This window comes from Aphelocoma coerulescens (genome assembly GCF_041296385.1).
Source record: "Aphelocoma coerulescens isolate FSJ_1873_10779 chromosome Z unlocalized genomic scaffold, UR_Acoe_1.0 ChrZ, whole genome shotgun sequence".
Lineage (NCBI taxonomy): Eukaryota > Metazoa > Chordata > Aves > Passeriformes > Corvidae > Aphelocoma > Aphelocoma coerulescens.
The window spans coordinates 55646024-55718112 of NW_027184085.1; the positions used below are offsets into that span (position 1 = coordinate 55646024).

The 72089-nt window shown below is 40.1% G+C and overlaps 2 protein-coding genes and 1 long non-coding RNA gene across 4 annotated transcripts; 1 reads left to right on the forward strand and 2 right to left on the reverse strand.

Moving 5' to 3' along the window:
- Positions 1-5739: 5739 nt before the first annotated feature.
- On the reverse strand, positions 5740-39351 carry PGGT1B (protein geranylgeranyltransferase type I subunit beta). Its single transcript, XM_069001271.1, is given in 10 exon segments — positions 5740-6310; positions 6313-6447; positions 10207-10315; positions 10585-10769; positions 12465-12510; positions 18053-18185; positions 19649-19800; positions 25493-25560; positions 33673-33791; positions 39198-39351. Coding segments are annotated over 10 exon segments (1134 nt in total). The 5' UTR covers positions 39341-39351; the 3' UTR covers positions 5740-6266.
- Positions 39352-39423: 72 nt separating this feature from the next.
- CCDC112 (coiled-coil domain containing 112) lies at positions 39424-48491 on the reverse strand. 2 transcript variants are annotated; one of them, XM_069001269.1, is made up of 10 exons: positions 48254-48490; positions 47807-47922; positions 46531-46652; positions 44870-44959; positions 43484-43559; positions 42508-42898; positions 41321-41716; positions 40544-40639; positions 39816-39934; positions 39424-39738 (listed from the first exon to the last, which is right to left on the reverse strand). In XM_069001269.1, the coding sequence occupies exons 1-10, from the start codon at positions 48374-48376 to the stop codon at positions 39708-39710; spliced, it is 1560 nt and encodes a 519-aa protein (XP_068857370.1). In that variant the 5' UTR covers positions 48377-48490; the 3' UTR covers positions 39424-39707. The 2 variants fall into 2 exon arrangements, with proteins under 2 accessions (XP_068857370.1, XP_068857371.1); XM_069001270.1 differs by lacking the exon at positions 44870-44959 and having other exon boundaries at positions 48254-48491.
- A 467-nt stretch (positions 48492-48958) lies between these two features.
- Positions 48959-50917, forward strand: LOC138103471 (uncharacterized). The gene is made up of 2 exons (XR_011147730.1): positions 48959-50028; positions 50111-50917. It is a non-coding gene; the product is annotated as an uncharacterized lncRNA (long non-coding RNA).
- Positions 50918-72089: the final 21172 nt, after the last annotated feature.

Here is a 72089-nt window from a genome sequence, read left to right on the forward strand (position 1 = left end):
ATACCACTGTTACGGGCACCTTTCCAGCTACCAGGGCAAAGCACAGCACTGTGAGGGCTGCTAGGGGAAAATGAACTCAGACAAACTCAATACAACAGGGTAGCTCCCAGTCCTCGAACTACGGCCTGGTTATCATCACTGTTATGAGTTAACATGGAAGCCACTTTCACAAGCAGGCTAAAATTGTCAAAACACAGCTGCCACATTCACATCTCCCTCCTTGCATTTGTGAATTTAATATAAACAACTTACCTGGCAAGTTGAAAGCTCTTTCCTTAACATTTTTAATTCTCAAAGTGAGAGCATACAGATTGTTATCACACAGATTTTCTCTTCCTCTATGAACTCTCTCTTTTTACTTCAAGTCAGGACCATATTCTTCCTCAGAATTCTACTTTTCTCCAGTGATAGTGGCCTGTCCAGTCCTATTCCCAAGTACAGAGCCTGTACCTGCAGACATTTTAAAGGATGCCAGTCTTACCTTGGTGGAAGGCAAGACCAAGGAGCAAATTCTCCTAGAAACTATGCTAAGGCATGTGGAAAATAAGTAGGTGATTTGTGACAGCCAGCATGGCTTCAGTAAGGGCAAATCGCACCCGACAATTTTGGTGCCCTTCTGAAATGGGCTTACATTTGATGGATGGAGAAAGGGAAACTGACACCATATACATGGACCTGTGTAAAGCCTTTGACACTGTCCCATATGACATTCTTGCTCTAAACTGGAGAAGGTGGACCATTTGATGGATAAGGAATGGTCTCACTCAAAAGGGTTGTGGTCAACACTAAACGTCCAAGCAGGGACCAGTGATGAGCAGCCTTGCTCAGGGGCTGGTACTGGGACTGGCACTGCTCCACATCCTTGCAGGCGGCAGGGACGGTGGGACTGAGTGCACCCTAAGCAAGCGTGCCAATGACACCGAGCTGTGTGGTGCTGTCCACACACTGGAAGGAAGGAATGGCATCCAGAGGGACCTGGACAAGCTTGAGAAGGGGCCTTGTGCAAACCTCATGAAGTTTAGTACAGCCAAGTGCAAGGTCCTGCAGACATGAGTACAGGCTGGGCAATGACTGGATTGAGAGCAGCCCTGTGAGAAGGACTTGGGGGTGCTGGTGGGTGAGAGGCTGGACATGACCCAGCCAAGAGCACTCCCAGCCCAGAGAGCCAAACGTGCCCTGGGCTGCATCCAAAGCAGCGTGGGCAGCAGGGGAGGGAGGGGATTCTGCCCCTCTGCTCTGCTCTGGTGAGATCCTATGTGGATTGCTGTGTCCAGCTCTGGGATCCTCAACATAAGTAGGACATGGACCTTTTGGAGTCCATCCAGAGGAGAATCAGAGGGCTGGAAAGTCCCTCCTATGGAAACAGGCTGAGAGGAGGTTGTTCAACCTGGGAAGGAGAAGGCTCCAGAGATACCTTCTAGCACCTTCCAGTATCTGAAGGGACCCTACAAAAAAGTTAGAGAGGGACTTTTTACAGGGGCATGTAATGACAGGACAAGGGGGAATGGCTTAAAACTGAGAGAGTAGATTTAGATTGGACATGAGGAAGAAATTCTTCACAGTGAGGGTGGTGAGGCACTGGGAACAGGTTTGCCCAGAGAAGTTGTGAATGCCTCATCCCTGGAAGTCTTCAAACCCAGGCTGGACTAGGCTCTGAGCAACCTGATCTGGTGGGAGGTCTCCGTGCCCATGGCAGGGGGGTTGGAACGAATGATCTTTAAGGTCCCTTCCAACCCAAACCACTCTATGATTCTATGTCCTTACAATGTAGTTATCAAATAAGGCACTTTTCCAGAGCCTCAAAAATAAAGCAGTAGTCAGGGTTTGCTGCCTTTAGTGGGTTCAGCTTGAAAACCTTTGGAGGTTATCATTCTCTGTGCCCTCAGGAAGACAGCTCCTCACCCAGAACAGATAATTTGGAAAAAAAGACATGACAAGAGCTACAGTTCAAAAGAAATTACAGAGTTATCCCTTGGTTTCCCAACAGTTCATTGAATTTTATTAAACTCAGAAACCAATCAGGCAAATAGAGACCAGGAACACAAAAGCTTTAAAATGGTGAATGGAAAGTGTAAATCTACAACACACTGTAACCACTCAGTGGAGTAATTTAATAACCATTTAGTATAAAGATGTTGAGACTTTCTTCTTTTTCACCCGATATTGTCTGAAATGAGAAAAACTTGTTAAGTAGCCTTTTCTTGCAACAGCAAAAAAAGAGCTTTTCAGAACCACCACAATATTAAACATCAACCTAACAGACCAATAATCTCATTCAACTGACAAATTTTGGAGATGTCTTGAATTTTGGTTGCAGCAATAGCATCTTCTTACCTAGGCTCTCTCTGCTTCTCATGCATGTCCTGACATCTCTTTCACCCCCACAGGGACACTGATAGCAAGGTTTCTCCAAAATGCCAGGAGATGGGCTGTCCACAAAGGCTTTGACTTTGGAAATCACTGTTTCTCCCCTTCTACACTAGGCAACCCCATACTGAATGGCTTACTCGGTACAAAGTTGAAATGTATTTTTTAGGGAACACAACAGTTTCTACAAAGTATTTAATTTTTATACTGCCATCCATGGAGAAAGCACATTTGATGTAGCTTCTTCTGCTCCTCTCAGGTTGTTTTTTACCTTGGGCATTAGAGCATGGAGCAAGGTACTCTTAATATGTGCTTCAGAATACATATTTCAGGTATTTCTGCAATGCCCAACTCACTTGCTAGGTTTTTTTTCAGTGATAATGATTGTTCCATTTAGAAAAAACAGTTCTCAAGATGAAAATTTATAAATACAAACATACTTAGCAGCAGCCTTCCAAAATGGTGTTATCATATCTGCCAGCAGCTATGTACAAATCAAGCGGCCCTGAAAGCCCTAGTGACAATGTTTAAATCCCCAATCCTCAGATCCTATGGAAAACACACATTTGACTTTCTTTGTTCAACATATCATTTTAAACCCGTTTTTCTGGAAGAGAAACTTGGGCCACACATAGAGTTTTGGAGTGTTTCAGATAGGATAGAGGCATGCACATTTGTCAGCCTGATAGCCAAGAGGTTTTACATCCTCAAGCACATGGTAAAGCCATTAAATGCATTAATTTCTTATATAGGTTCAGTTTCAGCAATGTAAAGATGTGGTTAACACAAAATTATTAGAGGTAGGTAATAATCACATGGTTTGCTTTTTCTAGCTACATTTAAACTTCACAGTTCACATTTAAATTTTAACTCTATTTTGATGTATCCCCTTTAAAAGTGATTTTAGGTTATGGACTTCTGTGAAACTCTTGTCCATTTTTTTCTCATTTAACATTTTTCCAGTCAGAAGACACAAAACCCCACAAAAATCAGAAAAGCAATTCAATACAGTCAGAATCCAGATGTCTGCTACACAGGAACATTCAATATTCATCATTTGTTTGCCTGACATCAATTGGGGCATTTAGAATGGCTAATCATGAATGCAGAGTTGGTTATTAATACAGATTTTTGTCAACTTAAAAAAGATTAAAGATTTCAAACCAATTAGAGTAATTAGACACTCAGTTTGAGGCGAAGGCATACATATTTTGCTGCCTTCATCAAACTTGAGGAGTTAATGAGAAACAAATACACCTCGTGCAACCTTTAGGAAAGGCTAGCTCTGCTAGCCAACATGCAGCCTGAAAAGATGTAGAATAACTGCGGGCCAAGGAGACATGAAATGTAAAATCCATATAAAGAACCCAGGGTAGCTTACAGATACAGAAAGCAAAGCAAGAAATGTTATCTGCTTTTTGAGGCAGAAAACTGTTAAATTACTTGCCATGAGAATTTAAATTCTTGTTCACGTAATAAGACTTTTCACTGTTACCCCCGTATTTTCTGCTGAGGGACCCAGATGTCCCTCACAGATGAGAACCTGGTCACACGTAGGGCAACTCAGGAACCATAGTTAAGGATTTTGCAAGCATGGATTTGCCTCACGATAATCAAATACATCATTTTTTATGAAGCTAAGTAAGAACAAATATTTAGGCTGTTTCCCAGCAGAGACTAAGAACACCTTATTCAACTCTTCTGAAATTCAAAGCTACTCCCTCTACACCCTCTAGCATGTAGTAAATGCTAAAAATCTCAAAGATAGTTCACCAACAAGGCAGAGCAATAGTGGGGATGGGTAGCTACAATTACATCTCATCTTCATTGTAACTACACCGTGTTCCAGAAACCCATCCTACCCTACCATGAGTCAGCTTGTGGTCACCATCTGATGTAAAGACAAGCAAATACTGTGCTATTTTGAACAATTTTGACTTCAAGATTTTTCTTGTTTGGTTTTAAACGGGTTTTCATCTAGGTAGACCCCCATGACCTAAGAGACTTCTGCTCAGGGAAGCTACTTCAGCCTTTGCTGACCAATATCTGGTTAAGCCCCTCCAGGAAAATGGGATTCCCACAGGAACTGCTGTAGTGAGCCCCCTGCCTGGGAGATCCTCTCTTTTAGGTATCTCACTAGTTCTTTTTACTTGTGGCTGGATTTCTGGTCATCTCAGCATGTGAGCAGCAAAACTACTTCCCAAGCTGTTTTCCTCCCCTTAACTCCCTCGTGTTCCTTGAGTCATTACCTTTCTTTCACACCCCAATCTTACCCTAGGCAGCTCAGATCCTTTCAACCAGTTTGGTTCCATTATTACTCCACATTCTTTGCTCTTGCTTCCAGCCTCAGTATCTCCCAGTTTCCAGTTCTCTTACTCTACAACAGTCCTACTCAACAGTACCTCATTCCCCCTCCCCAGTAACAGCCCTACAGTTCTCTTGGTTCCACCCCTCCAGACTTCCTAGTTTTTCCAACTATTTAGTCTCTCCTCCTCCAAATAAAGTGTCTCCTGGGATGTGTCTACATCATACATCTTTACTGTCCCCTGCTCTTCCTCTGCTTTTCCAAGCAGATCACTATCGCTAGTTATGCTCCCAATGCTGCCATGTAAATTAATCTGCTATAGAAATAAAAACTATTTATTTAGGTAAGAAGGCTTCTACAGGTTTGGACACTGAGATTGTTCTGGTAGCCTAAAGATACCTATTGGATCTCTACAACATGTGTGCTAGGGGTACAACTACACTACCCTTTTCTCTTGCCCTGCATTGCAAAACAGGAATCGTGTTTATCCCCAAAGCTCTTTTTGCTGACCAAAATGGTCTACGATCCTGTCTCTTTGGGCTCAGCAGTGGCAAACGGTGCACTTAATCTGTTTTAAGAAGTCTTCAGCTGTCTTTGGAACCTTTAGAAAAAAAAAGTGCCGTTAATGACTGGCAAGTAGAAAGATGTCGTGGTGTCTAGTGAATGCACAAACTGACCAGCCACAAATACACCAGCTGCAAAGTTACTTGCTTCAACTCTGAACAGCACTTCAAGCATACAAATTAAGGCACTAGTAAAGCACTAAAGAAGCTGAGAATGTTCATCATTACTCTGAGCTGAACAACTTCAATGTATTGCAAAGGTTTGTCTTTGGAAGCAGGTTCTAATGCTACTCTTGCACACAGGTATGCTTCCAAAAGACTGGGTTGAGTTATCTCTTACTGACACACATCAATATCCCTTCACTCCTAGCAAGCTTCACATGAAGAAACTATTTCAGATGAAAACTCTTTATCTGGCTAACAATCCACTGCATCTGTGTAAAACCTACTCAGAAGAATTATGAAATCCATTTAGTAAGGCCACACAACTTTAAAAGTCCAGTATATTGAATAAAATAATTTTATTTGTATTTAATTAATTTGTTTGTGAAAAACAAAGTTTATGGAATCTGAAAGCTGATGATAATAGGTACTTTTAACTGAGACTTAATATGGGAGATTCTCTACCCAAAAATATGTCAAACAGTAAGATTATAAAGAACTTCAACGTTCTGTGCTATACTGTATGATATGTAAACAATTTTGAAAATACTTCCCCATTATATATTTTGACACAGTATGCACAAATTTAAAAAAATAAAATTAAAATGAAGTTTAAATGCCTCAAGGGATTTCTTATAAGTAAAGCCATCTGAAAAGCCATTTACAGTCTGCGGTGACAAACTTCTATATAATCATTTCCTTTTTCACAATGCAGAATAACCTGCTGAAGGCAACTCCCTATCAAAGTGATGCCAGCAACACAGATCTGATTGTATGACTCCAGCACTTAAAAGAGCACATTGGTTATACATGGCTTTTAACCCTGGGCTACAATTATGCTACCAGAACTAAATTCAAGTCTAAATCAGTCATGTAGAGAGGTGTGTGTCGTCTGAACGCTGTTTAAAGTCCGTGTGTTCCAGATCTGATGAAGGTGCTGAAGACGCTCTGATGCTCTTGTGCTTACATTCAGGGCGGGATGAACTTTGCAAATACCAGCTTCTCCAATTAATGACAAACCACAGATCCCAAAGTAGGCATGTAGAGCATCTGAAAGAACGACAGAAAAGAAAAAAAAAGATAAAATTTCAGTCTGTAACAGCCAAGTGTTCCTATACTCAAACACCCCCAAGTAATTATAGCCAAGGAAAACAAATAATCAACTGCTATTTTAAACTTGAGTTTTGATGGAAGGAAAACACTTCTGCCCAAAGCTACCAGCATGAACTAAAGTCCAGATTTCTTTTGTAACAACTTGTGCACTACTTTATTTTTTCTGAGTGCCACAGCCAAAAAGCAAAAGGATTTAAGCATCTGAAAATAACCAGTCCAGAAAGCAAATTTTTTTTCTTGCAAGCATTTTTTGGCTGGTTACTCCATGAGCAGCTAACTACTGAAACAACAAAATTAGTGCCAATAGCTGCCAACAGCAAGACTTAAGAGAAATTGAAGAAGCCATTACTTTTCCTAGCTTCCCTCCTTCCTGAGAGATACCCTAAGGATAGGAATTCATGCAGCTTGATCAAGAGATGACTGCTACCAAAATGGGATACTCTTACTCTCCTGTCCCATGCTACTCCTGATGTCCACCTTACACCAGGGTTACAGCTTGCTGAGTCTGCCTCCTCTGGGTAGCAGCAAACATCAGATTGGATTATCTGTCCATGAAATCACAGGCTAAAGATGGAAAGACAATGGGAATTTCATGTGCCCCTTGCAAAATCTCAACATGTAGCACTCTGTGGAGGTGTCAATAATTTAGTATCTGACTAAAATAATCACAGAATCATTTCAGCTGGAAAAGACTCTCTAAGATCAGAGTTCAATCCTTAAACCTAAAATTGCCAAGACCAGCACTAAACCATGTCCCTAAGTATCACATCGTATCTCCAGGGATGGTGACTCACACACTGCCTCGAGGAGCCTGTTCCAATGTTTTACAACCCTTCTGGTGAAGAAATTTTTCCTACTATCCTACCTGCACCTCCTTTGGTGTAACCTGAGGCTGTTTCTTCTTGTCCTATCACTTCTGTGTTAAATAACACTGTGGCCTCCACCCTCCACAACCAACAATGTTTTAATGACTGTTAGCATAGGAACACAGAAAGACTACAACACAGTATTTTTCCCTGAATAATCAGCTGAGAAGAGTTACTTGTTAATATTGCAAGTCCATATAATGCATAGATTATCACAAGCAGTTGACTGACTTCTGCAATTTCTTCTAGTTTTCTTCCTAAAAACATTATTGCACAGCAAAGACAGGTTGACTACCCAAAACTAAACAGAGCTTTTATAAAATAGGAGCGACAGAAATTCAAATCTAATTCTGATTAAGTCTTAGGAATCTTTATTGTGTAGACATACAATGATCAAAATACAGCCTGCCTTTCAGATATGAGACTGAGCTTGCAGGAAGCTCAGCTGTGTATCTGTAACAATGAAAACACAATTCCTCAGAAACAATCTTTGCAATGTTTCATTTTTCATTGTTCTTTGTATCAGAACTGCACTAACATTTTACTTTTTCCTTCAGAACATGAACACAGACTTACATCACCATCTGCCTGAGGAAAAAATGCTACAGTAAGTCTGGAAAATACACGCACATGCACACACACATGAAAGAAAAACAATTATTTTTAGTCTTGCCTTTCTCAAATCTTATCTCAAACAGTCACAACTATGCTAAAAGACAGAATCATTGAATCATAAAATACCCTGAGTTGGAAGGACCCTACAAAGACAATCAAAGTCTTGACTCGTGGCTCTGCATAGGACACCCCAAGACTCACACTATGTGCCGAAGAGCATTGTCCAAAAATTTCTTCAGGTCTGGCAGGATGGTGACCACAGCCTGTTCCAGTGCCCAACCACCCTCTGGGTGAAGAACCTTCTTCTAATATCCAACCTAAACCTCCTCTGACACAACCTTAGGTCATTCCCTCACATCTTGTTATTGGTCACCAGAGAGGAGAGATCAGTGCCTGCCCCTCCTCTTCCCCTCACAAGGAAGTTGTAACTGCAGTGAGGTCTCCCCTCAGTCCCCTCTCCTCCAGGCTGAACAGACCAAGTGACCTCAGCCACTCCTCACACGGCTTCCCCTCAAGGCCCTTCCCCATCCTCGTGCCCTCCTTTGGACACTCTCTAACAGCTCCATGGCTTTTCTGTGTTGTGGCACCCAGACCTGCCCCCAGCACTCGAGGTGAGGCTGCCCCAGTGCAGAGCAGAGCAGGACAATCCCCTCCCTTGCCCGGCTGGTGATGCTGTGCCTGATGCACCCCAGGACACGGGTGGCTCTCCTGGCTGCCAGGGTACTGCTGGCTCATGTTCAACTTTCTGTTGACCAGAACACCCAGACCCAAGGCCCTTTGTGCAATGGTGCTCTCCAGCCTCTTGTTTCCCAGTCTATCCAGATGTACACCCCAGACTTGCCCTTGTTCAACTTCATACGATTGGTGATTGCTCATCTCCAATTTGTCAAGGTGTCTCTGCAAGACTTCTCTGCCCTTGAGTAGCCAACAGCTACTCCCAATTTAGTGTTGTTTGTGAACTTACTTAGTATTCCTTCCAGTCCTGTGTCCAAGGCATTAATGAAAATGTTGAAGAGCACATAACTGAGGACAGATCCCTGCGGAACCCCACTAGTAACAGGTCACCAGTTTGGTGTCACTAAACCCTTTTTGCCCAATGCATAAGCCAGTTGGTCACCCATCCCATGATGTGTTTACCCAGCCATATGCTGGACAGTTTGTCCAGAAGGATCCTGGAAGTGACAGTATTGAAAACCTTAGGTCCCAACTGGCTTCCCTTGGTCAACTAGGCAGGCAACCATGTCATAAAAGGAAATTAAGTTTAAGACAAGATAAGGCACTTCACACACAACAGGTGTTTGAAACAGACTTTTATAATCTCTACCTCACAAGGTAAATGTTTCATTAAGATAAACCAAAATACTCCCTCCAAAAATTCCTCCAAAATTCCTCTGAAATCCTAAACTGATTTTCAGGCAAGTGGCAGAAGCAAATCTATCACAAGCACTGTTTTCAGTGTGGTTTCACCTCAAAAAATTCTGAACTGTTGTTCAAATTGAAATTATGAAAGGGTTAAATAACAGGACACAGATTCTGAACAGACTCTTCCTTTATCATGACTAAATTTTTGTTTTATTTGGTCGGTTTATCTTCCCTGTACAAAATCCCATGGGCAACACTACTGGCACAAGCTTTGTTTTCACAAGTTTGCAGTACCCTAACTGAATTCCAACAACTTTTAAAATGAAGAGATTTTAGCATCCTTTTGGATTTTTACTTCAAATTATCCACTTCCAAAAGCATAATAATTAACTTTCAGATATATACGTATAACCACAATCTACAAATCATAGTACGGAACTGTGTAAATTTTGACTGTTTTTAGATGTATCAATGACTTCTCAATAAGCTGAAATGATTAATTTACTAAAGAAACAAATGTTTTAATATATTAAACTCAATTTACAGGGATACCTACAGCACAATATTCCCTTTAAGCAGAACAGTTAAACACATACTAAATAGACAGTGATACTCTTTTAATAGTAATCTAAACAGCAACAGCTCACTTCCTCTGTGACTGAACAAGGAAAAACTTCATCTCCCTCTTTCTACTTCGAAAATGAAAACCTTATTATACTTTGAGGGCTTTTTTTATCTTTTTTTTCTTTTTTTTGGAAGTGTACGATTTCCCTTACACCTCTCACATGTCTGACTGCTGGAATGCATTTCTTACTTAGAACACACTCACAGTAATTTTGAAAAGTTGTATTACCTGGATGGCTATCTGGCCACTTGGCAAATCCACCAACAAGGCGATCTTGAGTTGACAGGATGTAATTTCGGTTTTTCTCAAAATTAGTGTACTGGAATACGTTCAAGAGCTGAAAAGAAATTAGACCATAACAGTAATATATTAAGTCTTAGCATATTTTTAATACTAGAATATAGTGCCTATTTTTGAGATAAGCAGTGACAGCACAGACAGCACTAATCTGGTAAACCTCCATTTCCTGCATTTTTGCAAGATGAAAGACATTGGTGCATATTGGTGCACTTGTGTCAAATATCTAACTCTTTCAAGCAGAGAAAATGGTGCTTAAAGAAATCAAAATAAGTGAATAACTATACCTATAGCTGTTCTGCACACTACCTTCAATGTTGCTCCCACCCAGAAGGAATAGCAAGTGTCTACAGGTTTGTTGGGACGTCCATGGTAGCCATTCTGTTGTCTCATTATACACCATCTTCTTATTCTGTTCAGTTCTTTTTCTGAAAAAACTTCCTCCAGTTTGCCCATCAAACACAGAGATGCAATACCACAAAATGTAGAGCCACCTGAGAAGAGAGAGCAGGGTTTGCAATGCTTTGATGCAGAGATTTTCACTGAAGACTGTATGATCTCAGTCAGAACTTAACTAAGTTATTAGCAATTAAATCAGTGGACTTTTAGAAGTATGAAAAAGTTAACTTCAAGTCTAAAATCCAAGTAAGTAAGAACACTCTAGTTCAGCAGGTATGTCAAAAGGGGGGAAAAAACCCCTCAGCCTAGCTCTTGTAGAAATAAACCAGATCATTTTCTTAAAGCTGTTTTTTCTCTCAATGCTGTGGAATTTACATTACACAGCAGTCCAGAAATAAGTAAATGGCATTGGAACAGAAACATTTCTTCATTTGTAACTTAAAAAAGAAAGCCATTGGGATGCCAGCAATCAGACTGAAGCAGAGATGCCAAAGCCAATCTCAGACACCACCCCTCAGAGGATATAAACAGACAGAAGTGTCTGGTGAGCAGAAGGAGAAAAAAAATTAAAAATAAAACTTAAAAAAAAAAAAAAAGCACAGTTAACAGTGAAAAGACTCCTGGACTCTCATGGTCATAATATATACAAACTGTGCTTCCAAGGAATTTTTTGCTGTCAAGGAAACTGCATGGTAAATTAGAAACTAAACTCATGTTCTTTGTGTAGCCCGGCCACCACTTTTTAAAGCCCATCAAAATTTGAGTCTAATACTAATACTTTGATATGATAAAATTAGAGGCTGGGAAAGACGATAAGCAAGCTGCTAACATATGACTTCAACCCCAAAGTTCCTTACAATACCCTGGTGCTGGAAGACCTCTGGAGCTGTAAGGTTATTTTCACTCTGATGCTGAAAAGCAGTATGAAAAGGCAGCTGAAGTACTGCTATCTGTTATCACTAACACTCTACACAAAGTTAGTTAACCAACTGTTTTATTACCAAGGGGTATAATTTAAATATTTCAGCTTTATTGATCCAGCAGGAAGGAAACACACAAAATACTATCAAAGCTCAATACTAAGGATAAAGATAGTAAACATTTTGTAGAATCATAGAATCATTTAGGTTGGAAAAGACATCCAAGATCATCAAGTCCAACTTTTGACCAATCACCATCTTGTCAAGTAGACCACAGCACTAGATTTCGTATTAGCCACATAAAAGTCAATAGCTCCTCTGTCACAAGCAAACTGCTGCTTCGTAACATGGAAACATTTTGCTTAAAAATACTTTCTTAGTATTTTAAGTCTCTTAGGGATTCCTGTCTTCAGAGCTACCAACTTTTTACAAAAATTAACTGTTGCTTCAGGATTTGAGCCCACAACAGATGCTGTATCTATCAGAGGAAATCTTTCTAGGTTTTACCAAAGCTGTTGAAATTGGAAATAATCAGTTGCATTGCACAAAATCTCTTGCAGATAAAACTGTCAGAGTAACAATGACACGTGTGGAAAAAGTTTGCTCTGTCAGCAACAGCTGAGATCTACGGCCAACACCTTTCAACAAAACACTTGTAAGATTAATGGAGGTGATATATTAAGAGCCCATCTGTTCAGATATTAAGCTAGCTAAAGGAAGAAGTGATATTTAGAGGCATGTTTTGGATGTGCTCCTCCTCACACCACTTACTTAAAAATCGGAAAAGAAGGAAAGGTATGGCATACCCTGCACCTCCTACAGCATTTTCAATACCAGTCTGAAAGGTGTAGAACACTTAAACATTCTTACCATGAGATTCCAGTCCAGCTCCCTGTGCCAGGCCATTATCATAAGACTGAAGAAAAAAAATCCCACAAACCAGTTACTTTAGAACCATGTCACTTTGACAGACATTACAATTTCTTAGTTTACTAGCAAAATTATCATCAGATCATATCCACAATTTAATCTCATTAAATTCTGAACCTCCAAAAGTTCTTGGCACAAAACAGTTAACAAATCAGCCCTGTTTCAAGGCAGGCAGTTTTTATGCCTTTCATGGAATTAATTTTAGTTGTGACATATGTTAGAAACCTGAAAGTAGAAAAACTTATCTTTGCGAAAAAAAAAAACCATGTAATGCAGGTATAAAAAGAAAAAAAAATGGATGTGTAATCAAAACAAAACAAAATTAAATAGATAATTTAATCTGTCTCTAATCTAAGAGCAGTTTAACATAAAAAAAGGCAAAATGCAAGGTACTACTGGTGTAGAATACTCAAATTCAAGCAATACTTTAGTAAGAAGCACGTACATCAGGCTTTAAAAAAAATGAGAAGGGAATTAGAAGCAAGAAGAAAATTATACATTGGAATAAACTTATATTTGCCTATAAAATATTACTGTTAAAAAGTAACGTTACAGTGCTGAAAAATCACTCTGTTAAGTGCAACATAAGGAAAAACTCAAGTCTGACAAAGCACCAAGAATATGACAGTTCACGTCTGTCATGAGTAATCTAGGAACAGATGTATACGTAAGAACAATAATCTTTCTTCCCTAAAAATCCATTAAATCATTTTACTTGAAAAGAAACAAAGGATTATATTAGAAACTATTCATTAAGTGGAAAATGTTTATTTTACAAGAGTTCATAGAATACTTAATAAATTATCTCTGAAAAAATACCAAATTGTCTAGTAAGAGCAATAAGGTATAACTTTTGAAGTTAAATTACATAGGTCCTACATATTCTAAATCAACTGCTCAATTAATGTTTGGATCAATATCTGATCAGACAGTTGAAAAGCAGCAAAAATCTTTCCCCCCCCATCCTCCAGGTGTTGACTATGAATTTCTCATGTTTTCTCTAAAGCAGTGGCTAGTAGATACAGGACACCTTGACAAACCACTAATGATTCCCACAGTCCTAACCAAAGAATGGCTACAGGACTATCCTGTCTTTAGAAATTACCTAAGGATTACTTTGTGCATCTGCTTTTAAAGCTGACATTGAGAAGAAAAAAGTAAGCAGAAGTAGACACAGAAGCTACATTAAAACTGTATTCCTAGTTTTGAGTTGTTGCTGCAAGCTGAAGCAACTAAAAAGACTAATACCTGATACACACACTTCAAGCTACAGCTTGATTTCTCAAGCTTGAACTAGTAAATTTTAAGTAATGTCTATGAATTTCTGAATGTTAAAGCACACAGTGTGAACTCTTCCTTTTGCACTGCCTTTTGAGAATGCAATACAAATGTGCTGCCACACTCCACAGACACATTAGTTGCTAAGAAAAGGCAAGCTGATTAGCAAAGCTATGCTGGCAAAGCTAATTAACTCTACAAACAGCAATTGTAAAAGGAGGTGGCTTGCTTTATGTATGACAAAGTAATTAGCTCTAGAGAAAAGCTGTTAAGTGTGCATCCCAGACACTACTATGTTGGGCTGTACAATTAGCTTCAAATTCTTACAGATAGTAGCTGACCCTTGGCTAACTGATGCCTATTTATTTACAGACAGCAGCTGCTCTTTGGGGACTTGTGTGCACTAAAGAACTAGGGAATACTTTTATTTCTTTGTCCTTTTGAAAAGACTCAAGAAATCGTATGCAAAAGGAACTCTTGATTACTGCAACATGAGAACTGCATAATTAAATACTATCCTCAGGAAACATGTAAACCCAGTTGAGTAAAATGTTCACTTCACAGTCTACAAGTTTTACAACCAGCTTAAATATATCAACAGACCAATATAACTGCATTTGAAGAAGACTATACTAGAAAAAGCAGATTATATTTTTAAAGCTTCTTGCAATTTCTCTACTTTAAAAAAACCAAGCATTGTTGTAAAAAGCAGTGTTATTGAGTCTCTGGAAGTCATTCAAAATCTCAGCATCCTAGTTGTCTTTTGATTAGTGATATATCTGAGTTTTAAAAGACAAGAATCAACCTACACTGATAAAAATTGTGTGTATTTTACTGAGAATAAAAGTGGCCCAGCACTATTTTTGTGATCAGCATTGTATAAACACTTTTTAGTCCAATGACAACAACAGGGCTATTTATTCTGTATGAAGATTCAATTCCTTTTAACATTTTAAACATTGTTTATGTTCCAATCTTCTGCTGTCCTTGACATGCCTAACTACACAAATGCACTCTCTCATTCATCGGTATTGAATTGTATGTCACAACTCTTATACTGTATCACTAAAGGCAACAAATTCCAAAGAATAAACTAAAAAAATCCACAATCTTATTACAAAGATTACTGTTTAACCAGTCATGCTACTCTCAATCCAGATTAGTTGCACTTCACATGTATGCCAATTTGAAAAACCGAGTTCTGTTAACTGCCAAGTGCTTCATCTAGGTGCAAACGAGTGACAGACAACAGTAAATCAAAACCACACCTTTCTGTCAAAGCAGTTTAGTATTGAGCAGTGCAATCTCTTTTGTTCCACAGAAACAATAATAATTCCATAACAAAAGTTCCAGAATGAGGTGACGTAGCAAAACAGGAATAAGCATTTACAGTAAAGCCTATAGCTATATTCATTGTATAGTTAGTTACACAAGGAGTAACAAAATAATCTCAAATAGAATTTACTTCGTATTGTTCCATTTTATAGGTTAGTTTTAGCACCATCTACATGGGAGAAATCAAGCTAACATTCTTGGATGTCACATGTCACATTCATTGTATTTATTTATGAGATACACTTTAAGAAATACTTGGCTCCTGTGATAGGTAACTGAACCGAAATACATCTCAAGGAAAGTGGTGAAAAGAGATGAATGAAAGGAAGGAACAAGCACTGCTGTGAAATGATTTTCACAATGGGCTAGTCCCTGAATGTCTGAGACTTCTTCAGACACATCTGCAGCTCTGAATGTGACCAAGCCACGTGCAAAGGTTTTGCGTCTTTTCCTAAATTGCCAGACACCTTGCAACTGAGTTAATTCACAGAAATACTGGTCTGACCAAGGAGTGCAAACACAGAAAATACAGACAGAACTAGTGTACATGTGCATGCCAACTCTGCAGTGAATTCAAAGCACACTAGTGGTTTAAAGAAGTTCTACCGAACATAGTGTATAGTTAACCTACAAATTCACAGTAAACCTGGACAAAAACACAGCATGTCTTGCTGCACATTTCTACATGCTAGGATGACTGCTGCCTGCAGAATACTGCTTATAGGATCTAAGTTACTCTCTGAGCTAGCCAGGAAAAGACACAATCTTTGTGATCAGTGTCTTCTGAACTTTGACCATGCCACGACTCCAGGTCTACTTTACTGGTGAACTGAGTATTAATGCAGTATTAATGCAGTATTAATATGAGGCCTTCCAACTTGTCTTGCCCTGTTCAGGCTTCAATTATTCATTTTTTAAAGTGGTATCAATTTTTCCAATAAGAGCATAATGATTGGGATTTGCAGGTACAACAATTAATGCTAAGATCTAGAAGCAAAGTATAAATCTGGTTCAAGATCACACTACACAATAAATCTCCAGTACCATTTCAAAGCTCTAAACTTTAGAAATCTCCACTTGCCTGCGCTATTAAGGGCCTCACTTGATGCTCTCTAGTTCTTAGAAAGAAATAGTTGCTTCTTGCTCCCTTTATTTTTTCAGTGCTACTTGTTACATTACACACCTCTGTCACACTCCACTTAACAATCTCATGTCCAGAACAAAGACTCCTAGTACATTAAATACTCCTTTTACACAATCTGGTTTGTACCTTTCACCATTCAACTCAACTTTCTTTGCCCCGTCCTAGTTCCACCATTTCCTTTGGGACAAAAACTGCCCTCAGATGTTCACAGGGTTAACAAACAGAGTGAGGTACAGAACTACAATGACGATTTTGCTCTTGTGTTTTGTTTTCTATTCTTTTGTAATACTTGATTCTCCTTTTGTATCTCTGCTAAGCTATCTGACTAAAGACTGATCTCAGTAAACACAAAGGTCCAGAAAGCGTCAGAGGAGGAAGAATTCTCCTGACCTAATCAGTTTGAGCAAGCAGTCTGCCTAAGCTCCTCCCTCAGACTGTGAAAAGAGAATGGATAAATCACTGTCCCTGGGTGAAACCCACTGAGAGGATTCAGTAGGGATATTCTCATCCTGAGAACCCGTGCTGAGTAAGGTGAGCTACCAACTACAGGAGAAGGGCTCTTATGGGATGCAGGGGAGGAAGATTCAAGGATTGTGCAGAAAACTCCCTTATTATGGACTGTTTTCTGGGGTATGGAGGGGTGTGCACGACTTACTATGGCATGGCTAGGGAAAGGACCAATGGTACGAAAGAGAAAATCAAAGCCGACTGGGGAAGAACAAGTAAGCGAAAACAGAGGGGAAAAGGGGATAAAAGGTGTCACTAGGGTGTGAGGAGACTGCAGGTCCATATCCTTGTATGACTGAGCCCTGGCCTTGATCACCTTTGTCTGTCCAGGACCATGGCCGTGTGCCAGAAAGCTTCTTGAGGTGAACTGTAAGAAATACTAAGGCATCCAACTACCTCCTTTAAAAATAAACAACAAATAAAAAACAATTTGGTCTGAAGCAGGAGTTTTTAAAGTCTTTTTTTAAGCGTGTTTCTCACATGTATTTTACAATCTTGCTGTTGGCAGCAACTACAGAAAATACTCATTTACAACAGAAGTTGTGTGTCATCATAAATTTGGGTCTTCTTTACCCTGTGTTTACTGATACTCAGGGAACTTCAATTTGCAAGCTTGCTCAGCTTCTTTAAAAAATTGTATTTCAATGTTGGAAAATGTAACTCAAACTAATGAAACAACATTAAAAAAAATGGAAAGCTCCTTTACTCCAACCGAATATGAAGACAACTTGCACAGATGCAGAAAAAAAGATGTGTACATACTCATGAATATTTTTCTTCATTCCAAGTTATCTAATAAATAAATAATGAAGTGCATGACTGGAAATACTTAAGCATGAACTGGTGTCAATAATTAGCTTATTTGAATCTGTACATCTTTTAAAAAGCAGAACTACAGCTCAATAAAACATGAGGATTTTACTGATACAGTGCTTTACGCACTTTCTCTAAGTTATGCAAACATCACTCCTCAGTTTCCAAAAACTTGCTTTTGATTTTTTAATTATTTTAAATAAAGAGGATTTTAAATTTAATTTGCAGTGAACAAACACACCAAATAAAATTATCTTGCTAGCACACACATTTCATGAAAATACATATGCAAAAAACCAATGTACTTTGTAATTCTCAACTTGCTAGAGCAGGAAGGAAAAATAAAGAAATTACCAGAATACTTCAGTTTGGACAGAGATTATTTTAGCCATAGTTAAGAAGAAAAGCTATAAGCCTTAAAGCATAGAAAGAACATTTTGTGAACACTCACCATACTTCTTCTAATGTAGTCTATCGCTTTCTTCATATCCATGCCTGACCAGTTATCGAGCATGTAGCAGATGCAGGAAGCACAGTACACAAACCTCATATCATTCTCACTTCCTTCCAGCACTGCACAGAAACTGAAAGAAACATTTCTGTCTTTAGACACTGTTTCGGCTGTTACACCAGAAAATATGAAATGCAGTTCAAGGAATTGCGCAGTGTTTTCTTTAAAGATTAGCTTCCAGTAGTCTCATAAATATAACCCAAAGCTACACTAGATTTTCTTTATAGAAGATGTGATTCTAAGCCAAGGAAAATGAATAGAACTATTAACATTTAGGGGCCTGGGTAACTATTTCCAGCAATGTAATGACACTGGTGTTTATTTATTCCAAGATGTTTATGCTTATGGTCTTTCTCCTATTAGAGCAGATACAGATATATGACTCAGCATTTTACCATTTACTCTTTTGGGCAGAATTCTTCGACTTTCTAGAAATCCTAATAGCTCACAAGGCTTTCCTTCCTTACTGCAACTTCAGGACCAGTTTTCCAGGTATGTATAAAAGTAATTGCTAATACTACCATTTCTAATACAAATGGTAAATGAGCGTTTCATTTCTTATTGTTACAATCTCACCAAACTCTATGAACATTTTACAATTATTGCACCTGGGCTATTTTGGCACAATCTCAGATACTCCTAAGATGATGAAGGATGCCCTGATTTGGATGCTTGTATCAGAAAGCGGCCACCAGGACCAGGGCAGTGACCATCCCCCTGTACCAGGCACCGGTGAGGCCACACCTTGAGTGCTGCGTTCAGTTTGGGCCCCTTACAACAAAAAAGACACTGAGGTGCTGGAGCATGTCCAGGGAAGGGCAGTGGAGCTGGGAAAGGGTCCGAAGCACAAGTCTGATGAGGAGCAGCTGAGACACCTTTGAGTGTTCAGCCTGGAGAAAAGAACACTGAGAGAACACCTTATCACTCTGTGCAACTACTTGAAAGGAGGCTGTGGCAAGGTGGGGTTGGTCTCCTCTCTCAAGTGGGACAGAGGAAGTGGCCTCAAGTTGCACCAGGGGAGGTTTAGACTAGGTATTAGGAAAAATTTCTTCATCAGAAGGGTTGTCTAGCACTGGAACTGGCTGCCCAGGGAAATGGTGGAGTCACCATGGCTGGAGGGATTTAAAAGACATGTAGATGTGGTGTTTAGGGACATGGTTTACTGCTGGACTTGGCAATGCTGGGTTAATAGCTGGACTTCATGATCTTAGGGTCTTTTTCAACCTAGATGATTCTAAGATACACAAAAATAGGTAAAAGGTTGAATTACCTGTGACAATAAATAAACTTTAATTGTTTCTTCTGCTTGGCAAGCCTCCATTTGGTTCAAAGAACTAGTCACTATCCTCTGATGACTTAACAACTTGCAAGAAGCCAGCACATATATTGGCATATGTTCTATGACTGATATGATTGCCAACCAAACTATTTGCTTACAGAACAAAAATATTATAGCTACTTTTTAAAATAACATGTTTCTTATGTTTCATTCCACATGTGGGTTGTGAAAGCTGCAGAATATAAAATATCTTTTACCTTCCATCCTCCAGCTGGAGAGCTCTCAGTCCTGCCAGTATGGCGTCTTTATTTACTCGACTTAAATCATCCCCAAGAATAACCAGACATGATAGTCCTGTGTAAGTCATTGCTATGTGTCCACTATCATAGGGATGAGATATACCTGGACCCTAAAAAAAGAGGAAAAAAAATAGAAATACTGAAACATCACAAGATCTTATACTACAGCAAATTTTTTTTTTTTTTTTAGTCAAGAGGCAAACAAATTACTTTTCCCTTCACTCATTATGGTTAAACTGAAGGCATCCTGCTCAGCCTTCCTCGTCAAACTGAGCCACTGCATAACTCTGCTAACCTTCTAAACACTTGGTCAGTAGGAAGCTTTGGAAAAAAACTTTGCCAAGAGCTATATTTGTGCAACAGTTAAGCAAAAAGATGGGATCTCTTCAACTGTGCCTAAGTTTGTCCTGACACACCACTGGGCACTAGCTTCCTGGCAGCTGGGTAAGCACTTTTAAAACAGTCAAACCTTTGGAGGGCCCCTCCCCCCAGCAAAGATTTTACAACACAATGATCTACAAGGAGAAAGCAGCGTGAGAGATTATTAATAATCTTTTTGTCAACTGAAGCAATACCAAATTAGCCACTTCTACTTTCATCTCTATTTTAAAACAATAATCAGAGTGAAAACGAAGTATTTATACACCAAATAATCACAAAAACATAGAATATCCTGAGTTGGAAAGAACTCACAAGGATCACTGAATGTCAACTGAGAAGATAAAATGACAGCTAAATGCTAACTAGGCCCACAACACAAATAACAGAAATGAGCAAGGGATTGATACAGTTGTGCTAAAATTATTATTTTTCCTTATGGTATTTTATAGGCCCATCCTTGACTGTACCACTTCATGAAAACAGAGACCACATGTAACAAGATGACTTTGGATACTTGGGATGGTTCAGCTGGGAGCAACTGCAAGGTAACTATTTTAACAGAATAAAAGCTATTTCAATACTGAGTAGCAGAGATATATTTTCAAATGATATTTTACTAGCATTATTGTCTAATCAGTTGTAATTCTTATTTTGCAATTCATCCTAAAAACACAAGAAAAAAACAGCATAAAACCAAATTTAATATTATGTTATGTGTAACTGGTATTTTTCAGGCAAGTTATGTTTACTTCCAAAGCCAAAAAGCTTTGCTTCTAGTAAGAAACTGGGAGAAAAATTGTTGCTAGACACCAGACAGCAAGAGACTGCTCTCACACAAGGGAATCAAAGACGGTTGGGAAAGGGAGGCAGAAAGCAAGGTGAAATGGCTTCAGCAGCACTGAAAAAGCTATGTAACAGAGAAGGAGAACGGGAGAGGGAGTGCTGAGACCTGCACCTCCTCTCCCTTATTCCTGGTCCTGGACCCTCTCTTGAGAAGGGGGCACAAATCTCAACAGCTCCCACTCCCAGCCCTGTGCTGCCAGTGCCCCCATCACTGCCTCCTACCCTGCACGTTAAACAGACATATAGGGCACATTAAATTCCTTTTGTAAGGAATTTACAAATTCTCTGACTGACCTGAGCTAATGCACTGGTGCAGACAGACTCTGAAAAGACAATAAAGGAAGTATGGCCAGGGCCTCTTCTCTATGCACTTTGCCTTTTGTGGTAATTAGTCTGTAGGTCCCACAGGAAACAGATTTACTTGAATCTCAGAGATGGAGTAAACAGTTCTGTTCTATTGGCATTACCATCATGCTCTCCACAATCTTTAAAAGAATTAACACTTAAAGATGTAAGGTGAGGGGAAGCTTTCAAACACTTGGCTCACCAATGTGACAGTGTTCCCCACTATATAATTTAGAACAGCTATTAAAATGTAACTCACAGCCACCAAGAATTCCGACTGTCCACTGCAGAGAGAGCTAAGAAACTCTCTCTACTGTAGAAGCATGGGCAAGATCTCGTCAAACACTAATAAAGAATGCTACTGAACATACACTTGCACTGGCGCAGTCCCACTTTCAAGAAACTTTCTCCTCACACCTGGCACTGTTGTCCCAAGACAGGGTTCTTTCACCCAGGGTGCCAATCCACATACGGAATTTATTGGTTTTGACAAGTTTTCACAGAGGTGTGTGCTGGGTCCTAAGTACACAAAGCCAACACACCTGGTTACAGCCAAGAAGCATTGATTACACTTTCAGAATATGTAAGTATGCAGTTACCTAATTTCTAAATACATGCCTACTTAATAGCTGTTGGACAAATTTTTGCATGCTTTGATGTAAAGGTACAATGTATTTTACGTTTATTGCAGATGTTCAGTGGGTAGGGGTCTTCACTTGGAGCTGGGTAGCCTAAGCCTTAGAGGTTTATTTTTCACATTATGATGATTTAAGTTCATTTAAAGCACACGATTTTAGCTGATTTAGCTAATTTGAGTAAAATTTGCAGTACGTTGCCAAACGCAGTATCTAGTCGCTAATTCAAGATGTCTCTGCTTTTGTAGTCTTTTTACTTGTTTCAAAACTATTCTGCAAAATTTTGCCATTTCTCACTTCACAGAACCACAGAATGGCCTGGGTTGTAAGGGACCTTAAGATCATCTAGCTGTAACTCCCCTGCCATGGGCAGAGACACTTTTCCGCAGACCACGTTGTAAAGGACCCCTACAAATATATTACAGAGATGTCTGATTAAAATAAAAAAAATACATAATACAGAGATATTTTGGCCCAGGTTTACCAGGGTCTTTATAGTATTTATTTTTATCTTAAATTTACTTTTATATTCTACTTATTGCTATCTTCTCTGTGATTCACTCTGCAAAATATTTTTAACTATTAATCTCTCACCAGTACCAGTGTTGCAGCTTTACAATGTTGGGTGAGGAATACAAAAGAAATATTTTTTCCCCAAGTGAAATCTATGTTAATTACCAAAATCTTACATAAAAGTTGCAGCTATTAGCTTTCAATTTAGCCCTAAAACTGATTCACAACACTTTAAAAGGACTGAAAACACCTAGGCCCATCTGAAACTTTGAGGAGACTGTTCACCCCTAAATTAAAAAGCTAGTTTGAACTTCAATAACACCAAATCAGAGAGACTGCAAAATCTGGAGCCACTTCAGTATATAATTATTTTCTAATTCTAAAATTAATCATGTTTTAAATGTGATGACTGAGGAGTCACTTGTAGCCTTCATTCACACTTAAGACTGCTACAGTTTGTGAGGGCTGTGTTCTGAGTTGGTGAAGTGGATATGCTTTAATTTTACTTTTGCTTCTGTCCCAAAAAGCTGAAAAGACATTACCATCAAACACCACAAATGCAACAGCTATAACACCTCAACTCCCAAACCAAACCCAAACGACCTATCCTTTAGTAAAGTTGGATATTCCAACATAACCCTTGCTCTTTTCTACTGTTTTGAAAGGTCCCTACTGACCGAATAGATTTGGCTGTCTCTGATAGCACGGACGGCACCCTCAGAGCTCAAGAATGAAATCACTCTAGAGGCATGTAATAAACAGCAAATGTCAATGCAAATCCAAAACACTTACAGGCTTTTCAAAAAATATTTTTCAAGGCAGATTTAACAGAACGTTTTTAAATAATGAATAAAGAAAAATGATGTGACTGTAAACATATCTCAGAGTAATAGCAGTGAATTTCCAAGCCTTTTTTTCTGAGTTATTTCAGAACGTTTCAGGCAACAGTACCGGAAATGCTTTAAAACTTTCTTGGCCAATAAATCAAGCGGATGCAATCCTTCAAATGCAGATACAATGAAAAAAGCACTGCAATGCTTGAATAAAAACCACATGCACATGCAAACAACTTTCTAGAGATAGTGACCTTGTAGCTAATTTCCACAGGTTACACGATTCCACCCCTTTATCCCAACTGTATATTGGCAAACACATTCTAAGACACTAACGGATTGCAACGTATTTCCAGTAAAGATACTATTTCAGTATGAAGCATATACTATAGGAAGTTGAGAATTAAAACACCACCAAGTGTTGGGAGGGGAAAACAATGCTTTGCCATTATTACACACTTTCTGTTTTCATGGCCCTTTACAAGATCTCAGAACTATATCCAGAATAAACCCTTCTAGCATCATACACTGGGGAGGATGTGAAAAAGGTTTCCAAAAGTATGCACTGATATAATGTACTACACTGTAGAGCTGCTAAAGGTGGGATACAACTGGAAAAGGAATGTAGAGGCCAGTGTGCAGGAAGGACTGTGAAAGAAGTACTGTAGTTCTGTCCTGTGTTTGAGAGTGAAGAATCAAATCTCACTGAAAATTGGAAGAAAAATCCATGAGAGCACTAAAACAGCCTCTGCTAACCTCCTTCCTCTCTTTTATTAAAGGCACTTTCTTTTCATATGAAAGTTTAACTCTCTTGAACCTCAGTTCACTGGGCTTCAAAGCATCCTCTCTTACAGTCATGACAAACAGGGATGAACAGAGCCTTGCCTAAGTCTCGGGGGGTATCAGGTGCAATCAAATACACATGATTCAACACAGGAAGAGAAATACCAGTTGCAGTTGCAGCACTGACTTTGGAAGAAACAGTCAGGCCCAGCCTATTAATACATGGCTCCCTGGCTCATGTCACTGCCAAGATTTTAGGTGTTTTTTTGACACTGGGATGGCCTACCTGGCACCAGACACATTGGCATCAGATGGGATTCACCCTTCTCAAAGGACCTGGACGAGCTCTGGAAGTGGGTCGTGGGAACCTCATGAGATTTAGCAAGACCAAGTGCAAGGTGCTACACCTGGCATAGGACAACCCCAGAGTGCGAGAAGAAGAGAAGCCATTGAGAGCAAAGGACCGGGGAGGTGTTGGTGGATGAGAGGCTGGATGTGACCCAGCCATGTGCACTCTGCCCAGAGAGCCAAATGTGTCCTGGGCTGCATCCAAAGCAGCGTGGGCAGCAGGGGAGGGAGGGGATTCTGCCCCTCTGCTCTGTTCTGGTGAGACCCTATGTGGAATGCTTTGTCTGCCCTGGGGTCCTCAGCATAGGAAGGATGGGAACTTGTTGGAACACATCCAGAGGAGGCCACTAAGTTCACCAGAGGGCTGGAGCACCTCTCCTATAAGAAAAGGCCATGAGAGTTGGGATTTGTCAGCCTGGAAAAGAGAAGGCTTTGAGGTGACCTTTGTGGCCTTCCAGCTCCTGAAGGGACCCTACAAGAAAGATGGAGAGAGACTTTTGACAAGAGCATGTACTGACAGGACAAGGGGGAATGGCTTCAAACTGAAAGAGGGCAGGTTTAGATTACGTATTAGAAAGAAACTCTTTACTGTGAGGATGGCAAGGCATTGGATTAGATTGTCCAGAGCTGTGGAATCCACACCCCTGGAATTGTCCAAGGCCAAGCTGGATGAGGTCTAGTGGAAGGTATCCCTGCCTGTGGCAAGGGGATAGGAGCTAGATGATCTTAAGGGCCCCTTCCAGCCTGAACCATTCTATGATACCAAAGAACAGCACATTCTGCACCACTTAATTAGGGCTATTCTGCTCTTCTCTACCGCAACAGCTCCTCAGCTAGAGAAGTTTTCATTCATTAGTAAAAGACCAGAAAAGGAGGAAACTGCATTGAGATAAACCACAATTTGTATGTCAATTTCTCACTGCTGTGAGAACTGAAGTTCTAGGTATCATTTTTGTATGTTTCTCACGCACATTTCTTAAAAGTTCTGCAAACATTTCAGCACTAACAGTACAAAATTCCCTGCCTTCCAGACATTCTGTAATCATGCAGTTAATATTATAAAAAAGACACAAGATCATTTGCCTAATTTAAAACATTTTGCGTACACATTCTTAACTGACCTTGGAGGGATTGAATGGCATCCCTAAATATGAAGAGCCTCTGAATCCACAGCGATTCATGTTTGATCCTGGAAAAGATTAAACAATACTCAACTTACTTGTTTTGTTGAAACAATCATTACAAACCATAATTCTCTAATGAGATCAAGATCTGTTAGTTCAACACTATCCACAGCCTTAATACAGTGTGCATGTGTTTCGCAGTTCCCAACCTTAGTTTGTTATCTCTCTGATTAACAAAAAATTAAACAAATAAAATCACAAGCAAACTTAACTTACTTACTGCTGTAGTGACAAAACACAAAGCATCAGATTTTCTTTTAATTTGTTGGAAACACAGTTTTGTATCACCACAGACTTGTCTTCTCTGCTCACAAGAAAAAAAGAAGAGAAGGACTGCTCCCCTGGGAAAATGGCCAGAGTTAACATATTTTTTTATTCCTCTCTGGATTCCTGCCTGGTAATACCGTCTGTTCCCAAGCAGAACTGTTTCAAGATACTTTGCAACATGTTCAAGGGCAAACAATTCGCAGTTTTAAGCATATTGTAGCTATCAAACATTTCTGTCAGTGATTCAGTGTAATTTGTTTCAAATGTGTCACAATACCTGAACATGTAGCACATAGAAGTGTGAACCACACACTGTCAAGAGTTAAGTACAGCTTTGCAGGGCTCAAACTTGCTTTTGCATGGCAAAACCTCGGTTGTTTACTGCTCGGTGTCTGAAAGTAAAAACCTAATGAATGCCACAGTTAAACAGCAGCTGGCTGTTCTTAAATCCTCTCCATGTTTTCTAAGTTATACAGCCATTAATCTAAAAAATCCTCATGGATATTAGGGAAAATTACACCAGAATAAATAAGAATTAATAGTTATAAAGCTGAAACTCAAAGTAACATCACTATGCAATATGGCCTACAAACTCTGGTATAACTTAGCAGCATATTACCTTCTAATTCTAAATATATTCTGTATATATGCAAACTTTAAACTAGAAAGGTTTTATTAGCCTAAGAATTTCTACTTGGCCTAAAGTACGCAACTTTCTCTGCAAGACAAGTCTTTGGATCTAACTGACATGGAGCAAAACACCTGCAATTCTCCATTTCCTCCACAGTTCAGTCAAAAGTACTTCTAAATGATGCTACACATGTAACAAAAGCAACTTCAGCCTGCTGAAAAGCTGTTGCGCCATAGTCAGATCCACAAAGAGGAAAAAACAGAGTATCTGTATTTGTAGACAAAAAAAATTTTGCAACTGTTTTATTATAATCTAAACATTCTCAGCAGAGAACATTTGTCTGTTCACTCCCAGAGTCAAAAACTTGCATTTCATGTTGCATCAGCCTCTGGAAAGCACAAAAAAATTGAATGAGTTTTAAAGACTAAGTTAAGATCTTGAAGGACACTGCCCAAAAAAAATCACAATTTCAAAAATGCCACAACGTGAATGAATCGGTAAGAGAAGACCTAGAATTCCTGCCTGATAATTCCCAGATTTCCTAGGCAACATCATGGAAAAAAAAAAATCACCATTCACTTTCATTTTCAGTAAAAATGACTCTGCGTCTTAAGTACTTAAGCAAACTAGAACACTCACTTTGAAATGATACTAGTGCAGAAACCCTTCATCCAGAAAAGAGCTGCTATGCTACTAACACACAGCTATCCAGGCCTGCTGCAAAGGGAAACATGCTACAATCAAGACAGCTCTGCAGTTGAACAGAACTCAGCTGATAGTTGCTAGATGGAAGGATTCATCCCAGAAATACTGATCCCCATCACTGGCCTTTTGGAGTGTAGCATATAGTTATTATCAAAGTAGAAATGACAGTGTGAACCCCAAGTTTCATGCTACTAGTGTTTTGTATGCTGTCAGTGGGTCGCTTTGATTGTCTTCTGAATTCACAGGTAATATACAAATAGATTAAAAATTAAGTACATTAGTGAAATCATGCTCTATTACTCCCTTTAGATGTTCAATTTTCATGTAGTATTTGAAAATCTTTTTTGTGCTACTAAACTTCTATCAACTAGAGAACAGTATTTGCAATTTTAAAACGTTGGAGTTTTAACTGCATTGCTATCAATTTAAAATCTATTTTGACTCTTTTTGTCAGTACTTCTGATCTCCCATTCTAAACTTCTCACAGTGGCTCCTAAGAAAAACAGAAGACCTTTAGGGCAAACTTTGCAGGGAATTTTATCCTGTCCTCAAATGCATTAATGTGCCTGCAATAGAGGCTTCCTAGACGTTTGGTATTACAAGTGAGTTGCTAAATCTCTAGTCACAATACATGCAGTAAAAAATAGATTCTTAGTTGATAAAGGAAGCATTAAAACAGGAAGTGAGAAGAGCTTGTTTTTACCACATGACTCTACAACACTGATGTTGTGTCTCAAAATGGTTTTTTAGCATCCTGTGAACATACAAGCTCAAAATCAAATGGGAACTAAAGGAGAGTTACAGGAAATTACTGTCTTTCATTTTATGAAAGAAACCTGATAATGTGAAATATAATTTTCTGTGAAGTTGGTTTTACTATTTTATTGCAAAGTACTCATACTTCTTGTTTTATGTAATAGTTTAGTATTGCTAATCCAACTCTTTACTTTCTTTAAACAAAAATGGGCTATCAGAAATAGAATTAAAAATGAAATACACTCAAATTAAAAGGATATGATCACAGCTTATGTCCCTTGGGAAAAACCTGCTGGAGTGGCCAGTTCAGCTCCAGTAGTTTGCTGTGCATCAGTTCAACTGCAGCTATGAAATGGTACCACCTGCTGTTCACTTCCACTATTAACCTTACTCAGCCACTTTCTGCAGGAGCTTAAGACAGAGCAAAAAGTAATAAATATTTCATAAACTGCTGTGTAACTACTGCAAGCTGAACAAAACACATCTGGAAAAACTCTTCTCATTTGACAACTAAAGAAAACCGACCCTCTTCCAAAACCAAAAGACTTCATGCTTAAATCAAGAGCTGCAACTTTCTTGTGAAGAAAAAGATGTTACTTATATGTCCCTAAGCCAGAAAGTCCTTAAGATATGTAAAAGAGCTTCAAGTGATGACCACCGACAACTTATCCTATGAGCTCTTCTTTTACAGACAGAGCGTTTTTGTTATTTGTATTTCATTATTTCTCTTGCAAGGAAGGATTGATAAACTTTTACCACTAGTTTTTCACAATCAGATTATCCATGCATTCCTCTGGCTGCAAGGCTTCTCTCCTTTTGCTAAGTACAGGAGTTTACATACATTATTAAAATCTTATATTAAAAAATCATAGCTTTAACATAGGCTGATTCAGTCAGTACATCCAGATAGAAGTAAGTGTAAGCTCACTGAACTAGAGCTTGTAATTGTTCCTGTAAATCAAAGCACCACAGTATGTCACCAAATGCAAAGTTGCATTCTCTGAAATGGAAGTCCATTATACATCCAGATAAATTTCTTCAAATGTAGCCATTAAAGAAAGTTATGTTGGAGGAAAATTTGTATTTTTGCTCAAGAAACTCAGGATCAGAAAGCTCAGATGTATCAATGATTTGAAAAAAGTCAATGTCATTTTATACTTTTTTTTTTGGTACTGCCACATAAGAAGAAAGAATCATTAATACAAATCTAAATTTAGACTTTGACAGAACTAAGTTTTAAGTCTGTCATGTAGCATATTGGTTTTCATTCTGTTATCCATGGGTCCTGGGGATTCAGACCGACAAATAAAATATGTTTCAGCATTCCTTTTGGTTCCATTTCCTAGTATATCAAGCTAGTGAAGCATCCAGCTGTCAAAAAGTACAATTTTCTTCCCTCTCCCTCAGTGGGCTGGCACTGGGACTCCTAATCAACACAGTTCACCAATGCAACACAAAGCTAACCTTCTGTTAGATAAATAAATGTATGTTTTTCTGCCACTTCAGCAAGCTCTCAAGCAGGGTCAAACAAATGCCACTGTTCCTATGGGGGAGGATGGTGGATGAATATGGCCAAGCAGTGTGCTTCCACTGTGTAATTTAGATTACTTGAGTACAAAGCTCTGGATTCACTCTCTTTTAAAAGTGCTGAACTGGCTTTGAATGTGACTTGCAAGAAACTGGAATACATCTTCCTTAAATTGCTATGAGTTGCACTTTACGTAGTTAAACTTGAAATTCTGTCAAGAAGCTGCACTATGAGAGGAAAAACAGCAAAATACTGACATGATAAGGATCTTAAGAACAAGCAACTAGTTAAAAGAGGGTCTTTTGTCAACCCTTTTCCAATTTCACTAACACTTCAAAAAATACATTTTAATCTCAAAACATATCATTTCTGGTAAGGATTGTAAAAGAACACCCTCCTCAAAAAAAAAAAAAAAAAGCACAAAAACAAAACCAAAACACATATTAGCTATGCACCTAAGCAGAGCATTTACTGAAAGAGAAGGAAAGGTAACAGTGGCCAAAGTCTATGCAAGATAAAGCCAAACTATTTAGTGTGAGTTACAGAAGACAGGGGCCGTTCAAACAAGCAGAAGGCAGCAGTAAGTTGAAGAATTCAGCTAAAAATATGTTTCCGTGTGAGGGTCAGTTTCCACGTGTGACATGCCATTCCCTCCAAATAAGAACTGGTGTTCAGCCAGTCTCAGGAAGACTTGAGCTAAAATTATGGTACCTAAAGGACATTGTTTGTTTGTATCACAGCTACAATAAACCCACAGAAGAATACAGTCTATCCTGACAGACCTTAATCTTCAGTTTCCTTAAGTGCATTTTGATTAGGCTGACAGACCATTTATTTACTTTCTTACTCAGTAGATCAAGATCTCACCACGTAAGTATCAGTGAACTTTAGTTTTACATAAAATTTCAAAGGCTACAAACCTCTGAAGTGCAGCTATCATTAGCCATCAGATATATTACATCTATCACTAAATACAAACATGGCACCTAAAACTATCACAGTGTATTGTGAGACTTCATCTAAGAAGTGCTCTAAACCATGAAATTCTAAATTTTCTCGAAGGTTCTGTAACACTGCTGTTGGGTTGACTCCAACCAGCAGCTGAGGCAAGAAAACAGAGATGGAGAGAAGACTCACAGAGTGAGACGGAGACAGTTTGACAGGTGAAGCCAAAGTTCTGCACACCCGGCAAAGCAAAGTGGGAATTAATTTACTACATCCCATCAGCCAGGCACGTGTAAAGCCACTTCCCAGAAAGCAGGGTCTCACCAGGTGTAAGGGTTACTCAGGAAGACAAATGCCAGAGTGACAAACACTTCCCCCTTTCTCCCTCTTTTCCCAAAAGCTTTTATTGCTGAAAATGATGTCAGATGGTGTGGAGTGTTCCTCCAGTCAGTCCTGAGGTTAGCCTGGGTCAGCTGTCCTGGCTGTGTCCCCTGGTGTATCTGACATGGGAAAAGGACTGCAGAGGAGGCAAAAACTGCCAGCCTTGACTGGCACTGCTTGGCAATAAACTGGTGGTTACCAACACTCTTTCAGTACCAGGCTCAAAACACAGCAGCTTAGAGGCTACTATGAAAAAAAGGAATTCCAGCCCAGCCAGTACACTTACTATAACAGTTTTTGATAAAAATAAACAGATACTAAGTTTGCAAAGCATCAACTGTTCTGTCTCCCATCCACTGGAAAAAAGACTGTAAGGCAGCAGTAGTTCTCAAAATAATTTGAGTTTACCATCTTAAAAAAAATGCTTTAAATAAAAATCAATTTAAGTGCTGTGCATAAAGGAATCTTTGGAGGGACAAATGTGAAGAGCAGAAAAATTTATTTTTCTAATAAGTATTTCAGGAATTCTCATTTTGACTGATACCAAACTTTAGAAATTCAACCACTGATGAAATCAAGAACAAACCCCAAGATTCTGCAAAAACATATTCCCATTTAAATGTAGCTTTTAAACTGGTTTTCAGTCCCAGAGTCAAACTTAGTGAAGAGTTCTATCAAGTACAATGGAGTTACTTTAGATTGGTGGAATTCATCATTATAAAAAGTATTTTAATTTAAATGTTTAAAAACCAATATTCCCTGGAAAGAAAGATTTATTAGAATGCATGAAAAAAATGCTGCAGTAGCATGTTTCTTTAGAAGTAAAATGTTGTGCTTTCTTGGTCTTGTTTTTTTTTTTAACCGGGACAGATTCCAACCCATCAAGCTAGCAATCACCTCTTTAACTAGAGATGCACGAGCACTTTGAAACCAGAAACTTCAGTGCCGTAGCCTTCCACAGTTTAGTTACTTCTTCAAAGAGACCGAAAGAGGGAGCAGGAGCTCTGCTGCTGGGAGGCTGCCAATTAAACAAGCACTGCACCCACCAAGGATTAAAAAACAGAGAGCCAATGCATTTTACTGAAAGAAGATATTACAGGAGTGTAGGTGTTTCCTTCTTCACATTTAGTCATCCTATTTCCAACCTGCTGCTATCAGCATCATTTACATTTTGCACTTTCTATCGTCCAACAGAAAAAGCAAAAATGAAATACAAAAATAATGCTGAAGTTTCAGTAGTCAAGTGACCAGATAAGAGCAGTGTTATTACCAAAAGCCTAAGAAGAAAAGTTATTACAGTATGATACAAAAATGCAAGACTGAAGGGAAGCTTGGTCTTCTAGTGAAAAGAAGAAAGCACAGAGTGCACTGCCAAAAGTGCCCTCCCCAAAACTCCCCTCAGTTTAATAAGGGGATGATAGCTAGAAAAAGAAGGAGCACATCTCTGCTGAACTGTTAGTCTCCAAATCTGCATGCTGAGATTTTGACTGCCCTCCCTAGGAGGCTCTAGACAATAGCAATATTCTGAACTCTGGCCACGTAGAAACCTTCAGAGAATTACTGCATACTGTCAAACAAAGAGAAATGCCTGTTCTGATCTCTCTTCTTGCAAACTTCCCTGTTCTTTTGGAATGAAGTCCTGAAGACTGCGATAAAAGTCACAAAGTGAGCTACTCCTAAAAACAAAGCATGTACACAGTGGAAAGATTTTTTAACCGTAAGGCACAGGAACCTTCTAATCATTAAAAAACTTTGTAGGAATAATTATGTAATCCAAATTTTCAAGAATCAATCCTGGAATACAATGCAAGAAAAAAGAAATCTATCAGAACTAATTTCTGTTGTGGATCTGATGGTTTCTAAATCTCCAGAGTAAGAAAAAGGGTTTATTACTGTAAAAATAAAGCATCAGCAGTCCTGATTTCCATATGCTTACTTCATAAAACTGATTTTAGAGACCTAATTTGTAGTATATGATTAGACTAGATAATATAAAGGAAACATACAATTTTCTTTCTACATCCATCCAAAGTGCATGTTCATGATTTTACAGACAGGCACCTGAAATTGCCTTTTCTCTGGAGACCACTAGACTGGAGCTATGCCCACACCAGCATTTAACATCTCAGCACCTTCTGTCATAAAGCAGCAGTGCCTTCCCCACCATCTCCCTCTCCCTCCTTCCAACCTCTTCTACTGCTACCAGCCATTCACCTGGGCTGCCACAGAAAAAACTGCCACCACCAACTAGCCTACAGGAACAGCACCCCCTAACTTCTGTCAAGTCACCAGGAAAGGGACGCTTCCTGTGTGTTCCCTCACCAGCTTGAATCTGCTGTGCAATCTGAGGAAAGCTGGGATTCAGCAGTAGCACTATTCCTTCTCAAAACCCTGGGTGAATTCAACCTTCGCAGATCTAAGGAACAGATCTTTCTTTCTCAAGCAGGGACTCTGTTTATCCTTTTTGCTTCTTACCCTTAAACCTCCAATTCTCCAAAAGCTGTTGTAAATAACCACACCTAAGATCAGAGCTCCTGGCATTGGAGTGGAAGTCAATATAATCCTAGTATTAATAGTATTCCTATTAGACTTGTAATACTTTCACAACATATGCATTTCTTTTAGAACCAGGTGAAACATTCCTCTGAGATGCCTAAAAGTGCAACTTCATTATACTATTTTAAACTGGCTTATGTTCAAATTAATTTCTGGTCTTTCTAGCTTTAGTACTTGAGAGGGAGCTATTTCCAAGATCTGCTCAACATCACTACCTGAAATTATCAGGACAGCACTTCAGGAAGGTCAATCTTGTATTTTATAAAAACAAGAGCCATCCACTATTCCCCAAGTAAAAAGCAAAAGTAAAGATGTTAATATCAATAAAAAAACTAAAAACTCACTCACTGTCTTCTGTGGGAAGGACCTGCAGGGAATAAATCCATTCTATTATATCATCTTTGTTCACCACATCTAAGGAATCCAACATATCCAGACCAGAGAGTGCGAAAAATGCAATTGTCAACCTAAAAGAAAAAGATAAGACTTACACTTCCCACCATACATATCATGGGGAAATTAACAAATGGTTGCAGCAACAGATACCTCTATGAATTCTCAGCCTTTGACAGTGGTGCAACACAGAGCCTAGCTCAGAGTACATGAAATTTATCTACTGGACAAAATAATGTTCTTTGTACTGAAAACATTTCTCTGTCTCAACAAGGTTTTTCATATAAGCTTCCCCTCCTTTTATATAATAATGATATGTCAATTCAAAATTTACCTAAGGGCCTGTTTACCTGAAAAAAAAAAAACCAACAAAACAACCCACAACAAAGTAAACTAGGTTATGGTATTAACATATTGAGCACTAGCTCTCAGTGAAGAATTCTTACACAAACAATCCCCTAAACATGCATTAGGTGCATATGCAAGGTAACCCTTAACTACAGTAAGTTGCCTCTCATTGTGTCCTAAACCAAATTTCGGATGCTTAGATGTCAGTGTCAAACAGCAAAGCCTATTTTGTAAGCAAACAACGTATAAACAGGCATATAGGATGAATTAACATCTAGAGGTACTTATTTCTGGTCCTTGGGTGTAAAGCAGGCTAGATGACTACCTTACTTAAACATCTAAAATTAAGCATGTCACATTCAAGTCTCCAACAGAGCAGTGAAGTTAGCTATCATGCTGAATGTCCTTCTTTCCTACAGCTTGCTTACATGAACATGGGTTATCATACCTGCTAACTAACACCTTCTTTGCTAGGTTTGTCTTAACCTAAACTATTGCAGCCACCCACAGCATGGCCCTCCAACAGGGATTACTCACTCTGACAGAGCACCTGAGCAGCTGCACTGGGTTAGGAACCTGGGAGAACTTGCTGTGAGGGAAAATGCTCATGTAATGGTACCTTGGATGTTCTGACTCAGACTAAAATTAGCTGGATGTATATTTTGCCACCCACACTTGTCTGCTGATCTTTCTAGAAATTCTTGTTCTCCTTACACCAGCTAAGATGATGGATTGTGAAACAACTGCTACACATGCAGAAACTACAATTCAGCATGCCAAGGAAAACCAACAGTTAATACCAGCTTTCCTTAGGAGATTAAGCTGCAATTTGTATTTACCTCACAAACTGGCGAGCCACCTTGGCCACCAGTAGTTGGCACCTCTGAAGAGACAGATGCAGACAGAAGCCTCCAGAGCCACTTAATTTCTGCATGAGGTTCTGCATCAGAACCACAAACAGTAAGACCATGGAAAAAAGGGTGATGTGATCCAGCCCAAAGCACACAACCAAAAGAATTATTCTAATTAAAGCACAGCAGCCAAATGACAATGCAGCAGATGCTAATCTCAGTAAAATGCCACAACTTCCTAGGGTGACATTCCTACCAGTGGGCTGGTAAAATATGTGTCTTTACTATTATTATTTCAAATGATTATCTAAGTAGAGAAAGCCAAAAAAGTATGTTGCACACAGAAGTATTTCTATGTAGAACAAGAGCAAATTTTAACCCTTCTAATGACTAAGAAATTGTCTTTCAAAGTGCAAAATTAACACTTCAAGGCTTATATCCACTTTTACCATTGATCAGACCTCTGTTTAACCCAAAATCTGACCCTGGATAATTAACTAATTTAAAAAAAAACACTAATTTCATTAAAAAGCGCCAAGGAATTTACTGTGCAGTTACAATAAACTATTTATTTGAAACATTGCCTGTACATTCTGATATTCACAAACACTAACAGTCTTTACTAGAACTATTTAAAATACATTTTCACTCTATTTTACCCTGCTAAGTTACTTCCAATGAGGCACAAACAGCATGCCAACATCAGCACGAGAAACTGCTACAAAGTAGCTCCAAAACCACGAGGCAATACATACAATACACACAGTAAATCTCACCTACAGTTAAAAATGCGTATGTCAGATATATGAATTTAAAAAGTGGTTTTACATATAGTTAGGGTTCAGTTCACTTATTCAGAGTTGACTGTGTCTCCAGCATTACTAAGGAACAGCCTGTACTGTGTTGGAATTTATGTATGGTGGGCAAGAACATCTGGCACCACTGGTCATACAGAGGTTGCAACGCAGCCATTTAGGCACTGCATCCTTACTTCATATGCTACCCTGCCTCACAGAAAATTAACAGACATATGTCCTAACAAAAACAACTCTTAGCAGCACCTTAGGTGACACATGCCAAGAAGTGTAAAAACTGTATCTACAGCCACTTCCACACAGGATGGCCAACAGAACACTTCTGATGACAGATTCAGACCCCTTTGTCTTCAAGCGTGGACAAAGACTACAATTTCACTGAAGAATTCAGAAAGCATTTGAAGTGACAAATTTGAGAAACTGATTAAGTGTGCTACAAAGAGCACCATGAAGGACCTGAATCTTAAAGACTTCAGAGACCAGCAGAGCTGCATTCTCCTGCAAAACCTCAGTGCTGACAATCATTGTGTATGAAACACTATCAGTCAGAATGCTTAAAAACTACTCTTGCTGCAACTACTGTTGCATGCAATAGCTACAGATAAAAATACTTACAAAGGCTTTGAGCAAAGAAGTTGAGTAGAGAACATGAAATGAATTCTCTTTATTCTCCATTATTGTTTGACAATCTACAGCTTAAGCTAGAATGCACCAGCACAGTAAAGAAAATCTCACTCTCTACTATCCTTGTCTGGTGACAACAAATACAGTTTTCTACTGCAGTGCAGTGAAAAAAAAAATCTGAAAAATGACTTTATTTATTTATTTGACAAATTTTTCTTTAATTTACTTGAGTTTCCCCATCTAACTCACAATGGAACCACTCAAATTCAGGAACAGGGGAAATAAGAATAAAAGGGTAACAGCATTTTTTTCTGCAGCTGTATCACCTCCAGAGGTTTGCTGAAGGTTTGCTGAACTCTGTGACCTTGAACTTGGCAAAAAGGCAAACTTAATACCCTTGAGGTCAAACTGGAGATGATGCATTTATGGTTCAATCCCCCACTTTGCATTTGTCAACAGGTGCGCATCCCTGCAGAACATGTCCACGTTGCCAAGGGCCTCTGGAGCTCACTGGTCCCATCTTTTGTAGAACACAGGGCCTCAGAGATGACCCAGGACCCTGACAAGCCATGTCCTCAAAGGTAACTCCATCACTTCAACAGGCAAGCTTTTCATGGTTAACTGTTCTAATGGTGAAAAATGTTTTTCCTACAGCCACACAATTCTCCCCAAAGTACCTCATTCCCACAGCCTCCTGCCCCGTCACTATGGTCCCTTGCAAAGAGTACACCTCCATCTTTCTTCTGTTAGTGAGAAGTAATACTTCTCACTAATGGAAGACTGATTAGATCCCTCCTCCTCTAGGCTGAAAACATCCCATTTCTTTAGCTATTTTCAGATGTCAGTGGGGCTAAGGTTAGCTATTTGTTATCACTCTAATACATTTGCATGCTGTTGAAATTTTAAGACCTATAAAAAGTTGAGCATAGGATGCCTAGACTTCCTCTTGCTGTCATCTAAAACAAATGAGAAAGTAGACCGAAACAACAGCTAATTTTTAATGAATAAATGATTTACAGTTCTGCAATCAAAATTTCACAAAATTACAGAATAGCTGGGGTTGAAAAGGACCTCTGGAGATCATCTAGCACAACCCCCCTCTCCTAATACAAGCTCACCCAGAGCAGTTTGCACAGGATCATGTCCAGGCAGGTTTTGAACATCTCCAGGGAAGAAATTCCCCAGCCCCTCTGGGCAATCTGTTTCAGTGATCAGTCACCCCCAATCTGATAAAGTTTTTTTTCTCATATTGAGATGAACCATCTTGTGTTTGTGTCTGCTGCCCTTTGCCCTGTCACAGGCACCACTTAAACAGTCTGGCCCCATCCTCTTGCCGCCTGCCCTTTAAAACACTTGAATGCATTGGTAAGATCCTCTCTCAGTGATCTCTTCTTGAAGCTAAACAGACCTAGCTCCCTCAACCTTTCCTCGCAGGACAGATACTCCAGTTCCTTAACCATCTTTGAAGCCCTCTGTTGGCCCCTCTCCAAGAGTTCCATTTCTAACTTCCCTTTTTAATATAAAGTTGTGTTATTCTACACACAGCTCAGCACTATCTGTACTAGTCCTTACATCCTTATGCCAAGTGTTTGTGCTCTCAACTGAAATAAAGCAGGATGACCTGACCAAAGCTGATGCCATGAAGATTTTTGCCTTTTCTTTTATACCCCTGTTATACCTTTTTACACCTTCTGTATTCTTAGTGCTTTTTGCCTACATTCTTGGACTTGTTTGTCAAGCTGAGAGACTAAACATCTTAGAAGCTTCATAGCTAGAGATCAGCGTGCCCCAGACCCCAAGGTCCTCTCCAGAACACATTCTGTAAACTGAGATAAAACCATCCAGGGGAAGCCTCCTTGGGGAGGGGGATTCACTTAAGCCTCTCATTGGGGAATTTTTGACAGATATGCTAATTAGTAAGACCTATAATGTTATACCAGATCTTTTGGGGGGGTGCATTTTTGCAGGGTGCATTTCGGTGCATTTGACCTGGATGTGTGCACCTAAGGAACCTTAACATAAATACCAAGGTAAAATCTCTTTTCTCCATCTAACTGTGTTTGACTTTTGATTTTAAGACCAAGAAAAGGCATCAAAGCCATTGAGGATTCCTCACAGCATGACCTGCAGGACATTACAAAATGGGAAGAATCTTACTACTTTATTGCCTGAACGAGATTATCAAACTATCTACGTGTCTCCAACATTTTATCAAGTGCAGCTTGATAATCACATTACTGGTCTTCTTACACCTCAGATGTAACTGTCTTAGGTGAAGACTTGAAGAGGATCAAGCAAGCACATTCTGAAGCCATGAAAGGAACAAATGCCCCTCTAATTCAAAGTGAGGAACATACTTCTCTAGTATTTTCTTTTATACTAGGTAATGAAGACTTAAAAATATTTGTTCCATGAACAAGAGTCTTCTGCGTGCTGAAGTGGAGCTTAAGTGATTTATTTTAAAATGGCTTCCAGAGTGGATTAAGAGAGTGAAGCACTGGATTTAAAACAGATTAGAAGGATCAACAAGTCTTCCCTCGTGGATGTCAAGCACTTTACGCGAGCAGCGACTACACCCCTACATTAACACATATTTTCTGGGAGCCGTCTGCTGGTGGGCAGATTTATAGGGATCCGCTTCCTTCCGGCCGCGGGGCGCTGCTCCCCGTCCCCGTCCCCGGGAGGCGGCAGCGCTCCGGGAGGGGTTTCCTGCCACCGCCACCGCCCGACGGGAGGGGAGCGCGGCCGGGCCCCGGACGGCCGGGGGGCGCCGGGCGGACACGGCGGCGCCCGTCCCGCCTCCCACCGCGCGGCCCGCCGGAGGAGCCCGGCCCGCTGCTACCTGCTGGTCTCCAAGGACGAGTAGCGCTCGGGCAGGATCTGGAGGCACCGCTGGAAGAAGCGCACGTGCCGCTCCCGCAGGAAGTCCAGCCGCTCCGGCTCCCCGGAGCACGGCGCGGCCGCCGCCGCCGCCGCCATCTCCATCTCGCCGCTGCTGCCCGCGCCCGGCGCGCCCGGATCGCGTCAGCCGCGGCGCCCGCCCCGGGGCGGGGAAAGGGAAGGGGAAGGAGCGGGAGAAGGAGCGGGAAAAGGCAAGGGCGAAGGGGCGGGGCGCCGCAGTTCACTGCGGGTGGCAACCGTACGCTTAAGGAGCCACCACAACCAGCTGCAGGGAAGATGCGCTTTTAATGCCAAGGGACATCACAGCTGGCCGGTCTGATAGCCGGCGTGTCAAACCCGACACTCGCAAAATACAGCGGTAATACACGTCATGGGTCAAGGAACTCTGTGCCGGCTCCCGGGAAGTGCTGGCTGCTGCTTCGTCCTGCGACGGGGACAGGCTGGTGCGCGGCTACAGCCCTCCTCTCCAGGCTGGGACAGCTCTGACAACAAAGCAAAAAGGCACGAAGTACAGAAGTGCACTTCTGTCGCGCTGCACATCCACCCGTCCCCTCCTCACCTCTGAGGAACGCCCAGCTGCGGTTCCGCAGCTGCTGGTGTCGTCTCCTGCCTACGTTCTTCCCAGCCTTTGGTAGGTCTGTTCAACCTGGATCGGTCTCTGGTGACCCGAATCTCGACCTCAGAGTAAAGCAAACAACCAAAACTCTTAATAAGTCTTTTTCGTTCATCACAGGAGTAGTTCTGTTACGCTCATTAGGTCTTCATCGTAGAAGCAGGTGCAGAGTAAACAACACAGCTGGCTAGCCAGAGAGAGACACTTCCCTCCACGCCACCACAGGGAACAGGAGAAGGGTGAAAACTAAGGGTGGCAACAGCTGCTTTCTGTCGTTGAATTTTAATAATTTGAAAGATTAAATTCTTGTAAAACCCAGTATATGTAAAATGCTTCTGGGAGCCAGACTACTTATTTAACCAATGGTAGAAAACAATTTGGAAAAAAAAAAAAGCCACCACCCATACTGCAGCTCGCTTTTATGACCTGTAGGCCTTACCCAGTGAAATACTGCAATGAGATACATAAATTCTCAGGATTTTTTCCCATTTTTTTGAACACTGGAACAACTATGCCTGCTGCAATTTAGTCTCCTGATAATGAGGCATGACTTTTTGTTTTCCTTTATGAACCATTTAGATAATTGAAAACTACTGCTTTTGAGATTAATGAAAAAAAGTCTGCTTAAATCACCAAGCTACACACATCTCCAGTTAGAACAAAGAAAAAGTTACCTTCTCTCTTAACTTTGCCAATCTTTTTTCTTCTTCTTGTTTCTCTGTCTCTTTAGCGTGTTTCTGTAAAACCCTTAGTTCCAGTTTATGTAGATCCTGAAACATAATGAGTGGAAAAGCAAACTTCTCTTTGGAAGTAAAACAAATGATATAAAAATACACATGCAGCCTTTTTACAGCTTTTTTTTTCTTGTTTTGAAATTATCATAATAGTGAAGTTTCATTAGCTACATGTGATAGCTTGTCTTGCACAAAGACATTATAGTTACATGGCTTGAAAAAAACCCCCTAGTAGTTTAAACTGTTTCTAAAACTTTAGTGTGAATACAGATAATAATATCAGTTCTCCAGTAATTGCATTTACACTGGTATGGGATCTGACTTTACCTAACAGGTACTGAAACCCGCAGGATATTCAAACAACTCTTTCTATCTCCTATCTGAATACAACACTCAGGTCCTCTGACATCTTCTTAGGCAACACAGCCCTAGCAGTTTTTCCCAAGTAAATTATTTACTGAAGAAATAAAACCACTTCTATATGGATAAGGAAATACGAGCTTGAGTAATCCTGTAGAATTTAGATACTGAAGAAAATAAGCATCTTTGTTTAAAATCAAATTTCATACTGCTTGTCTGCAATAGATGCTGTTACTTGTATCGATAATGGATTTACATGAATGAAATTTGGATTTTAAAACCTGTTTAACCGATTATATTGTAGGAGGAAGTTGCAAATTTAAAACAACATGCAAAAATGGAGATGAAATTACGCACATGCTCTTGAAACTTAGAAATTTCTTGTGCAGCAATTTGCTTCCTTTCCTCCTTTTCAGTTTCCTCTCTCTTCTCATTTTCAAGCTTTTCAAGTTCCTCCTTTACTTTTTTTTGCAAGGTATTCCTTTCCAACAGTAACTTCACGTGGCTTTGGCACTCTTGTTGCTTTTTCTCTTCTAGTTTTAGTTGTGATGCTTGATCCATTGCAAATGCTACTACTTGCTGTTTCTTCCAGACTTCAACTGCTGCTTGTTTTCTTTTTCTTTCTTCTGCTTTTTGCTTCTGAGCTTCTTCACGCTGTAGCCATCTTTCCTTGAGCATTTTTTCTGATTTCTCTTTCTCCTTCAAGTTTCTTTCTTTTTCTTGCTGTTGCTTTTCTTTCCACTTTTTAATTGACTACAAGAGACCATAGGGAAAAAAATCCAAGGTTTTCATGAAAATTATACACATTCACATTGATTCAGTCTGATGAAGACATGTTCCAAGGACACACACTACACAGAGGAATTAGAAGTCTGTTGAAGGCAAAACTTAAAGCCAAGAAGTACCTATATCTGTTTTCTCACTTTATTTTTTCTATTTTATGGATCGCACAAGCAGGTTTAACAGATGTCTGCTAAAACTGTTTCAGATATGGCAATCATAATAACTCTGGGTAGTTATGAATGTTGATATAATATGCTTTTTTAAATGGAAACATATGACAGTTCTTAATTTTTCCAATTAACCCACTGTTTTATAGTAGTTCTTATGTCAGTACATCTTTTATTACTGGATAGTTCTTGAGGGAATCATAATTCTGTATGTCAGTCTGTCGTATGTGTATTGCTTATAGGTGGGACAGACATTCTTAGGGACAAATGTAACAGGAAGACAGGATCACTTCCTGCTCTGGGCTTGGCACCTAACCTGCTAATCACTGACATCAAAAGCATTTGTAATATACTTTGGCAATACACATCCCACTTCTCTGTGTTGTTAGCTCTATGCTTGTTTGTAATTATTTTTTAAAGACAAATACTTTGGCAAGCTGGGGATGCTAAAGACCTCCGTTATATATCATCAACTGTAAGAGAAATCTGCCTAGCACTACTACCAGAGAGGCAGATACAAAAATAAGACAGTATGCATTTTGAAAATAAGTACTTTTTCTTAAATCTCCAAAAGCCCTAGAGGGGTTATTTTACCTCTTTCTTTCTTTCATGTAAAATTACAAATTCTTGATACCATTTGTCATGCTGTTCTATATCTTCTTTTGTTCTTCCACTGAGATACTCAAGGGCTTCATCCATGTAAGACAGCCTTCCTCTGTATTTTGTCCGTATCTTCAGAAAATTTTGATGATCATAATCATCCCAGCCTCCTTGCCGCCCTCCTGTTCGCTGAAGAAATCTTTCAAACTCTATTACTTCTCTGGGTAGATGGTTTTCCAGTGTTTTATCAACTGTGACCCTGGCTGATGGTAATTTCAAAACTTTTTCTGCTGTTGAGCTCCCTAATACCCACAGTTCCACTTTTCTCTCAAAGAGACTGAGCTCATTAATGGCAGCTTTTTCCTCTTTCAAAAGCTGTTGATATCTGAAAAGAGACAAGCACTGAAATGTAAGGAAAAAAAAAACCAGTATTCATTGTCCATTCACCAAAAATGAATTTTGTAATTGTTCAATGCCACACAAAAGCTATTCTTCAAAGATTAAGAATTGAAGTGGTAACAGCACAGTTGTAATGATCCGATAATAAAGCACTACACAATGAGAATTAAGTTACTCTTCTACTGAAAGAACACATTTATGGCATGCATACAATTAACTCAATCCCCTCCTGACACCAGTGGAGAGAAAAGGAAACCCCCCAAACCGGCTTACACAACACAACAGCAACAACAAAACCCCTACAATTTAATCTCTTCTACAGCCTTTCCCTAGGAAGGTTATTCATAGGCAAATCGTTGTTACATTGGAATGCTGCAATAGCTGTATAACAGCCTCTTTAAAAGGCAGCTTACCAAGATTCTAACACTGATAGCTTGTGCTTTGATATACATACCACGGGAATCACTACCGAAAGAGTAAATCATAAGGACAGTTTGCTAGATTAATGCAAAGTTTTCATTGTGTCTTATGAAAGCACTTTTTCTAGTAGCTGAAGCATGGATGAACATACATTTGCCTCTGTTCCTCTTTAAAAGTATTGATTGCATTTTCAATTTCTTCCATCATTTCCTTGATCTTGTCAACAACTAAAAAAGGAAAAGAAGAAAAAAATATTTAACTTAAGAAGTCTACAGTATTTATCAGCACTATCCAGAAATGCAGGACTTGTGGAGACTCAGGACACATATTTCAGTGTACAAAAAAGCATGCATTTCCATCTCACACAGCCTTAAAAGAGAAACTCTTATTTATTCAAAAGGTGTGTTTATGAAGTGACTTAGGTAACTGGATGCAAATCCCAATATAAATGTTTATCTCCATTAAAGAAGTCTCATCTTGACTGAGCTTCAACTGATTCCCAGAATGAGACAGCCTTATCCTAGAGTTCCACGTTTGTTTTTTATAACAATGCAGTTAGTGACTTAAGCACACTCAACTCTGGTTTATACCAGACTGTAGCAATCCTATTGAACCTGCAGGCCACTGCTTTTATAAAGCTGACAAAGAAACATCAAAGTAACAGTGCTGTACTGTCAGCGTGCTGTAGTCCTGACTTTAAGATGGTAATGCTGCTGTCCAGGGAAAATCTCTTTTGCAGTGGTAGAAAATCCATCCATTCGATTACATTATATTATTTGATTGGAATCTGTTTTACATCAGCACAACGTCTCTATGGACACACTGAATGTGTAGTTCAAATAACCTGTATTTTAGTAAAGTTATATAATCTAAACCTCTTCTTTCAGCTTTCATGCCTTGTTAGTTCTTAGTATCTTCACTGACAGTTTAAGAAGATAATGATTTTTTTTGATAGATAAAACACTGAATAAATGAAATGGGATGCATTTTATCCAGCATCAGCAAGCCCTCAGCTAGTAGGAGGGCCTCTACCTAAGCTCTGCAAAATAGTAGATACCACATGAGAATGGTTCTTTCAGAGCCTATTTCCCTAAAGCTTTAAAACATTCAAACTGAACAAACTGCTGCAATATTTTCTGTAGAATATTCCAATTTACATTTCAAATCATGTGGTGGCTAGAAATGAGTTCCCTGAAGAACCTACCCTGTGACCTCTTGCCAGATCAAAGGGAGTTACAGGGTAGTAGAATACCAACTTTGTTTTACATAATGCAAATGTTACAGATAGGAAATCTAGCTTTCAACAGCCTCAAGGAACAAACACACACCACTTGTAAGATAAAGTTTCTGTTTACACACAGAACTGCAGAGTCTTTCACCATTTCTTAGGTTTCTGCAATTTCTAGGTTTAGTCTTCCCTTTCCAGATTCCTGCAAAATCATAAAGACCGGAGGAGTGTCCCAACTCTGCAGGAGAAAGACAACTATGCAAGAAATCTGTAGAGGAAAATGTTTTTAAATCTGTCATCATGACTTACACTCTGGTGTAGGCTTCACATCTTTTAATTGTTGCTGAAGTCTCTTCACACTGTTCTGTATTTTTAATAGCTGCTGCAGGATTTTAGCTTCTGTTAAGCAAAATAAGGTGCTGATAATTCTAAGTTTCTTTTGCATTAAATTCAATACAAGAACAAGAGCAATGAAGTGTCCAAAATAAACCGGGGGTTTGATCTAAGCAGGGACAAAATTCTGTTTGATGATAAGAAACTGCCATAATACTGAACATTTTAACTGGTAACTGCATGTAGCTGACCATGCAGTTACCAGTTAAAATGCTTAGTATTTTAGAGGAGAGATTCCTAAAGGGAAGCTTGGAGAATATTGCCTATGCAGGTGATAGCTTCTAGGGTTTTGAGGCAAACTTTGACTTAGGCTTCAAAACACCCATTTATGAAGAGAAAACAAACTTTGAAAGTGTATATGAATGTACTACTTCAATAAGATTAATTTATTTGTTGTGTTAAATAGAGAAGAAACAATGTTTTCTTGTCCTCCAAGTATGTGTGGACTTATTTGCATTGTTACCACTTGGTTCCTCATGAGACCATACAGTACTGAAGAGGATGAAGTTCTGGATACATCTTAGATATTAAGGAGCTGCATCTTCTATCCTAAAAGATTTGGATTAAGGAAGGTATAAGGAAGGTACACATTCCTGCTGAGACCACAGAAAATCTAAAAGCACACAGATCGTGCTGAAAGACCTGAACACAGTAGATGGGAATTGGGGGCTGTTTTACACTTTTGTATCTTTTAGGATATACTCCTTCACATCTGACATGTAGTGCCTTACACCTCACATCACTGTCCTCTTTATTATCTCATAGCATCATCTCCATCCATATTCCATGCTCCCTACTTACTCATGGAAAAAATTGTGAACTTATTAGCTTAGTCATTCCTCAGAAACATTTATATTTCTTAAGGACTGCAAGATACAAAGGATATTCTAAGACTCCTTAAATAAAAAACGTACATCAGAACACATGCAAATTTGTAAGGTAAGGATACTTTTAATTGTTTCTATATTCCTTTCCTTTCTTCAACTTATTTTGATCTATATCAGATGGCATAGCATGATTTATGTGATTACTTTTGAAAGCATTTAAGTACTGTAAATAAAGAGAGTAACTTATTTTCTTGAGTTACATTATAGTCTGTAAGTGGAACAGATACTGTAGGACTGTGTACCATCTCACAGCACTATCTGAACTAGGAATATTCAAAAACTCAAAAACTGCAAACACAGAACAGTTTAAAAGTATATTTAAAGGCAGCAATCAGATGTGAATGTTGAGGTAAGAATATTTTTATTGTACCTTAGCTGGACTACATTATATTTGCAATATACACCCAAAATTGATTCCAAGTTTTTTTAACAGTACCTTTTCACCAGTCATTTTACATTGAAGATTAAAAGAAAACAGTTAATAACATAGGGGGCCCAAAATTTTTATGCTCCTGAATTTTGCAAGTGAATTGTGTGTTTATAAGCACATGGTGAAACACTACACTTACTAGTATCTATCTTCCACCTAACTCATCTCTCTGTATTACTGATTTTTAAACCATTTACAAAAACAACACCATATAAAAGGGGGAAAAAAACCCAAACAAGCCCAAATAAAACCCCACTTACTTTCCGTTTTCCTGCTGACAGTCATGCTGTGTTCCAGTTCCTCTAGTAATCTGTATTCTACCCTGAAATCACTCTTCCTATTATAAAGGTGTCCATTTCTGTCTTTTTCTATATTTGCAAGCCTAGGAAGAAAGGGTGCCACACTGAGTAAGGCACAAACACTTAGCAAAGCCCCAAGATTTTCCAAGGTTATTGTGCAGCCAAGGCTGTGTTAACAGGAATATCTTAGATTTTATACAAATCCATGGTTTGTTCCTACAACTGTTTTCAAAGAAAACCTTTCTGCAGCTATAACACTACACACCACTCAAGCACTTGACCAAGAGAGAGAAATTAACAGGGAAATCACCTCACTGGCAAGCAGTGGGTTTTGCACTGAAATTCTGTGTGCATGCTTATTCTCTGGAAGCCTATGAGAATTTTCCCTGGAAAAGTGCAGGCAGACAGGCTGTATTAATGCAGTGGCACACATAGATGGAGCCCCAGCACAGACAACACTACAGGGACGCTGAGGCTCAGTTAAATGGCATGCCTCATTGCAGTTTGCTTGAGAACATTACCCAGCAGTCAAATTTTGAGCCACAACCCAGGATCCAGGGTAATCAAGATGAATTCGATTCAGTCACATAGTGTAAAACACTGCTGTGAGATTTAAGTACCCTGTTTCATCAGGATTCAAAACTGCAAACCTCTCCTTCAGTCAGATGGCTACATAAGCTATTCCCCATAAAGCTCACCTGTTTGAGAAGAAATCTCCCTGTTCTTTCAGATGCCAGTGTAGTTGTAATCAGCACTTGGTCAAGATGTGGGGAAACAGATTTAAATCACTTCTGTGCCTCAGCTGTCTTGACCCCTTGTTTTCCAAAACAGTGGCCTAGATATTTTAGATGAAGTCTGTCAATATTCTGCTACTGCAATTCCCCTTTTATTGGGATGTCTTAAGGGCTTTAGGTGCTTCAAGGATCAGCACAGCTAAGTAGGAAAACTGAGAACTCAATTGTGCCACACACACACTTCCTTTTCTTTGCACCTAAGAGTAGCAATTCTTACTAAAGAACATGACTGGCCTAAGTCCAAATGGTAATTGGAACAACGGGGTATTTTGGAGGTCTTAAGCCTATCCTGAACTTCTGTAACAACCACAATAATTTGAGCTCCTGAAAAGGAAACCTTTAGCCTAAAGACTTCATTACCATATATTCTTAATTTGAACTTCGAGTTATTGTTACCTCCAGAACAGAACGAAAACATACTTATGATGAAGTGTTTAACTTACTGAGCTTTTAGCTTTTCTGCAGTTCTTATGAATTCAACTTTCTTAGCTCGTTCAGCTTTCATCTTCCAGCTCTGAAATTGTCGGCCAGCACCTGCAGTACTGGAACAGCTCTCATTCTGTAGATAACAAAATCAACTGTTATTTACAACCAATTTTTTTTTTTTTTTTTTTTAAATGCTCGTTGGTTACTTTCAAGCAACCAACACCACAGCGCAGAGTTCGGTTTTCTACTGCCGCGATTCAAGTAATTGTAAGCGGAAACCGGCGTGAGGCGTGGCGCACCGGCGCGCACACAGCAACGCGCGGCTCAGCAGAGACGCGCCGGTTCCGCCACAGCGGCGCGCTGTCACGGGCTGCGGACCCGCGGCCAGCCCCCCACGCCCGCGCAGCCCCGGGGCTCCTCCGGGAGGCTCGGCCCCGCCGGGCCCGGGTGCCGGCGGCCTTTACCTGCAGCCGCCCGGCCGCCGCCGCCAGCGCCGGGGCCAGCGCGGCCATGTTGCCGCCGGCCCGCTGAGGGGAAGGGCGGCCGCGCCTCTCGCTGACTCCATTTAACTCTTTTCTTTCCTTCATCTGCTGCCGGAGGGCTCTTCTTATTGGCCTTGGTTTCAGTTATGTGGGGATTCAAGGGTTTGTAGTGATTGCTTCTTTCAGGAAAAACTGGATATACCCACGTTGTCCTGTCACAATCTAAAGAGTTCCACATTATTCAATAAATTGGGGGGGGGGGGGAGGGCTCAAGATCTTGTTTCTCACTCATGTATACGAATCAAACTTTCAAATGAGTTGCCACTTAGCATTTCTGTGGAATAGAAATAATCATTCATGCAGTGGCTTTCCTGCTAAAGAGATTTTTGGAACCGGCGTTTTCCCAGCTGCTGGACACAAACACATCCACAGATGCTGCCTGGGGCTATGCTGAAGACATTTTGTTGCCTAATTGATGTTTTTAACAGCACTTTCCAGATGCATTTTTCCTCTTTCCATTTTATGACTATACTTGTTTTCTTTGTATTTGCTGAATAGGAATTGAAAGGAGAACGTTTCAAAACCTGAAAATAATCTTCAGCATAAAATAAAGAGGATTGTTCTCACAGACTGCTACCTAAAAGGCTTGTAAAAGTATTCTCTTCACAGCAGTGTTTCAAAGTCTTTTTTGTCTTGTCCTTCACTATTGGATATAAGAGAAAAAAGTAAGTTGTGTTAGCATTTGCTTTCTGTTGGTGACTGTCAGGCCTTCCAAGTTCCCTATTACGGCGAGCAGCAAATTGGTCACTGGTCAGGGACTACTCCACAGGAAGCACCTGTTTTCAGAAAGTGCTTTAATAAGGTGTCTCCACTCACAGTGTAACTCAGGTGTGTTCAGTAGTTCACCAGTTTCTGGATGGTGAATTTCTATGACTGTTTTACTTTACTTGTGACTTACTCAAAATCCTGAGGACTTTACACAGTTGTTCTGGAAACCATATGCAGGGATATTTCAGCTGTCGGAGCATAGTTAGGCATGGTTACTTCTGGCTTTGGGCACCAGGGATTCACACATCAAGTTGTGGTGCTGGTATAAAGATGAACCTTGGCTTTCAGCTGTGCCAGGACATTACTTCATTCCCTCTACGGAGCAGAACTCATTTCAGCCAGGATATGCCCGCGGTGGGTTCATTTTGACTGGGCACCAGGACTCCACAAAGATGCTCCATCACTTGTTCTGCTCAGCAGGACAGGGGAAGAAAATAAGATGAAAAACTCATTGGTTGACATCAAGGCAAAGGCCACACTGGGAAGCAAAAAGATATATTCTCTAATTGCTCTTAGCAGGTGATGTCCAGGCACTTCTGGGAACGTGTCCCCAGTACATGTAGCAGTTGCTTTAGAAGACAAACACCTTAATAAAAAAATTCACCACCCCTTAGCTTTTATTTTTAGAACATCACATGGTATGGAATGTCCCTTTGGTCAGCTATCCCAGCTGTTTCTCCCCTCCCAACCTCTTGCACACTCCAAGCCTGCTGGCCTTTGTGGGAGGTGTTGAAGACAGCCCTGATTCCACCTGAGTGTGCCCTGATGACCACACGGCCCAGCAGGAGCCCAGCACTGGAGTGGTCTCAGCTGTTGTGGCTGCAAACACAAAGCATAGCTGTTTTCAGACTGCAGCAGGGAATATTCACTCTATTTCAGCCAGACCAAATATGATGCCACAACTCTTGGATGGCCTCTTTGCCAGACAGGTAAACAGGTAATCTGAATCCAGAAGAAACAATCTAGATAATTACATAATTTCCTTCTAACCTCTACCGCATTCGTTTTCAGCTTAGTTTGGTGTTTGAAGTCAACGAATCCCTGACTTCTCTGTGTGTTTTGCTTTATGAAATCTTTGAAGATTTGGCACAAAAATAAGGCATGGAAATACAGCAAGAAAAAATTAAAACTGTTAACATTTAAAGTAATGGAGTATACATAGAACAGGAAAAAAAGCTGTTAACCTGGAAGATGCAATCAAAGAATCGATCATGGTCACCTTATTTATGGCAGAAGCCTCATATGTCACAGCATTGGTTCAGCAGTATCTGACATTTTCTGAAATCCTTCGAGCCAAATAGAGAAACAGGACTGCACCAGAACTTAGTATTCCTATCCATGAGATCTTTGAGGAAACCACCTATTTCACCACGAGATATAAGCATCCCCAGAAGAAACACCTTTCTGAGTGGATGTTTCTCTTCAAAGTGCCTTTTTTTTTTTCTTTTATATTGGTGACTTATTTCTGAGACCTCAACAGGAATGCATAAGGGCAGTTGTAAAGTATCAAGCAGAAAAGACAGACACGATAACAGAAGCAGACTGGAATTAGTTTAAGAGGAAGAGTAAATTAATAATCAGAAGAAATCAAAGTCTTTAATCCTCTGAGTGTAACTATCCACTTGTGAAGGCATTCATAAAATTGTCTAGTTATCCCACCATAAAAGGACCCTGTTGCTGCTACCCTGGGCTTTCCCTGTATTTTTATTTTTGGAAATGGTGGGTCCACTCTAGCCTATTCTCAGACATGCAAGTCAGAATTAAACAAACTCAGGACATGAGTCAGTATAAAAATTAAAGAATAAATAAAATGGATATGAGTGTTGAAAATAAAGCTCTTGCAGGTACATGGATGATATGTGCTTATTCTGGGCAACTGTAATAATGGGCTGGGGAGGTGGGGTGGATAAGCAGAGTATGGAGGACAGCTGATAGGTGCACCTGCAGTAAGTGCAGCAGTGCAAATGCGAGCAAGGATCAAGGCTCTGCACTATGAAGGCAGGCTGCTTTCATCTCTTTAGCTTTTGTCCACCAGGTGTCATCTGAGAAGCACATGATAGCTACTAAAGGCATTTTTTTTTTTTTTTTAAAGAAACCAACTGCAAGCTTTTGGTGTCTGTAGATGGCAGCGCCTTCATTCAGTGCTTTGCCTGTAGCCCAGTGCTGCAGCCGTGTCAGTGTCCCCCAGTACCTTCTCCTGCCAGTGCCTGACTTGCCCTCGAAGTCAAGGAGCTCCAGAGTAGACAATGGCATTACAGAAGATTCATTTTCTGTTCCCCAGATGAATGCCTATTGCACTCACGCAAAATCATTTTCGCATAAAGTCCCTCCCCTCCCCTCCCCTCCCCTCCCCTCCCCTCCCCTCCCCTCCCCTCCCCTCCCCTCCCCTGAAATCTAGATTTCGCAGTAAAATTGAAATGGAAACCAAAGGGGAAAAGAAAAAGCCCTGGAAAATTCCATGGGTCCCAAGTGAACAGGAGCACATCATTTTAGTGTTCCTCACTGTGCCGGTTTGGGCAAATTTGGAAATATATCCTCTGATGGAAGGCAGGTTACAACCAGCCCTCCCCCACCAGGATTGGGAAAAAATGAATTTTCCTCAGAGGAAAGTGAAAGAGATAAAAACTATTTATTTAACAAAGACACAGGAAAAGGATAATGATGCTAAATAATAAAACCTCTCGCTCTGCTGAGAGAAACCTGGGAAAATTTCAGAGTCCTTCCGTAGATCTCTCTCTCCTCACTTTCCCTCGGAGCTGGGATGGGATGGGCCCCCTCCTCCAGGGCCTTCACCTCGGTGAAAAAAGTCCCGATGTGTTCTGATGTTGAAACAGTCAAAAAAGAAGGGGGGGAAAAAATCCACCAAAGTCCCAGGAAAACAAAGGTTCAACTTTCTGTCTCTCTCAAAAGTAGCCAAAAGCTGGTTGAAAATCAAGCTGCTTCCTCCCGCTCCCACCGCTGCTGAACGCAGAGAGCTGTCTGTATCTCAGTGTCCTTGAAACATGAAAACAAACTACAAAACTGCTTTGAAGAGTTTGCTCGTTTTTTTTTTTTTTTTTTTTCCTCTCCCCCCTCTCAGGCTCACTTTAAAGGCATAGAAAGCCACAAAATTGATTTCTGGGCATAGGGCAGCGATATGGGATACAAGATCATAAAGTCACCCCAAGACACTCACTTTCTCCTATTTTATAACTATGTAAAAGACAACTGAATAATTATTCATCCTATTCATTCCTTTTCCCCTCCAATTCTTTCTTTTTTTTTTTTTCCCGTTCTCTAGAATTTTTAATTTATTTTCACATCATTTCCCATTCTTGCCTCTTTTGTAATTTTCCCTTTCATCTCCCTTTCCTGTTACAAAAGGGAGAAAGAAAATGTTTCCCACAACTGTACTTGAAACTAGCAAAAAGAGATAGCAGGCATGCCAATAAACAAACAATTCCTAATGTGTCTGAAGTCTTGAAGGTTTTCTTGAAAATCATTCTGGATGTGATGAAGGCGTTAGTTCTAAGTTCAAGTCCCAGTGTTCCAAAATACCACCCTTCTTAGATCTGGCAAGCAGAGGACAGAAATGTGCTCTGGCAAAATTACAGAAGATTTTAATCTTGGCCAAACCTCAACACAGCAAAAAGTTGGATGCTGTCCCTGGTACACATTTGTACATTCAATCAACAACCTTAGCAGCTGCCTGTGTTGGGAACTGGCAGACTGTATAGGTCACACTATTACATCAGTCATGCTGATGTAATAGATTTAAATGTAAATTTAAGACCTTACTCAGCAGCTGTCTCTGCCACTTTTTCATCACAAGTTTTTAATTTATCAGCTCCTATACTGCTTTTCTGTAACTGGTCATTAATGCAATCAAGTGTGATTGACTTTCTTATGGCCTTTTGTTGCCCTTCTCTGCAGCTTCTGCAAAAAACCGGCTGCCTGCTTTGGGCTGTTGGGTGTTTTTATTCCTCCTGTGACCTAAAGGCCAAGAGTTGACTAACTCAAGCCACACTCAGCAGCACTCCAAAAACCTCAAATACATCAGAGGCAAATAAATGAGAATGTGTTACCAATGTAATGAAGGTTCTCTAGGGAAGTGTGTGCTGCAGAAAAGAGAGAGGGTTCCTGGGTGCCTGAAGAAAATGGCTGGCTGGAAAGATGACCTGTACTGGGTGCAAGTGTAAGGATATTGGTGAAAAAAAGCAAACCTGACATACACAGATAAAGAGAATCACCTAGTCTGTCACAAGTGTGCAGCCTAGCATTGCTGCAATTGGAAGTGTTCAAGAGTTTTGGCACTGCGTTCCTAACTGGCACATTAAACCCCTTAATTTTTATGATTGCTTTTCTTTTTCTCAGTTCTGATCCCTACCGGCTTGCTATGGTAGCTATGAGAGTTAAGTGATTAAATTAGTGATCAGAATTAAAAGGTGGAATTTAGAATGTTGTACTTCTACATTTTTTCTTTGTAGTTACCCTCAGTCCTTATGCTTGAGCAGCTGAAAGAGCATCTGTGTGAGTTGGGACTGTAACTGCACAACCAGCACAGCAACACACAAATCTCAATCACAGCCACAGTTTTCACCTCCGTTTTTCTGGATATATGGCTGAAAGATGCAAGACACACTCACTGCTATTTAATGTGTCTTTGTAGTTTAAAAAGGGAACACATAAACACAGTCCATTTACAGCAAAAAACCCCTAGTATTGCCCAAATGCTGATTAAAAAATAAACTTGAAATGAGGACAACATTTACTATTTTCATGGCCACCATAAGGCTACATCAGTTTCACAGATTATTCCGGACTTCAGTAGCACAGAGTTAAACATTGTGATTTTCACAGATTTACTCTTGCAATGAAAACTAGCCAGTTTTATTCACATTCACTGAGTTTTATTTGACCATTCATTTATCAAAGAGAAGCACTATCCAGACCATATTAAATATTGACTCTAATTTTATACCTGGCCTCAGAACAGTTTGCTGGGAAATGTGATAGTACATGTGCAAGAATATACCAGTCTGTGCCAATATTAAGTCAAGTAAATATTTGCGCAAAAGACGTGGTAAAATTCTGTGGGTGTTAAATAGGATCTTGGTACTGTTTTAGAGGAAGGGATTTAGTGAAAACCCTCATCATATTGTCTGTTCCCTTGATCTTTCATGGTCTTTCCCTTGTGGAGTATACATTCTCAAAGTCATATGATGCTGGGGTAAGTACTCCTGGTTTCTGTCCTGACAGTGTCCCAGTGAAGTCAGTAGAAATGTTGCTGTCTGAACAAGTTGACACAAGCAGTGCTTGATGCTTTTGATAAGGTTTTGGATAAGTTTTTCAACCCCAAATACTACAGAAGCAGCATTGACAAGCAGTGAGATAGGAAACAGAGCTCAGGAGGCTTTAAAGGCCTTCATTTAAGCTATTGTCTTAATCTGTAATTTTCCTTGATTTTAAAACAGTACTTAGAGCAAGAAGCCATCCAGTAAAAAAAACTTAAAAGTGGAAACAGATTGGCTACAGGTCAAGGAGAGAGAACACCTCTTACATATGCAGGGCTGATCTGGTAGCCTGCTGCCATTCCCACAAAACCGTGCCTGTAGCAGTACCTCTTGGTGCCTCATGACACCAGTCTTGTGTCTCCTAGCATAGCCCCAGGAAGCTGACACTGTAATAACAACCTGACAAATACTCTATGTTGATGATTTGCAGATGTGTTTCAAGACAATGAGCTCTTCTTACATATTTAGCCAACAAGAAGCATGAAGTGGCATAAAGTTTTTTTTCTCTTGTATTGCTACTCCTGCATAGCTACCTTAGAAGGATCTGCATAGCCATTTTTGATTCCTATCTGCAGTAGACAGAAATCAGAAAACATTTGAAATGAGAAAAAAAGTCAAAATAGATCCAAGGAACATTAGTTTTAATCATCTGTTGGAAACTTTCAGTGTCAGGTAAGGGTTGTGCTAACAGGGATTGAAAATGATATAATTAGTAAGCAATTCACAGCCAAACTGAGGTCAGTACATTTTTGTAATTTTTATTCTTTCCTATTCATGTTTTCTGCTTTTCTTGAGATATCAGGGTTTTGTCCCTTTTAAAGCAGAAAATGAAAGCGGAGCATTTTTGATTAGTTCCTGCCTGTTGGCAGAACTGCAAAATATCAAGCTGTTTTCAGTGAAAATGAATGGGCTATCAAGATGTACGAAACACAGTCACTTGTGTCTAAGTGAAGAAAATCTTTACATGCATAATGTGATATCAAATATGCAAGGTGCTGGAGACGGCTGGAGCGAAATAGCTCACAGTGGAGACACAGTGATGCAGTGAGTCTGGAGCAGTGGCAGGGATTCAGAGGATGTCAGTCCTGCCCCCAGCACAGCTGCTTGGGGGGCTGAGGCAAGTCACAGAGACACCATTCAGCCCTGCACTGGAACATGCACTCCAGTGTGTAGTGCTTGGGAGCTTGTGTGGATGGTGCTGAGGAACTACCACGCACACAGGAATGACTGTGTTGGGAATCGCATGTCAGCATTTCTTTAACCGTTCACTCTGCAGCACACAAGACCAAATAAAAATTACATCTGCATTTGCACTGGGCCTGCTGCTAGACACAACTGTAAAATACATGATTTAGGAAAAAAACCCATGCAAACATAGAGTGTTGGTATAGTATGTTATCCTTGCTAACATGGATGCCAAGCCTGGAGGTCACAGTGGCCTTTAGTTAGATAATCCTGTAAGGAGCAGAAATATATTTGGTTGGACAAATATTTGGTTTTGTGGGGCTCCACAGAGGAAGTGAGGGACACTTGCTTGATTTCTCCTCAAACAAGCTCTTGTACCAGGCTGAGCCATGCTGCAGGCACTGATAAGGAAATGCTGTAAGTCACACAATGAGATTTTTTCCCTTAATGAAGTCTTTAATAAGACTAATGCTGCTGATTACATGTCTGAGAGAAAATAGCCTGCGTGAGGAAGGTGAGAGGCTTGACTGTATGTTACAGAACTTTCTGACAGATTGGGAAAAAATATGTATCACAGTATATTTCATAGTTACAGACTGTTGGTAGGGAAATTTGCAGACAGCCTGGGATAATTAGATGATTTTAGCTGTGTATCGCCTAAAATGTAAAGGTCAGGTTGAGATTACAAGTGGTTTTAATGCTGGTAAGAGTAGTATGCTCACAAAGCCAGCTGCCAAATGGGTGGTTTTCAGTGTAGGCTGTTCTGTAGCATTGCTAAAAATAACATCCACAGGTTTCCACTTTTTCCTGTGTTCCATGGGTAGTAATCACAGGCACCATCTACTTCCCACATAAATCTTCACAGGATGCTTCTGAGCTCCACTCAGATGAGTTGTACCCAGAGCTAAGGCAGCACAAAAGATAGTTTAAAGACACTTTTGCCCTTGCCACTCCCCTCCTTGCCTTCTGGCTGAGTGGTCACTTCAGTACCCACAGGACAGGGGAACCAAAAATGAGCAGTAGGATGCCAGGACTTTTCCCTTGTCAGAAGGCACACTTCTGTAAATTGATGAATACACACTGTCAGTGCCAGATAAATAAACAAATAGCAGTTATTACTAAAGCCAAAGAAAAGACAGATGTGCACCCTTTACAGATATTTAGCTGAAGCTGTGTTGAGAGAGATATTAAACCCCTGAACATACAACAGTTCATTTGGAAGCATACTCTAGACTGGTACATGATAACGCTGGAAAACATGCCTCAAGATCAACATTCCCTTTGGAAACTATTTCACTGAGAAATTCCACCATTAAGCAAAATGTTATATACTCTGACAGAACTTCTCAGGCAGTTTGCTCCATTTCCAAGTGAAGTTCATCCTTCTTTTTTTCCTCCTGTGTCATTTTATTTATTGGAGAATTCCAGTAGGAATTCTCTCTCTCTCCTTCTGTCTCTCATTCTGGCATCTGTCAAGAGCTATTTCCATTATGCTTTCTTTTAGGGAGAGCAAATCTGGATCCTGACCATTCCTGCTAGTCAGATTACAAAATCAGAGCATGCCACTCTAATGAGAACCTTTAGTATCTCAATTGTATCCTGCAACACTGATGATAATAAAAGTTTATGACAAGGTACTGTGAGTTATCTGACCCCTGCTGTGCCTAAGAGGATTTTTTTTTTTTCTGCCTCTATTGACTTTTTCATGTTTTTGTTTGCAAACTGGTGGGGTTTTGTCACAGCAATACACAGAGCACTCAAATGAGTACCAGTTGCTAGGACTCATGGACATGAGCTGAGGCATGCTCCTGCTCTGGCAATGCTGATGTAATGTGAAGAGTTCCCCTGCTTGGCGAACTACACTGCAGTGAGATGCATGGCTTTAGCGTGATCTTTGTGTCAGAGGCCTCTACTAACACATCAGCATATACACACTAGCATTTCACTACCTCTTCCAAACAAAAGCAATGCTTCTAACACTCTGCTTTTGTGCCCATGGCACCAGATCTTGCTATGCATTAAAGGTCACTTTGTGTCATTTTCCAAAGCTGGCTAAAATGGCCCAGAAGGACTTTCCCAATGCACCCATGTCCCAGGTGGGAGGGAAGGAGCTGATGTGTTTTGTGTTCTGTTCCCCGTGGGCTCCGGGCCCACGGCCAGGGTTGAAGCTTGTTCTGAAATAGGAGGCCACATACCTGGAAAGGGCTGAGTTTGATGGGGATCTGGGACAATGAGTTCCCACCATACAATACGTGGTTTACCTGCAGAGAAGCATCTGTGGTTTTCCCTTCCATCCTGCCCTCAGTCTCCTTCTGGGTGCAGTCAATGTGATGTGAGTGTCTGACTGCCAGATTATGTTTCACATCACAACTGCTCCTGTTGTGTTTGCACTTATGCAGGTTCCGGCAAGGGTGAAGGGACAGGCACAGTCCACAGCCATCAAGTCAAAAGGAAATGCTGGGCGTTTCAAATCTGGCTGTTACATGTCATATCTCAACTTACTCCCAGGAATATGCAATTGAGAAGTGACTAAAATGTATTTTAACCCTTTCATTTGATACAGCTTTTACATAGCTTGGCTTTATCCAATGAGATTATACTCGGGTGGATGAAGAGGCGGATGCTGTCAGAGCCCTCTCTAGCACTGCTGCTGGACCATCTGCAGGAAATAAGAGTGGCTCCTTGGCTGTGGAGACACCCATTCAGACTGAGCCTGTGCCTGTCAGCTCTGTCATGTCACATGTAGTGTCTGTTGGTGTCAAATCCTTTGGCACCCAAGTGCCAAAGCCTGTAACCAGGTACATGCATAGATAACTTGACATGGTTGAGTAGGTCTCCCATAAAACAAATATTTGTGGTCTCGGATTCCAAGGTACTAAGGAATATGTTACACAATCCCCATGCCAGTACTGATTGGTAGCCTCACCTCATATTCTTGTGGGAACCTACTGATACAGGTATATGTGTTCTGGTTTTAAAAACTTCTAAAAATAAGATTAGCTATATTCCTTGTCTAACAGCTGTATCTTATCTCTCTTTAAAGTATATATTCAAAATGTTTTCTTATTTTGCTATGTCTAGTTTGCCAGAAAGGTTGAAGTGCTCTTTGTAAAGGTCACAGAAGAGCAAGGAAATGAAAAGAAAGATAACTGCTAGGACCACAATCAGCAATTAGAGGAAAGAACAATGGCAAGGGAATGTACAGGTGCTTTTGAACCCCGGTGCAACTCCTGAGACTTAATGCACAGGAATTAATATTAATCCAAAACACAAATATCAAATTCTTCCAGGTGCTTTTCATTTATAATAGCAAAGCTTTGAAAATTTCAGTCATAGTGTGCTTTTTAGTGAGTCAGGCCATGGTGCTCCATAGGCACTTTTTCTGAGTTAGGCCCCTTCTGACCAAAAAAATGTTGCCTAAAACATCATGTCCAGAAGAAAATGTGATAGAAAATTGTAAAGAATGACTACACCCCAGACCTACGCCTGAGTTGTCTAAGCATTTCTCCTGATGTGTGGAAAGCTTTCTGTGGGATGCACCTGAGATGGCAGCTGCTGTCAGAGCTCACCAAAAAGTGTTAACAGTAAATGCCATTTTCTCTCATGCTCCAGTTCTGAGGACAATTTCATTCCAACTGCACACTTGTTTGCCATCTGCTGAGTGTTGACTGGGAGACATGAGTGGTGCCTGTGCAGTTCCCCCATGCTGTCCTGCTTTGGGGCAGCCCTGCGCACAGCTGGCTGAGTGTCCAGAGATGGATGTCCTGAATGTTCAGACATATTTCCTGCACCAGATTGTAGAAGAATGCTGAAGGGACTCAATCCTCCCCCAAAACCTCCAGAAAACCCCAGACAAACAAACAACAAAAAACCCTGCCCTTCCCCACAGTATCTGTGTATGTACCTCGATAGTGGCAGTAACCTCTGTCTTTACAAACATCTCTGTGCATTATACTCACCTACATTTCAGTGTGTTACATTATTTTACAAAACTGGCCTGCTTCTTAAAGACATAATTAAATTGAAATACCTTTCATTATGGTGATTAAGGACCAATGGGAAGTAAAATCTTGTACTTGAAATAGAAGTATTCACTATTTCCTTGAGAAATGTAGACAATGCCCACTGAGTCTCAGATATGCTGTGCTATGCTAATAGTGTATGAGGATCAAATTTCTTTTTCTTAAACAATTAATACCTTATCCGTACAGAAATACAGTTTCTAAGTTGGTTTGGACACACTGTCATGCACGAGTCTTTTGAAAATCTCTGGGGTTAAATCATTTAAATCAGATGTCATTTCTACAGAAACCTGTACCATGGAGAATAGACCCACCTTAGGCTCTTTTGTTCCAAAGCCAAATGCTCTCCACTTGGACTAAAGCAGATGTTCCCCTGATTATAAAGACTAGCAATAGTAAATTGATAAATTTCACTGCATATGCATTAGTAACCCCAGTGGATGTAGTTGAAAAGCTGGTTTAAAGCAGTTACCACTTTCATTTTAAATTGCTGAGCAAAAGCCAGTTGTCTAAAAGCCAGAGATGGGAAAGTATTACAAATTTAGTGCATTGTTTGCAGAACTGCTCCAGAAAGCTGCGTAGTCTGAAAATATTCATGACATAGCCAGAAAACAGGCAGTAAACACTTTTGGTGCTTGTTGAATTGCAGGGCTGAACTGCTGTTATTTTCTTAATTGCCTAAATTGTTAGCAGACCAGAGGTTAGTGGTGTTTATGTTGTGAATACAATCCAATGCAATATAAAGATTAGCATTAAAAAAAAAAAAAAAAAAAAAAAAAAAAAAGTAGTCTTAACTGTCTTTTGGGGGGAAAAAAATGATACAGAAAAAAAGATAATATTGATACAGAAATTCATCAAACAATATGTTGAATTACTCCTACAGAATGCATGCTCACCTTTTGAAAGTTTTATGCACAATCCAGAAATGTACTGGTCTCTGACTTTTGATGATAATGGTAGAAGTTTGATTTCTAAATACCTTGTAAAGTTCTGTCTGTGGATAAGTAAAAATGTAACACCTGGACTACTACAATGTGAATTAGAAAGAGAAACATTAAACCTGCTGTCCAAGGTGTCTGTTTCTTTAGTCTTAAGGGCATTTTCATTTTTCTTCTCTTTTGTCAGTATATTAAAGGTCTTCCAGAAATTTATCTTGCAGAAAAATGCTAGCACCCTTTCACGATCCCTAGACAAAATCAATATGTTGCTATGTCTGTGCTAAAGTGCATCAAACATCACAATGCTTGAGCAGGAGCTCAAATGATCTAAATAAATACACAAACCTCTGTTTTCTAGCTTTTCTTTGGTTTTAACTCTTGCAGTTTGAAGGTACACTAACATAAATTTAAACATACACTAAATGTTAGATGCATTAAATGAGTTAACACCAGAAGTTGGCGTCCCAATGAACATGACATCAGGGTCACAGGAGGTAGTTCATAGGAGGAAACAAGCCCCGCCTTCTGCTCTGGCGTGTGGCAAATTCCTCGGTGGTAAAGGATGAGCTTCTGAGGGGCAACCTGGGAAGGAAACAAGAAAGGCAAAGGCTGCTGGAAAACCACAGCCACAGCTCACAAGGGAATAACCCCCCTGCAGCAGGATGCCCACCATCACCTGGAGGCTCCCATTGGGACAAATCCAGTGGCTGCCTCCAGAGGCTGATGAAGGGCTGAAATGTTGCAGTTGTGGTGGAAATCTGCTCTTGGGATGGTGACCACGTGGAGACACACGGCTGTCCCAAAATAGCTTCTAAGGGTGGTGAACAGACTACACACCTCCCAAGTGCACCTGTTTGCCAGGGGTCCCCTGTCAGGCATCCGACAGATATTTCCAGAAAAGGACTCTATTGTTGTTCTCTGCATCATATAGCTCTTGCTATGAATGACATCTTCTAAATTTAGGGGGTTTATTTCTTTAACAGAAAAATATTTAGCTTTTATCTTACTTGGTGTTTTTCTATTTTACTTTGCCAGCAGAGGACAAGCCTGTTAGATGTTAGAGGACAAACCTGACCTAAGTAAAGTATAAATTTCTTACGGCAAATAAAAAGGGTCATTAGTTTAATATGGATATTTTTTATTTCTTTTGATTGAGTGCAGTTCACAGCAGACATAAAACTATTTACTTAAGGTCAATCTTTCTGCTGGCTTAGGAAGCTGCAAATGTGCCAAGTATCTTCCTCCATCTTGACCAATCAGTATCAGAGTTTTAATTTTTGGGTATATATTCAGCTTCTGTTGTCTACCAGCATTTTCTGCGTGTAGTGGGATAACTCTGATTTAATCAGCACCTTTTCTGGCTGGTGTTCTGTTGACTTTAAAACAGTTGATCTAGTAGATCCAGCTAGAAACTGTGCAATAAAGGGCTCTTCTACCTACAGCAGTGCATCTGCAGCAGAATGTGCTACAGACAAGCACAGATTTGCCAGGAATTCTATCTAAAGACCCAGCTGCTGAAGCCTGAAGGGTTACATTAATTTTACTTTCTTTCTGGTTAGTTAGAGGTAGTTTAATGTTCTGGGGAATGAATAGACTGCTGCCAGAAAGAGAACTGATGATTATAGAGGCAGATGCCATGTCAATGAGACAAAAAAAGCTATTTAAGTGGTGATTCAAATGTTGTGATATGGGAGAATATACAGGAAGGCCTGATCCAACACCTTCTGGACTCAGGGATGGTCCTTTCATGGCTCTACTGAAACAGAGCCTTGGGTACAAGTAATAGCTGGAAAGTGTTTGAAAACATTACTTTGACAAACAACAATAATATTATAATCCCTTCTTTCTCATAGGAGGCTTTCCTTTGTACAATTGTGACTTCACTGCTCACTAAATGTACCTGTGATTTTGCATATTCTGTGCAAATAAATTCATGGGGCCTTACAGGAAATATGTAATATCAGCTTTAGACCTGCCCATACAAAGACTAAGCCTGAGCAAAATCTAGGGTTTGTAAAGCCGCTTGAAATGAAAGGTATTTTCAAATGCAAATTACTGTTATGATGGTAATTTCTTTCCTGATCATGCATGATACTTTTTATCTTAGAAAATTTCACTTCTTCATAAAAAGTGTATCGATATCCCATTTATTAGAACAGGAGAAGACAACATAAATATAAATGAAGTTTTCTTTCAGATACCTGGACCTGAATGCAAAACAGCATGCAGTTCTCTCCCGTTCTTATTGGGAGGACACTTTAAAATGAACCTGAAAATACTTGGCAATAAATCTGCAATTGCTAGGAGTATAACTGCATTAGAACTTTAGTCTTGCAACATTTCTGAATCTTGACACTTCTTTAGAAGGGCATTTTCATGACATAGCTTTGAAATGACACACAGGGAAGCCAAGAGTGCTCCAGACATGGTCTCACCAGTTAGAGCTGCCTCTGAGGTTCCAGACTGTGCTGGAATGCGCTTTGATAATAAAGGATCACCATCTTACTACTTAAAATCAAAGACATATATACTGTGTTTCCAATGCACCTTTAATATCATGTAAGTACTGTGAAACTACTGCCTGCCATGGAAAAAGTCACAGAGGTAGAAAGACGTCATCTTCTGAAAGTTCTGAAATTTCCTGAGTCATCAGTTTCTGGTGTTTCTGGAATGGTAGTGAAGCTGTCAGAGCAGGCTGGCTGTTTGCTGTGCCCAGAGGTTGTGACTGCGTGGCTGTCAGAGGGCTGGCAGTGCACAGTTTGTCTCTGAGAGCCCACAGGTCATGCCCATGAGAGCAAGTTGTCAGGTACTGCCCTGCAATTTCACCTACACCTGTTCTGAACAGGCTTACAGCACCATCAAGAACATTTCACAGGCCCAGGGTGGCTACATATTTACTTACTGCTAGATATATTTGTTTTGTACAGCAAAAGGGAAGAACTAAAAACTAATTTTCTCAGAAAAGAAACATCCTCGGCCAATGGGGAAACCACGGTTGCTTGCCACAAGAGAAAATCCAAAGCATGTATTTAGTGTTTGCATGTTTTCCTACATCTCTGTCCAGAAGAGGACTTTTTCTGAAACGGTGTAGGGGTTGCTGAGTATGGCTTGGGCCAGATTGAAAGGCTGATGTTCTTATCTGGCAAAAGGAAAGGTGGTTAGGAGTCTCACGGAAGGGTCTTGCAGGAATTTGTGTACCATAGAGCTGTAGGCTTTGACAGTAAAATACATAACAGGAAAATCTGATTAAGTGCTTTGGGTGAATGTATACTCTAGTAGGCCTAGAAGGTTGATTATCAGTAGGAGTGTTATTAGTGATGTTAGGATTAAAAATCATATGTGTCCTCCCTTGTGTAGTGGGATCATTACTGTTTTGTAATTAAGTAGAAGAAATGCAGCTGGAGGATAAAAAGGTGTTTGGCAGTTCACCAGTTGTCATCGGTGTTGTGGGAAGTAGTAGGGCAGGAAATATTACGGAAAGAAGGATTAGGGGGATTCCTAAGAGCAATGGGCTTGTGAATTGGTCAAAGTTCATGGTCAGGTTCAAGGGGTATTTTTTGCAGTCGTGAGGGTTTTGTTAGAGGGGGAATTGTTAGGGGTGAATGATGGGAGTTTGGGTTGAATGATTAATGAGAAGGTCAGTCATGTTGTTAATAGAATGAACAGACCAGCTAGGAAAGCCCACATGGGGTGAATATGTGTGTGCAAGTATGTGTTACACATTCAACCAGTGTCAGTTCCTTTTTCATGGGGATCCAGCTTTGTATTGATTTTTTCCAGGATCTCTTAATTTTGTGGTATTACTATCATTATGTGCTGTTATTGTTCTATGTGCTATTATTAATATGGTAGCATTATTAGGACTGTGGTATTGTTATTACAGGGTAATATTCCAAAACCTGGTATTTAGTAAACCATAGGTGCATTTATGGTCTAAGATAGGAACACATGCAGCTAATCAATATGCTCCCTGCAGACCTGCTACTCTAAGCTTCCTACTCTGAAGCCAAAATGAGGAGGACCATGGGGTACAAATGAAGATGCTGTTGACTTGATTCCTGATTTTGTTTACATCCCATATTCATTCCCTTATTATGCATATAAAAGGCAGGACAGAAGTCCTGCAATTTGTCAGGTGAGAGAATGAAATACCACTAGGCTACAAAGCCCAGCTTTGCAGAAAATTAGCTTTGCGTCAGTACAAAAGCATGTTTATCAGATAGAATGTTCACCCACAAGCATCATTGCTCAATTTGCTTTGCTTTGGTCATATCATATCATTTACCAAGCTTATCTAGTGAGTGAAACAAGTGGTTGACACAAAGTGTTGCCCAAGCAGAAAATGAACTGCAGTCAGTTATCAGGGAACACAAGTAAGTTACTGGATTCATTCATATCATCTTAAAGCAAAATAAATTATCTACATTTAATTTCTTGTGAGATGACCTGACAGAGTCCATATCACACTCAAATTAATAGATATAGTATTATTTAAACTCACAAAACATTGCAAACATAGACATAAATAAAGAAAAATAAACTCCAGAAACACATACTGCAGTGACTAAACACTCTAGATTACGTGTTTTCTATACGTCAAAATTCAAAAAAAGTGGTCGTTGGAAAGAAAGTCAGCAGTGTAGATGGAAGAGGCCTACATGGAGTTTTTTCAGCAGTCAAAAGCTACATGTCAGTTTGATTCTCAACCTGCAAGATTGCTATCTTACTGAATTTGGTGCCATTTGATTTAGCTGGCTATGATTTACTCTTTCAGCTGTTTTCTCATTCATAGACGTCAATATGTGGCTTGGGTGACCCATTGCAATGTGACACAATTATTTTCTAGTTTAGCTCAATTTTGAGTGTTGCTTGCTTTATTTTATCACCAGGGATTTAAAAGTCATCAGAAGATGGGTTGAAAAGCACCTGGATTTCTGTGGGGTTGGGGTAATGTCCACCCAGTCCTTTACAGAGCTTAGAGAAGAACCCCAGCTCCTTTCATGCCACAGCCACTGGGCCTTAGGACTTAAGACAGTCACCATCCCAACTTCTCAAAGGTCATGAGGGTCCTGGGTTTTCTGTGCTCTCACAAAAAAGTCTTAAGGTTTCCTATCCAGGATACACATTGCAAAACTCAGGGATCAAAATTATGCTGGGCCAATTTTGCTTTCTGCCCATTCCAGGGTAGGTCTCACTCCAACCCCAATGTAGATCAGACTCATGGTCTCTGTCCATTATGGATGGTAGCAGGGCCATCTGGGGACTCTTTCAGCAGCTTCAAGACTTCAGGGAAGAACTCTCTCTGCAGGGAGCAAGAATGTCGAGGCAAAGGCAGTGACAAGCTCTCTGTACTGGAGGTGCTTCATTGCTGCTGGTGACATTGCTGAGCCAGGGTGGAGCAGCCACAGTGCAGAGTGGTGCCCTACATGTATTTACATTTTTCATGCCAGATTTCTTACTGTCCATTAATCACTTTTCAGTGGTTTGGCCTACTGAAAGAAATTAAAAGTCCTCATTTTCTCCCAGGGCAGGATGCCTCTTAACATTAGTACTGCTGCTGCTGATTCCTGTTTGGTTTATATGACAAGCTGGTCTCTCAAATGTACCAAGGACAGAAAGTTTAGAAATTCAGGGTGTCCCTAGCAAAAAAATCCTCCTTCCTTGTTCCTCAGTGTATACTCAAGAAATAAATGGGATGCAGATTTGGGAAGAGAACCAATGTTACAACCACGTGGCTTATTTGGTGGCGAAAGCTGCTCCATTCTCAGCAGTCCAGGCTAGTGCAGTTTGCCCCCCACAGACCGTCTCTGAAGCAATCAATTTCACTCTAGCATCAGTCCTGTGAATGTGAACAAGTTATCATAGTAGCATAGAATGGTTTGGGTTGGAAGAGACCTTAAAGATCATCTTCTTCAACCCACCTGTGATGGGCAGGGACACTTTCCACTAGACCAGGCTTCTCCAAGTTCTATCCAACCTGTCTTTGAACAATTCCAGGCATGAGGTACCCACAGCTTTACTGGGCATCCTGTTCTGGTGCCTCACTTCTCTACAGTATGCATCTGTTAGATCATATAGGCAACACACAATCCCGATCCTCTACCTGTACAGTTCATAGATCTTAGAGCTACAATTATGCTAATTAGATCTGCTTTCAGGTGAGATTTTGAGATAAAACAAGGCAGGCAATTTCACCTTTAATCTGCTATATCTATCCTAACACTTTTAATTGAACTGGTTGCAATGCATATTTGTAAGAAAATAAGCTGTGACAAAGAGTTTTAGTAGTAAGTAATCCACTTTCCCTTTTCCTTTTTAGTGGACTGAGGGGAGGCATTTTCCATTGGAATTTGATCATTGTTTAATTTAATCTGATGGGTTTTGTCTCTTCCCTGGATTAATCATTATTTGCCTCTCTATCATTTCATTTAAGACCAGGTTTCTGCAAATGGAAACTGGTGACTCAGAAGGATTGTTCTGGGACGTTCTCTTTAGACTCTACAGAAAACATCACGATGGCATTTCCAGAGATCTCCCTGAATAAACACAGTGTACTAGCTCCATGTCCCACTTGGTGTGCCTGAGCTTTATTGCTCTGTGTGCGTATGTATCTTTCTGCCTGCCTCTGAACCAAGCTTATTTATGTGAAGGCTACTTGTGCAAATGAAAATGCTGTTGTTCCAAAGAACACAGGCAAGCAGTCAAACAGCGTATTGAGTTTCTAGTTGGCATAAAACCAAGGCCTTGGTGCTTTGCACAAAGAGTCCCCAGCTTGAGAGTGCGCAGTTTGATGGAAAGCAGAGACAGAGTCTGTCATCAAAAAGATTTTGCATAGTTTGGAGTCTCAATTACAAGAAACCCCCAAAAAGGTGTATATATGGGTATATCTATCTTTGTATTATGAATTTCTGCTGTCAGTACTCTAAATAATTAACATTTGAAAACAAAGGTCTAAAGGACTAACACAACAATAATAAGCAGAGACAAGCAGTGCCCTGAAGTGTCGCGAGGTAACGGAGTGGGAAACATATGCAATGAAACATCTACAATGCTTGAAAACACCATATGTTGCTTTGCCAAGAACTCTAGCTGTGCCACTTAACTGTGCTGAGCATTAGTCATGAAGCAAGCCACCCTGCTGGGAGGGAATTGGAGTTAATGATCCTGCCTTTAAAGAGGCTTCACAATGCAGGAACCCTCTCCAATTGCAAGCCTGCAGTCTTCTTTTGCAGTGGGGGCCATCATCCTTGTTGGGACTTCTACTGGGGTGTATCCGATAAAAATAAAGTTTGCAAGCCTAGTTAAAATGTGATTTCTAATGCAGTTTTAGAATATTACTACTCCACAAGCCTTGGGGTATTAAAACCCCTTGACACATTTTGGAAACAAAAGACCTGGCCTAGTGGCTGGTAGGTCCCTCCCAGCCCACCTTCCTACATCATGGGCAAAGACACACCTAGGAATCCAGGTGGGAAGTTTTACCAGTGCCTGCCACTACACTGACTTGATTCATACTAATTTTTTTCACCACTAGGCAAATGTTGCCAGTGCAAAGTGGCTCCAAATCTGCTCTGCAAGGAATATTGGTTCTCAGCAATGTTCAGAAAATGGAGGGAAGAGGCGAGTTGTTCATAAAATGGTAAAGGACTAAGCAGTGAATGCCATTATCCCACTGTATGTTTAGCTACGATATATCTCCATCTTGGACACTGTATTTTGTTTTAAATAGTTCAGAAAAAGTCAAAGAATTGAGAAGATTCAGGAAAAAAAGGCAAAATTTGTGAAGATAGAGAAGAGCTTTCCTATGACAAAAATTTGAACAATTTAAGATTCCTCAGACTGGAAAGGGGCAGAACCCAACTGTGCTCATTTTACAGAAAAAAACCCTTAAAAAACCCCCAACTTTATTCACTGTAAAATGTTGAGTGATTTGAAGGAGGTGGCTGTTTTTCATGGGCTCTTCCAGCACAATACCTCAGGAGCACTGACTGAAATAAACAGTGGAAGTTCCCAACAAGCACAAGAGGTGGGTCTTCACAAATTACAATTAAATTTAATTACTCCTTGCTCCAAGACATTGTAAATGAGAAAAGGGGTTTTTTTAGGTAAATGATAAAAATTTGGATTTTCAAAATAACTCAATACATTGATGGGGAAAGTCCATCTAGGTTTACTAAACACAAAGAAACCACCACGTCAAATTAGAATGACTCACCAGGTTTTTCTAGGTCTTCCCTGCCCTTTTTACAGACTAAAGGAGTCTCATTAAAAGTTATCTGGTCAGATCTTATAAGACTATTTAAACCAGCTTTTCTGTTAATAATATCAGTGCCCTTGGAGCTAGTCAGTAATCTGTCCACTCCTATGAAAATATTTATGACTTGCAAAATGCTTAAAATTGCTAGGCAGATATTCATAACTGAATGGAAAGAATTTGAATTTGTCTGTGGAATAGTTAGTAAGATTAGTAAATTGATCTGTGCACCTAAGTATAGCTTTGAGGGTGGAGGTTTTGATCAGGGTCACACACAATTGTGCAAAGGCTTATGAAAACTGGTTTTAAAATGCACTGGATTGGCTTTCTGTCCAAACTATGCACATGGTCTAATTCATTATCTTTTGAGCTTAATCAGATGCATTCCCAAAGCAAAAGCAACTTCAGCTTCAGAATGGGAAGAGAATATTCCCATGCAAGTCATAACTTCTTAGAAAAGCAGGAGCACCATTAAGAAGCCTGTGGAGATAACAAGCTTTCTGCTTTCCCTTTCTACTTCTACCTGATCCTGATCAGGATGTTCCTGCTTGAGGTTACTCCTGCAGTCTTGTTCATGTCTTAACAATTTATGGGGATTTTTCATGCATCTTCCAGGTGCTGTAATGGAATAGAAAATGCATGTGTGGCTGAACTGTGACATGAAATCTCTAGTATCCAAGGAAACGGAGAAAACACATGAGCAACTCCTCTTGTGAAAGTTAAACCAAATTATCTGTATCATTTTACTTGTCCAAGGGACTATCTTGCTCAGACAAGCCAGTGCAAAAATATTTTAAATGTCAAAATGGAACTCACTGCAAAATATAGATCCTAGTCTCAAGCACCCCAGTTCTTAACAAGGTTTTCATCTGTGGGTGTAATTTTGGCCTATTAAAATCACAAAGATGAATCACAGATAATTTTTTGTATTCAAAACCCTGGATCTTCTCTCAAAATGAGATGCTGATTGCAGACAGCTTGAAACTGGACATATTTTCCCACAGCTTGCTAGTTTATGCCTGCCTGTAAAAAGAAGGATATAGTAATGAGGTGATTAAGCAAAAACTGAGATATACTGTAGGGAAAATACTAAAATATTATCCAGTAATCTCAAAAGAACCACAAAAGGAAAATGTCCCCTCATGTTTTCACTACAGTTTATCTACTGTTGCCCAGAAATGAGAACTGCTGAAGTGCTAAGAAAAGTGGTTCTGTCTGGAGCTTTCCATTGCAGGAGGGCACTCACAATATGAGTGAAACGAGAAGAAATTTTTAGGCAAGTGGTATGGGTAACTGGCCCTTTTGATCTGCTTGTGTATCCAAGCAAAAGCCATGTAATGCTTTTCAGTTCTGTTGCATGCTTTTAGATAGATATATAGATATAAAGCCAGTGTCATTATCCAGAGCTGCTGTTTCAATGAATAACCAGACGCGGACAAACCCTCAGGCATAATGGAAAGGGGCCATCATGTGGCACAGAAACTGTGTGTAAGTTTCCATGGCTTATTTTTAGAGTCAGGGACAAAAGGAAACAAGAACAAATGTAAGATCTCCACGATAGTCAGTTCAAGAGAGAGGTGTATTCCTTGGTTTAAAGTGTTGCACTTTGGTATTTCCCCACGGCATGCACACGCTCCTGAGCCTGATGGACTGCCTGAGGGAGAGTTCTCATTTGCCGTGGATTTTCAGATCCCAGAGAGAGAGACTACAGTCTACTGGAAGTCCAAATTGCCCAAATACCTCACGACTTGTTGTAATCGTGTATTAGGTGAGAAGCAGACAGGGTAGAGCTGCCCAGTCCTCAGTCTAGACAGTCCCAGCCAGTCTAAATGCACACGCATACCTGTGTATACACCTATAAGTGTACACTCCTCAAGCAGAGAGCAGAAGACAAGGTTAAATGAATCTGGATATAAATGTAGTCTCTACACAAGTATAAAAATTGCACTGTGTTTCAGTGGGAGGGAAGTCAGAACCCTCTAACAGTGGTGCTGGAGCAGTGTGCAGTCCATCAGACTGAGGTGTCATGCAGACTGCTAAGAAAGCTGCAGTCTTACAGAGAAACCACAGCTGTGATGAGGTAGCAGTCTGACTCTCTGCTTGCACATTAAAGCAATTAATTTCTGGATGTCCCTGGTGTAACAGAAAATGTAGCATCTACGGAGGTGTGCAAATGCAAAAGGAGATAGATTAAAACTTTGCAATTTTAATGACTTCAAAGTGAATCCAGCGATTCTAGGAGGGGGAGGGTCTAACTGATTGGATTTTTGCTCATCTTGGCTAGGTTCAACTTATTTGCAAAAGAACAAATCAGGGGTCCACACTGCATAGACAGGACTTCCTTGGACAATATTCAGACCAGAAACAGCTCCAGCTCCAGCAGCTGTGGGCACTCACACCTATCAGCTGCACCAAAATGTGCAATTAAAAGGAACAAATTAATAGTTACCCCATGGAATTTGCTTGGTTTAATCACTGTACCAAAGAGTCAAAAATGACTTGTTGTGAAGATGTACTTTATAGCTTGTGCTGGGGCCAATTCTCCTCCTGGGCAAGCTCTGCTCTTAAAACAGTAATACCCAGGGAATGGTGTTACTGAGAAATTCCTGTTAATGTTTACTGTATTGCAGAGAAGAGGTCGTTCATTTCTGAGAAGAATATCAGGTTCAACCTGATGTGGCCAACAAGAGTTCATTTTAGAACAGACCATTCTGGCACTTGTCTCCAGATTAGTGATTTCACTGAGGGATGGCTTTCTGTGTCCCAGAACACTTTAAAAAGATATGGTAAGAGGCCTCACCTCTATTGAAGATGATTTCCCTCATTTTCAGGGCATTTCCAACTATTTCTTGACTTAGTTCAGCTGTTTCTTTAATTTCTGTAGCCAGGAGAAAGGGCAAATGAATCACAGGTGGTCTCAGCTATGTCATCATTTATCTGTTTCAACAATTTGCCACATCTGATGGTGTAGCTGTGAGAACCCAGTGTGAAGTGCAGCCCATCAGCCCACAAAGTACTAGTCTGTCAGCTCTTGAACATGGGAGCTGAGAAGGAAACCAGTCAGAAATGCCCCTGCGGGTGCTGGCAGGAAACTTTGCACTGTGCAAAGACAGAATCAGTACTGCTTCAAGGCTGTCCCTGTGGCAGCAGGAGAGAAGAAGCCAGGGAGTCAAGATTCCTTCTACATCATTCTTCCTGACACATCTCTCCTCATCTGGTACCCCAAGAGGTGTGAGCAGAGACAGCTTCTTGTGAACAGGGTTGCCTCACTTTCCACCCTGACATGAGTATCTTCACAGGACCTCACAGGGGATGAAT

Bases quoted from the DNA above. Each gene is read 5' to 3' on its own strand.
- CCDC112 (XM_069001269.1), bottom strand. From the start codon at position 48,376: ATGAAGGAAAGAAAAGAGTTAAATGGAGTCAGCGAGAGGCGCGGCCGC. The intron at 46,653-47,806 runs GTAAGTTAAACA...CTTTCTTCCTAG, and splicing joins GCAGAAAAGCTAAAAGCTCA to GCTTGCAAATATAGAAAAAG. The intron at 43,560-44,869 runs GTAAGTCATGAT...TTCCTTTTTTAG, and splicing joins TGTGAAGCCTACACCAGAGT to TTGTTGACAAGATCAAGGAA.